This window comes from Phyllobates terribilis, unplaced genomic scaffold, assembly GCF_046119375.1.
Source record: "Phyllobates terribilis strain yellow unplaced genomic scaffold, ASM4611937v1 Scaffold_1__5_contigs__length_1240528914, whole genome shotgun sequence".
NCBI classification, from domain to species: Eukaryota; Metazoa; Chordata; class Amphibia; order Anura; family Dendrobatidae; genus Phyllobates; species Phyllobates terribilis.
Window position 1 is genome coordinate 597,023,670 of NW_027362761.1, and position 70,560 is coordinate 597,094,229.

The following is a 70,560-nucleotide window of genomic DNA, read 5'->3' on the forward strand; positions in this document are numbered from 1 at the left end:
CTCCTGAAGCTTCCATGTGGTAAATGTAAGCAAACTCTAGTTGCCACTCAATTAATGATTGTGTAACTGTTGCAAGCCAGTGTCTAGGTATTAGACAGAATCTTAAGAGACTACGTTTTTGGGAATCAATTGAACCTGGAAGCATTGACAGAAGAGCTATCTACGGAGAAGGTTCTATTACATCTCCTGTGATCTTGTTATAAGCCATAAACGCATCTTTCTAGAAAGGTTTAATTTTGTGGTTATCCCACCAAACATGAAGCATTCCTCCTCTGATTCACATCGCCGACACAAGTCCGAAGCAGAAGGAAAAATTTTATGTAGTTTTACAGGGTAGTGGTACCATCTTGTCAAAATCTTGTTTTTTTCTTTTGCATATCCAGCTGTTGAAATTTTGTGGGAAATAAATACGCTTTTTGGTTATCTTCCCCAGTGAGGGTGGTGCCCAAGCGTGAATAAAGCCTGGGACAGATACAGAAGATTGATTCAAACTACTGTGGATATAGGAGATCAGATGAGTTGGTGCAGTATTCTGCAAAAATAAGCCTTCAAATGAGGTTGGCGAACAGGATGTAGAGTGCCGTTCCCCTCTTCTTTTTTTTTTCTTAAATTTATGAAAGAATGCAATTGCTCATATTCTATCCAGGAAAGTTTTTGAGGTGGGTCTAAATTCAGAATTTCTTCAAAAGATAGAATATCCTCTACTTTTTAAGAGATGCAATATGCGTAAATCAGTATTAATATTCCAACGGAGAAACTTATTCCTCATCAGCCCTGGGGGGAACTCTGGATTAGAGAAAATGGGAATTAAGGGGTTTGAAGAATTTGTCAGAAGACCTTTCTTTCTTAGTGCATCCCAAATTCTTAATACTGCTTTGATCAAGAATCCCGAACTATCCAACTGTATCTTATCTCTTGAATCAATGAAAGGGAGATATCTCAGGGGTGTCCAGGAACTCTCTCGTTCTACCATGATCCATTGTTTGGAGTCAGCATGGAAATGCCAGTCAAAGAGGCAATATTCTGCCACTGATGTACTTGGTTGAGCTGTGTCTGAGGGATGTGAGCACGGATCTCTGTACAAGCAATGGCAGGTAGTGTTACTCGCTAACCTATGCTCCTATTCTTGACAAGCTGCACGTGGTTAATCCGGAAGGACGATGCAGTGATGAATTCAACAGGTTTTATTCACAGCACCTTGGTGAGATGAGGTAAGATTTCAGGGAAGATGAAGGGATGAAGAAGAGGTAGAAGTTAGAACTGCAGGTTAGAGGTAACAGGAGAATCCTTTCTTCCGTCCTGATGCAGGTGTTGCCCACAAGAAGGAAGTGAGGAAAAAGATAGGAGGAGTTGCAGAAAGAAAGGTATTATGGGAAAAACAGTCATAATACGTGAATAACATAACAACGGTCACTAGATGGCTGCAAAGTACAACAAATACAATAGATGGCAGAAGTAAAAGTAAGGAGGCCTGATGATACCTTCTCAGGTCTGGAAGACCAGCTCCTCCCAGAGAAGTGGGACGAGTAAGGATCTGATATTTAATTCAAGGCCTATATTTTCCTCAACCAAATCTAACTAAATTGGATCTAAGTGATAGAGTCTATAACTTTCAAATAGGCAATAGCTGCAATACCTTCAGAAGAGGCGTCAGAGAATATATGGATCTTTTTCCTTTGACTCGCAGGAAGGGATGCTGGCGTGTAAGAACGTATTATGTGGATCTTATCCAAGGCGCAAAGAGATTCCCTCCATGACTTCCATGTTAGTTGTTTGTCAGCAAGCAGTGGTACATCCCAGTCCTTAATAAACTCTGAGAGTTGTCTCAGCAGAAGATTGCCTTGTATAGTCAGGGGTGCAGCAAATCCGAGTGGATCGTATAGACTGTTCACCACTGACGGAACCCCACGCTTAGTAAATGGTTTTTCTGCGCCACTAACCTAAAAGCTGAAGGAATCCTTTAACAGGTTTCATCTTAAGCCCAGACTTCTCTGTACTGGTGGATTGTCTGAGCCTAGATTCAAGTCCCTGAATTCTACAGCATTATCATTGTGAAAGGCCTTCATGACAACAGCACTGTTGGAGGCAATTTTATGCAATCTCAGATGACCGTCGTCCACGTAGAAAGCCCTTTCAACAAACTGTTGGGCGTCCTTCCTGAACTCTGATTCGCCATCAGTCCTACATAGGCCGTATGTAGCAACTGCAGGAGAAGGACTGTTTCCAAACACATGCAACTTCATGCGGTATTAAACCATTTCCTTGTTGGTGTCATTGTCTCGGTGCCATAGAAAACGGAGATAACTTCTGTGATCTTGTCGCACGATGAAACAATGGAACATTTGTTCAGTGTCAGCAGTAAGAGCGACTGGCTCTTTTTTTGAATCTCATGAGCGCTCCCACCAGGTTATTAGTCAAGTTGGAGCCAGTGAGGAGAACGTCGTTCAGAGATACACTATGATGTTTGGCGTTTGAATTGAACACCATTCTGATTTGTTTAGGCTTTCTCGGATGATGTACTCCAAAACATTCTTCATTCCCTTGCAAGGGTGGCGCTGGCTCTGCATGGTCATTGCGAAATATCTTGTCCATAATGGCTACAAAATGGTCCTTCATTTCAGGCTTGTTTCTTAATGTTCTCTGCAGTGAGGTGAACCTGGATGTGAGATACAGAGTAAAATCTTAATTATGCCAGACGTACTTCCTGATAGCAAGAGCAGCATTCCTTTATTTTTATGTTGACTCTTTAATCTCTGTTCTTGTTTAGTTGATTAACACAGACTACTATTTGTATAACCCTGAATGTTATCTGCTCTTTGATTCTGAAACAATGATGTGTATTTACAAGAGCCCCTGTGATACTAACTATGTAAATAGATTATCTCAAAGAATGATAGGTGAGCCCTGCAACTTTACCTCTGGCATGTGATATACACTCTAAGCTTTGGGGGATGAGGGTGAGAGCAGTTCTGCCATTCAGGGGCAATGATAGGTGAGCCCTGCAACTTTACCTCTGACATGTGATATACACGCTAAGCTTTGGGGGATGAGGGTGAGAGCAGTTCTGCCATTCAGGGGGCTGAGCCCAGAGAAGCAGAAGGGACATGTGTTTTGTAAGAGTCAGACTTGAGCCCAGAGAAGCAGAGAGTCTTGGGACAGAGAATCAGAAAAACCTTTAGAAGGAGAATGAGAAACATCCTTCAGGACAGCAGATGGATTGCATGGCATTACCAAAAAGACACAGATTTGAATTCTATATTATTGTAGCCTAAGGGTACCGGCCCTGACTGGAAAGATTCGGATCTGCTCCATTAACCATCAGAGAGACATGGATACATTTTGGGAAGTCCAGGAGAGGACGAAGAAGTCACCTGGCCCCATGGATATGTTCTTTTGGGGTTGCTAGGAGGGACCCACCGGTCGCCTAGAACCCATGGAGACATTTGGAGTTGCCAGGAGGGACCCACCGGTCGCCTGGCCCCATGGAAACTCTCGGAGAGACCAGATTTGGACCCTCAGTTCTCCTGGTCTTGTACCTCGATGGACTGCTAGCTTCCTAAGCTTGCTGCTACCTCCTCTCTGTGGGGGCCCACCAGAAGCGGGGGGCCACTGGTTGAGGTAGTTGGCAATGGGAGTCTCCAAAGTCGCAGCTCTTCTATCCCAGGCGGGTGGAGCGGAAGGGTGAGAAAGTGTAATGTTGTACCATCTTGGGTATGTGCTGGGACTGTTCTGTGTGTTTATTGTCCTCTTTGTGGTTCAATAAAGTATTGCCACGCTGTTTTACCCTCACCCTGTGTTGTCTGAGTAGCGTTACACCCACGGAAGACCCCGGGTCTTCACACTGGATAAGGCTTGTTCTCGGTTGTTAGGAAGCTTGACCCTTGTAGCCTTGAATGGTAAGGGAGCAACCCAGCATATTCTTTAACAGTACGTACTTAATAGTGATGAGCGAGCACTAAAATGCTCAGGTGCTCGTTGCTCGGGTCAAGCAAATCATAATGCTCGGGTGCTCGACCCAAGCTACAAGCCCAATGTAAGTAAATGGGAAACTCCACACCTTGGGCTATGTTCACACATAGCGTTTTTGATGCGTTTTTGCACTTTTGCATTGTTTTCATCAGTGAAAAATACATTCACCAGTAAATGTAATTTTAACATTTTACTAACTTATCTGCCCATGTGGTGTGTGAGACATAATCAGACATATCCTGCTTAATTTATGAAGAAGGGACTCTGAAAGTTACAAAGTCTATTTTTACATGGCCATCAGGCAGCCTTTACTATTGTTAAAGGGCCAGTAGTCGGCCCTCACTATTGTAAGAGGGCCATCAGCCAGCTATGCTTTGTTGTTCCCATTATTAAAGAGCGGGTCTCCTATACAGTTACAGTGACTGCAAGGGCTGCCAAAAATTTGGACGCACCCCAATACCCCTTTGAAGAAACCTAAAGGAGGGCCTCAGTAAAAAAAAAAATGTTCCCATTATAAAGAAGCGGGTCTCCTATACTGTTATTGCATATGTATTGACTGCAAGGGCTCCCAAAAATTTGGATACACTCTAATATCCCTTTGAAGAGACGTAGAGGAGGGCCTCATTAAAAAAATTGTTCCCATTATTGAGGAGTGGGTCTCCTATAGTGGTAATGCCCATGCAGTGACTGCAAGGGCTGCCCAATAATTGCACGCACTCCAATACCCTTTTGAAGAGACGTAGAGGAGGTCCTCATTAAAAAAATTGTTACTATTGTTAAGGAGTGTCTCTCCTATACTGGTAATGCCCATGCACTAAGTGCATGAGCTAAAAAACTTTTACCCCTGGAGGGTATACATGAACATACTGTATAACATACAGAATGTTAGAGGTAGGTCTCTAAAAAATTTTCCTATGGGCATCATAAACACCCTTACAAAAAAATGATGTGGGTGTTGCATCACGGTCACCCTGGTGATGTGGAGGATGAGGAGAAGGAGGAGGACAACAGAAAATAGACAAAATCAGGAAGTGTATATCCATGCCTGGGTGTGAAGAGGTGCATGGGAGTAGACACTCCCCCTCCCCCCCCAAAAAAGCCACTGGATTTGACTTTATGTTCCGCTGTTATCATCCGGTAGTGTTGAAAAGTCTGGCCCTATCCAGCCCTTGTTCATTTTTATAAGAGTCAGCCTGTCAGCATTTTCAGTTGACAGGCGGATGCGCCTATCAGTTATAATGCCCCTGACAAAAAAACCCGCTCTGACAAAACGTTAGCGGCAGGGCAGGCCAGGACCTCCAAGGCGTAGAGAGCAAGGTCATGGCACGTGTCCAGGTTGGATACCCAATAGTTATAAGGTACAGAGGAATCACGGAGGATGTTGGTACGGTTGGCAAGGTACTCCTTCAGCATCTTCCAAAACTTTTCCCTCCTTGTCAAAGAACCCTGTGCATCAGGGCCTGGGCACTGGGAGGGTCTGAGGAAATTGTCCCACACCTTTGACTGCGTTCCCCTGCCTCTGCTGCATCATATTTGTGTCTCCCTCGCCTGTACTCATCGTGCTGCGCCTACAATGCCTCCTTTTTAATTGTGAGCAGCGAGCGTTTCAGTAGACAGAGAAGCGGGATGGTGATGCTAATTATGGCGTCATCACCGCTCACCATCTTGGTGGAGTCCTCAAAGTTTTGGAGGACGGTGCAGATGTCGGACATCCATGCCCAGTCATCAGCTCTTTTTTGCGGAGGCTGACCTGAGTAACGACGGGCATGTTGAAGCTGGTACTCAACAACTGCCATCTGCTGCTCACAAATCCTTCCCAACATATGCAAGGTTGAGTTCCAACGCGTGGTGACATCGCACACTAGTCAGTGAGCTGCAAATGCTGCTGAAGCACGGTGAGGGCGGCGGAAGCTGTAGGTGACTTTCGAAAATGGGCACACCTGCGGCGTACTTTGACAAGCAGCTCAGGCAGATCCAGGTAGAGAAACCGCTGAACCACTAGGTTGAGCACATGGGCCAGGCATGGTACGTGTGCGAGCTCGCCTAGCTTTAGAGCCGCCGCCAGATTCCGCCCATTGTCACACATGAGTATGCCTGGCTGTTCAGCCGTGATAGCCACAGATCTCACTGCTCTTTTACAGTTGTCAACAACTCTACAGCGGTATGTGGTTTGTCACCTAAGCATATTAGCTTCAGCACTGCCTGTTGCTGCTTGGCCGAGGCTGTGCTGCAGTGCTTCCAGCTTCCGACTGATGTGATTTCGGAGACGGAGGCTGAGGAGGAGGTGCAGGAGCCGGAGAATATTGGTGCAACCCTGATTGACCCAGGGCCCGCAATAATCAGCGTCGGGAGGATTTGTTCCATCCCAGGGTCTGACTGGGTCCCGACTTCCACTATATTAACCCAGTGTGCCGTCCCTGGCCACAAGCCATGTGTGTCCATTGTTAGGTGGACCTTCCCAGTAACTGCATTGTTGAGGGCACGGGTAATGTTCTGGGACACATGCTTGTGTGATGCGGGGACGGCACACCAGGAGAAATAGTGGCGGCTGGGGACCAAGTATCGAGGGACGGCCGTTGCCATCAGGTTGCGGAAAGATTCTATCTCCACGAGCCTAAGAAAACAATTCAAGTGCAAGCATTCGAGAAATGTGAGAGTTTAGTATTGTGGCCTGTCGGGCGTTGGCTGCGTATTTGCGCTTGCGTTCAAAGGACTGGAGTAGGGACAACTGCACGCTGCCCTGGGACAAGGACGTGGACGCTGATGGTCGCAAGTGTGCAATGACAGGTGCAGGGCAGGAGGCATCTTCGCCTGCACCATGGACAGAGGATTGGCGTGCATGCACAACAGTGCAACAGGCAGTGGTGTCACCCGCAGATATTGTTTCTGGACCCTGGCATTTGGCCCAACTAGCCGGGTGCTTTGCTGTCATGTGCCTGAGCATGCTAGTTTTGGTCAGGCTGGTAGTTTTGCTGCCCCTGCTGATGCTGGCATGGCAGAGGTTGCTAATGGCTTTTTTGGGCGTTATCTGGACTGTCTTTAAAAAAAGAGCTAGACTCTGTAAGACCTAACAGTTGGACTGGCAACTTCCCTTGTGTTGGTGTTCCGGGGAATAGTTGCCCGCCTTGTGTCTGTGGCCACCGCACTGCTTGATCCTGCCTGTTGTGGTGCTACGCCTCCCTCCCCCTCTGTGCTGCTGTCCTCGCTATGCATGTCACCTTGCCAGGTTGGGTCAGTGACTTCATCGTCCACCACCTCGTATTCCACGTACGCACCCTGGGCCTCCTCCTGACTTTTTGGCAATTGTGTCTCATCATCATCCACCTCTTGCGACAGTTTCCCACCGCCACCTTCGTGTGACAGTGACTGTTCAAATATTTGGGCATCGCTACATGCGATCTCCCCTTGCCCCCGCTTGAAGCGGGCCGAGAGAGAGGCCCGAATCTATCAATGGAAAAATGAACAGCTCTTCGGAGTGTTCAAGTGTGTGATCAGTTGTCTCCGGGCACTCTACATGGGAGGAAGGAAGGTCAGGGTGAGGAATATGTGGTCCAGACTCACGGCTACAGAGACTTGACTGTGTGGAAGACAGGGTGGTGGTGGTGGCGGCAAACTGACTGGAAGCATTATCTGTTATCCAACCAACAACCTTTTCACACTGCTCTGGTTTCAAGAGTGGTGTTCCACGGCCCCTTAGTAATTGGGACAGGAAGGTAGTTCAAGATGTGGGTGTTTGTTGTGCTCCCTCAGTAGGCACAATTTCATCTTGCCCATGGCCTTGGCCTCTGCGTGCACCATCACGTCCACTTCCCCATCCCTTGCCACGGGCCTTGCCCATTTTAAATGGAGGATAATATTTGGCCCGCTCAAAAAAATGTCATGATTATTACCGCAGTAATATGGGATCACGTCTGTTGACCACGGTTTTAGGAAGTGGCCTTATAGATGTGGTATTGGTCAGCGACCAAGTGTAAATAGGATGAACAAATCCCAAGTGGCAGACTTTAAATGGAGGGTGATATTTGGCACGCTCCAAAAAATGTCACAATTATTCCCGCATGATATCGAATCACGTCTGATGACCACGGTTTTAGGAAGTGGCCTTATAAATGTGGTATTGGTCAGTGACCAAGTGTGAATAGGATGAACAATACCCAAGTGGCAGACTTTAAATGCAGGGTAATATTTAGCATACTCCTAAAAATGTCACAATTATTACCGCAGTAATATGGGATCACATCTGATGACCACGGTTTTAGGAAGTGGCCTTATAGATGTGGTATTGGTCAGCGACCAAGTGTGAATAGGTGCAACAAAACACAGCTGGTTGACTTTAAATAAAGTGTAATATTTGGCATGCTCCACAAAATGTCTGTATTATTACCGAAGTAATATGGGATCACTTCTGATGATGGAAAAGTTTCTCTGCTTCCACAATACAGCAATGCAAATAAAATAAAAAAAAATCTGGCTGTATTCTGCTAACAGGCTAATGGAACAGTAAAATGGTGTACTGTGTTGCTTTTTAAGAAAATAATCAGGATTCAAAGTAAAAAAAAACATTAGCTCTGATATCTAGGCCTATGGATATCTGTAACAGCAGCAGCAGACAGAACGTGCAATGGACCCTATTCTGCTGTATACACTGCCACAAACTCTGCCTGCCTAACTCTTGCTATCACTTGTAATATATGCAGCTGGATTAGTCCTCAGAAGGACGGTTAGTTCAGATGGATATATATCTTTCTGTGGAATACCTAACTAATAAACAGCCAATTCTGTCCCTCACTCAGCAACACCTCTCCCTACTCTGCATGTTTCCTGGCTAGACTGTGACGAGCATAGGGTCACCAGGTCTTATATAGACCCAATGTCGCTATGCGGCCAGCCAATCACTGTAATGCCACAACCAACATGGCTATGGCATTACAGTGAGTGGCAGGCAATTTCTGCATGTTAAATGGCTCTCTAAAGAGTGGCAAACATGCAGGGCAGGGACCCGAGCTCCTGCCCGAGCATCCCAGATATACTCGCCGAATGTCGAGCATGGTGATGCCCGGGCAAGTACTGAGCAGTGGCGAGCTCACTCGCTCATCACTAGTACTTAATCCTTTATTTTGTGGTTTGTTTCACTCACTCTGGGATCTCTTTCTATTTCAGCACACCTTCCCTTCTTTAAGTAAAAAAATGGATTTTTGCATCCTTGTTTGATTTTAGAGAGTTCAATAAGATTACTGTACACACTCCATACCCATTACCTCTTATTCTTGATCTATTTAATCATCTAGAGGGGCCAAGTGGTTTTCTAAACTGGATCTGAGGGGGGCATATTACCTTATACGTGTTCGCCAAGGTGCTGAGTGGAAGACTGCCTTCAATACACCCAAAGGTCACTTTGAAAATTTGGTAATGTCATTCGGTTTGACCAATGCTCCAGCAATGTTTCAGAACTTCAAAAATGGTATTTTTCTTCTGATGATATCTTGATTTACTCAGGTTCTCGTGAGGAGAATTAGGAGCATGTTGGACAGGTGCTTCAGGTACGTCGTGGCAATAATTTGTTTGTCAAGCTACAGAAGTGTCAATTTGAGGTGCAGCAGATTCAGTATTTGGGTAATTTGGTTTCTACTAAAGGTTTTCAGATGGATCGCATTAAGGTACAGGCTGTTCTTGATTGGGTACAACCTACCAATATTAAAGCATTACAGCGGTTCTTAGGTTTTGATTATTATCGTAAGTTCATTAAGAACTTTTCATTCATAGTCAAACCTCTTACTGATATGATCAAGGCAGGTACTGACTTTTCCTCTTGGATGCCCAGCCAAACGTAGTTTAAACCAGTCAGTGAAAGACCAGCTAGGGTTTATCTCTTTGCTGTTTATGTTCTTTACCCTGCACGTATCTTCTGTTTCTTTTTAGGAAGTAAGCTGAATATTCTCTAACAGAGTATGTATTTATTCTTTTATTTTGTATTTCGTAGTTTGTTTTACTCACTCTGGAATCTTTCTATTTCAGCATACTTTCCCTTCTGTAGGTAATTTACACTCTGCTCTGTTTTCCGATTCTTTAGGAGGAACCTGAAGTGCTCGATGGTCTTTCAGGCACCATAGGTCCAAGTTGTCATAGTCTAGTCTATGGTTAGTTCTATATCAGCTCATGCAGGAACCACTAGTGATTGCGGGGTCAGGATCTCTAGTCTGTACAGGAACCGGCAGGGTAGGTTGTAGTTTTTAGCGTGTTACCTATTGTTCCAAGTGAGCTACAATATGATAAGTTTGTCTCTTCCAGATACAAAATAGTGTTCTCTTCTTTGCCCCAAGACATTTTCTTCGAATCCCGCCTCCCAAGAAACCCCTCCTTGGTCCCAAGTTTCCGCTCTGCACATTACACACTTGGCTCCGAACATTACACACTCGGCTACGTTCTGCACATTACACACTCGGCTCCGCACATTATACACTTGGCTCTGCTCCGCACATTACACACTCGGCTCCGCACCGCGCATTACACACTCGGCTCCGCTCCGCACATTACACACTTGGCTCCGCTCCGCACATTACACACTCGGCTACGTTCTGCACATTACACACTCGGCTCCGCACATTACACACTCGGCTCCGCTCCGCACATTACACGCTCGGCTCCGCTCCGCACATTACACGCTCGGCTCCGCACATTACACACTCGGCTCCGCACATTACACACTCGGCTCCGCACATTACACACTCGGCTCCGCACATTACACACTCGGCTCCACTCCGTACATTACACGCTCGGCTCCGCTCCGCACATTACACGCTCGGCTCCGCTCCGTACATTACACGCTCGGCTCCGCTCCGCACATTACACGCTCGGCTCCGCTCCGCACATTACACGCTCGGCTCCGCTCCGCACATTACACGCTCGGCTCCGCTCCGCACATTACACGCTCGGCTCCGCTCATTACACACTCGGCTCCGCTCCGCACATTACACGCTCGGCTCCGCTCATTACACACTCGGCTCCGCTCCGCACATTACACACTCGGCTCCGCTCCGCACATTACACACTCGGCTCCGCTCCGCACATTACACACTCGGCTCCGCACATTACACACTCGGCTCCGCTCCGCACATTACACACTCGGCTCCGCTCCGCACATTACACACTCGGCTCCGCACATTACACACTCTGCTCCGCTCCGCACATTACACGCTCGGCTCCGCTCCGCACATTACACACTCGGCTCCGCTCCACACATTACACACTCGGCTCCGCTCCGCACATTACACACTCGGCTCCGCTCCACACATTACACACTCGGCTCCGCTCCGCACATTACACACTCGGCTCCGCTCCGCACATTACACACTCGGCTCTGCTCCGTCCTCCTCTATAATACTATACATCATCCAGCACAGCAGAGTCCTGCAGACACTGAGCAGAGAACCCTGGAGCTCCGCCCCTGATCATGTGACTGATCACATGACGGTGACGTCACACAGGTCCTGGCAGCACACGGCGGTGCGGCTCTGCAGGTGGAGGTAAGTGTGTGAACCTGCACTGTATATGGGGGAGAGAGAGCGTCAGACCCTGCAGTGTATATGTGGGAGAGAGAGCGACAGACCCGCACTGTATATGGGGGAGAGAGAGCATCAGACCTCGCACTGTATATGGGGGAGAGAGCGACAGACCCTGCACCAGGGCCGGACTGGGACTGAACATCAGCCCTGGCACAAACCAAAGCCGCCCACATTAAATTGCTGTTTTTCGATAGCGGTGAATCTTTTCTGTACAGTTTGTGGGTGAGAACACTAAGGGAGTTCAATAGGTGAAAAATGACTGTCGTTATAAGTTGGGAGATCCGCCATTTTGTGACTGCGCCTCTGCCCCGGGTCCCCGCTCAGAATTTTTAGTATTGAAGGGGGAAGCAGAATTAGGACTTCTTCTGTGTCTGCCAGCAGCTGCAGGAGGACCTAAGGTCAGTGCATGTTCTAATAATTATCATTTATTCTCTCAGCCCCCCTACCTCCTGGTTATAGGAGTTTTTCACCCAGTGCACATGTTTTGTCAGCACTGGAGCTCATACTTTCAGAGTATAATGTCGGGATTCGGCTTTACCAGGCGGTTCAGGCAGTTGTGACATAAGTATATGATCCGCCAAACACATTCTCATCACTTCTCATCCAATTCTCTTACTTTTCTATTGAGGGAAGCAGATGAGAATGTGTTCAGCACAGTGAGGCCTCGCTCACACTGGAGTGCCACTCTGGGACCGACCTTGTGTGAGAGCAGGCCACTCCCACGGGTCATGTGACTGAGGCTGACAGGTACAGCGGATGAGCACGGCAGGTAGCCTGACAAGTAATCCGGGTAGGCAAGCAGGCGGGCACGGCAGGTAGCCAGACAGGTGATCCGGTAGGCGGGCACAGCAGGTAACCTGACAGGTGATCCGGGTAGGCAAGCCGGTGGGCGCGGCTGATAGGTTGGTGGGCACGGCAACCTCAGGGCTTAGGAGAATGTTAGCACACAAACAACAACTTTGCACAGGCACCTCCATTTTGGAGGAGGTGCTTTAAATAGGGGTGGTCCTCTGGCCATTGGCCGGGGACTCTTTAGGGCGGCGCGCGGCCCCCTTAAGAGGGAGGGAGCGCGCGCGCCCTAAGCACAGTGCCCGGGAAGCTGCGCACGGCACGCGCAACAGCAGCAGGGGAGCTGGAGGATGCCGGACCGGGACCGCGGCAGTGAGGAGAACGGCGTCTCTGCCCAGCAGGAGGCAGAGACACCGATGCTACAGTACCCTCTCCTTTATGCCCTCTCTTCTTTAGGCCTGCAAGAAATTTTTCTAGAAGATGAGGGGCATGAATGTTCTCCCTGGGCTCCCAAAACCTCTCCTCAGGACCCAACCCCTTCCAATCCACAAGAAAGAAAGTCTTTTATCTTACCCTCTTGATGGCCAAAATTTTTTCTACCTCAAAGACGTGCTCAGCGGATACTGGAGCTGGATCGTCAGAGAAAGAATTAAGGACAATCGGTTTGAGGAGAGACACGTGAAAGGAGTTGGGGATCCGTAAGGAGGCCGGGAGTTTCAGCTTGTAAGCCACTGGATTTATTTGCTTCAGAATCTCGAACAGACCGATGAACCGCTGACCCAACTTGTATGATGGTATCTTGAGATGGACATATTTGGAAGAAAGCCATACCTTGTCTCCCGGACGGAATTGAGGCAGATCCAGTCGTCTCTTATCAGCATGCTTCTTCATCTGCTCAGAGGACTGAAGAAGTGCAGATCTAGTGTCTTCCCAAATCGCAGAAAATTCACTGACGAGAGACTCCGCGGCAGGATTGTCCACTGAAGAGGAGACGGGAAAGGGAATCCGGGGGTGTGGACCGTAGACCACAAAAAACAGAGACTTAGCAGAAGACTCACTCACATGGTTGTTATAAGAAAACTCGGCCCAGGGCAGGAGCTCAACCCAATCGCTATGGTGAGCGTTGACAAAGTGCCGAAGAAAACTGGTGAGGATCTGATTGATACGTTCCACTTGACCATTGGACTGAGGATGATAGGCCGAAGAAAAATCCAAGGAGACATCCAGCAGCTTGCACGTGGCTCTCCAGAAGCGAGAAGTGAACTGAACTCCTCGGTCTGAGACAATGTGGAGAGGTAAGCCGTGGAGACATAAGATGTGACGGATGAAGTCCTTAGCCAGCACAGGTGCAGACTGAAGACCAGGCAGAGGGATGAAGTGAGCCATCTTGGAGAAGCGGCCGGCGACCACCCAAATGACAGTACAACCGGCCGATACAGGAAGATCTGTGATGAAATCCATTGCAATATGTTGCCACGGAGCGGAAGGTGTTATGTTCTGCTACCAAAGCTAAGGAAAGAGAGGAGATCTGTCCCTACTATAGGACTCAGCTGAATCCCTACGATGTAACAGGGAACCTGATCCTGCGATCAGACCTGCTAAAGTCCTAATCTAGTCTGTACAGAGACCTATAGATGTGGGGAGGGAATCCCTACAAGTACTAAGGACTGGGAGGAATATGGGACACCTCCTAACAGAAATAGTAGCAGACAGACGAACAAACAAAATAGATAGAACATAGAGGTCCGTAGACCAAGCAAACTAACAGAGTTAGATACAGAGCACAGGCTAGCTAGAAAGTAGATATACAATGAAGTCCAGCAAAGCCAGAAGGGCGGAGCAGGACTAAATAGGCCAACAAGGTCATGTGACCAGCAAAGGAAAAAAAAACCTAACAGCAAGGTTCTAACAGTACCCCCCCTTCTAAGAGGATCCTCCGGATCCCCTAGGACCAGGCTTATCAGGAAATCTCCTGTGAAACGCTCTGATAAGTCTGGACGCGGAAACATCATCTGACCTCACCCAAGAGTTATCCTCGGGTCCGAAACCTTTCCAGGCCACAAGATACTGCAACCCACCAGTCTCTTGGTCTCAGAGATTCCGGGATGACCTGCCAACCGAGATTCGTGACACTCAACAAACAAATCTCTCCTAAAGGTCCCAGGCACAAACAACCTCCCATGAGGAGTGTTAGATGGGGCATTCTCCTGAGCTTTAAGAATCTCATCTTCCAAAACGGAGTCTAAAGCAGCTATCACAACACCTTCTTGTAAAATGTTCTCCTCTTTCTCACCACCGACTATGGGAGAAAAACTGCGAGACAAGGCATCCGCCTTAACATTCTTAGTACCAGGGATGTAAGTAACGGAGAAATTAAACCGCGAGAAAAACAGTGCCCACCTAGCCTGACGGGCATTCAGGCGCTTGGCAGCATCAAGATATATCAGATTTTTATGATCCGTAAGAACCTGAACGGGAAATTCTGCACCTTCCAAGAAGTGGCGCCAGTGTTCAAATGCGAGTTTAATAGCCAATAATTCCCGATTACCAATATCGTAATTCAGTTCAGTCTCCGAAAAATTTTTTGAAAAAAAGGCACAGGGATGTAATCCATCCCCGTTATCCTGAGACAATACTGCGCCAACCCCCACAGAGGAAGCATCAACCTCAACCAAAAACGGCCTAGTAACATCAGGCTGCATAAGGATGGGAGCAGAGGTGAACCTCTCCTTGAGATACACAAAAGCTTCAATGGCCTCAGAAGACCACTGAACCGCATCAGCTCCTTTCCTGGTGAGATCAGTCAGAGGTTTGACAATACTAGAAAAATTTTTTATGAATTTTCTATAGTAATTGGCGAAACTCAAAAACCTCTGTATCGATTTCAAACCAATAGGCCTAGGCCATTCCTGCACAGCCTGAACCTTAACCGGATCCATCTCAAAACCTTTGCTGGAGATAATGTAGCCCAAAAAACTAATTCTCTGTACAGCGAACTCACATTTCTCCAGCTTAGCAAAAAGCGAATTGTCCATTAATAACTGTAATACCTCACGCACGCTCCGCCAATGAGACTCCAGATCTGGCGAATAAATCAAAATGTCATCCAAATACACAACCACATTTTTACCAATCAAATGTCTAAGGATGTCATTAATCAGATTCTGAAAAAATGCAGGAGCATTAGTAAGACCAAAAGGCATAACCAGATTCTCAAAATGACCCACAGGAGTGTTAAAAGCAGTCTTCCATTCATCACCCTCCTTCATGCGCAACAGATTGTATGCCCCCTTAAGGTCAATTTTAGAGAACCACTTGGCCCCCAATAACTGGTTAAACAGATCAGGAATCAATGGCAGTGGGTAAGGATTGCGTACCGTAATTTTGTTAATCTCACGAAAATCCAGACAAGGACGTAAACCGCCGTCCTTTTTTTTTACAAAAAAAAATCCAACCGCCACAGGAGACTTAGAGGGCCTAATGTGACCGGCGGCCAAGCTTGTCTGTATGTATTCCTCCAAAGCCTTCCTCTCAGGAATAGTAAGGTTAAATAAACGACTCTTAGGAAGAGTCGCTCCAGGGACAAATTCAATAGAACAATCATAGTCTCTATGGGGAGGCAAAACCTGCGATTCTTTCTCAGAAAAAACTCTCCAAAAATCCTGAATAGGAACAGGCAATTCTCCCCTATCCAAAGCTGCAATACGCCCGTTACAACACTTGTCATAACATTTATGGCTCCAGGATTTAATTTCACTGGTAGACCAATCCAGTACAGGATTGTGAAATTTTAACCAGGGCAAACCCAATATTACTGGAGAAGGCAAGTTATTCAACACTACCAAATCCAATTTCTCATGGTGAACACCATTAATAGTGAGAGGAAATTCACTGACCTTGAGAGTAATATTCTTCAAAGGGGAGCCATCCACAGAAACCACAGCAATGGGGGATGATAAAGGTTCAGGTTTTAAATTGAGTTTTTCCACGAATCCCCCATCAATTACATTCAGTGTAGACCCGCAATCAACAAACACCCGAAATTCCATCAATTTTTCCTGAGCAATCGTGGAAGCAGCTAAAAATATACCCTTGGAATTTAAACAGGCAATACGGGCGTGACTGACCATTTTTTTTTCTTTCTTCATACGAAGCTCACAGCCTTTAATCAAATGACCAGATTTTCCGCAATAGAAACACAAGCCTTCCGAAAAACGACGGTCTTTTTCTTGAGAGCGAGGTGCCACCGATCCAATCTCCATCGGTTCACCACTGTTAATACACACATTATCATAACCAGAAACTGACATAGCAGAGGATTTGCTCTCATTAACCCTAGCACGCAGTCTTCTATCCACCCGTATAGCTAATTGCATAGCCTGTTGCAAATCCTCAGGTGTAGGATAAGCAATTAGCAGGTCTTTAACCCTTTCACTGAGCCCAGCAAGAAATAGACTTTTCAGAGCAGAATCGTTCCACCCTGTTTGAGTGGACCAACGACGAAAATGTGTACAATATTTTTCCACATTACCCGATCCTTGTTTTAAACGTCTCAACTCAGTCTCAGCTGATGCGACACGGTCAGGATCATCATATAATAGTCCCAAAGCAGAAAAAAAACTATCCACTGATCTGAAGCATGAATCACTAGGTTGCAAAGACAAGGCCCACTCTTGAGGCTCTTTGCGCAAAAGTGACATTATGAACCCTACGCGCTGGGATTCATCCCCAGAGGACTTAGGTCTCAAACGAAAATACAATAAGCAAGCATTTTTAAATGAAAAAAATTCTCGGTGTTCACCAAAAAATAAATCCGGCAAACATACCTTAGGCTCCAAGAAATGTGCTCCAGGACAGTTACTCACGTGCTGACGGAGCTCGGCCACCTCCAGAGAGAGTCCCTGCAGGCGATGAGCCAAATCCTGAACCGACACCATGATGGAACAGAAAAATCTTTCCTTAGAGAATTTGCAGGCTGGACTTACTGTTATGTTCTGCTACCAAAGCTAAGGAAAGAGAGGAGATCTGTCCCTACTATAGGACTCAGCTGAATCCCTACGATGTAACAGGGAACCTGATCCTGCGATCAGACCTGCTAAAGTCCTAATCTAGTCTGTACGGAGACCTATAGATGTGGGGAGGGAATCCCTACAAGTACTAAGGACTGGAAGGAATATGGGACACCTCCTAACAGAAATAGTAGCAGACAGACGAACAAACAAAATAGATAGAACATAGAGGTCCGTAGACCAAGCAAACTAACAGAGTTAGATACAGAGCACAGGCTAGCTAGAAAGTAGATATACAATGAAGTCCAGCAAAGCCAGAAGGGCGGAGCAGGACTAAATAGGCCAACAAGGTCATGTGACCAGCAAAGGAAAAAAAAACCTAACAGCAAGGTTCTAACAGAAGGTACGGGAAGAGGAAGGAGATGACCGGCTGGAAGGTGCCTAGGTATCTTGTTATGGGCACAAGAGGAACAAGCCACGACAAAATCCGCAACATCCTTGCGCAGGGTGGGCCACCAATAATGCCGGGCAATGAGCAGAAGCGACTTCCTTTGGCTGGCATGGCCAGCCAGTTTGGACGAATGGCCCCAGAGTAAGACCCTCTTCCGATCCTGAGCCGCTACAAAGGTCTCACCGGGAGGAAGATGAGACAGGTCAAATGGAGCAACAGTCATAATTCCGGAAGGGTCAATGATGTGTAGAGGCTCCTCCTCTAGGTCGGAAGACAGAAAAGAGCGGGATAGAGCGTTGGCTTTAATGTTCTTGTCTGCCGGGCGGTAATGGAGAGTGAAGCTGAATCGAGCAAAGAACAAAGACCATCTGGCCTGACGCGGGTTTAGTCTTTGGGTGGGCTGCAAATAAGCGAGCCCCCTCAAGCAAGTAGCGCCACTCCTCCAGCACTAATTTGATGGCCAGCAGTTCTCGATCTCCTATGGAGTAATTGCGCTCGAACGGAGAGAAGAGTTTGTAAAAGAAGCCGCAGGTCACCATTCGCCCTGATGAGGATTTCTGGGTAAGCACTGCTCCGGCTCCGGAGGAAGAGGCATCAACCTCCGGGAAGAACTGTTTATTGCAATCCGGACGGTGTAGCACAGGAGTGGAGGAGAAGGCTTGTTTAAGAGAGATAAAGGCATTCTCTGCCTCGGAAGACCAGTCCCTGGGATTTGCTCCCTTACGGGTAAGAGCAGAGATGGGAGCTGTCCGGGAGGAAAAATGAGGAATGAAGAGGCGGTAATAGTTAGCGAATCCCAGAAACTGCTGAATAGCCTTCAAGCCCTCCGGTCGTGGCCACTTTAAGACTGCAGACACCTTCTCGGGATCCATCCGCAGTCCGGTCTCAGAGATGATATACCCCAGAAACGGCAGGGAGGTCTGCTCAAAGAGGCATTTCTCGAACTTCGCATGCAGGCGATTCTTCCTGAGCCTCAGCAGGACCTGACGAACATCCCTCCGGTGAGAGGGCAGATCAGGGGAGAACACAAAGATATCGTCCAGTTACACCACCACGCAGGAATACAGGAGATCTTGAAAGATATCGTTTACTAACTCCTGGAAGATGGCTGGAGCATTACAGAGGCCGAAGGGCATCACGCGGTGTTGAATGCCGTCTTCCACTCGTCTCCCTGGCGAATCCGGACCAGATTGTACGCCCCACGCAGGTCGAGCTTAGTAAAGATCTTTGCGCCTTTTAGGCGGTCAAACAGCTCCGAGATGAGAGGCAGGGGGTACTTATTTTTTATGGTAATCTGGTTTAGGCCCCTACAGTCGATACAAGGACGAAGAGAGCCGTCTTTCTTTTTGATGAAGAACAATCCTGCTCCAGCAGGAGAGGTGGATTTCTGGATAAATCCCCTAGCAAGATTTTCTTTAATGTATTCAGACATGGCACGGGTCTCAGCCAGCGACAAGGGGTAGATTCGCAGATTCGCCCGCGAGGAGGTGAGGTACCAGGTATTACGTCGATGGGGAAATCATGCGGCCTATGAGGTGGTAGTGTCTCTGCCTCCTTTTTATCAAAGACGTCCGCATAGGACCAGTAGGGTGCTGGCAGGCCAGGTAGGTTAGCCGGAGTAGACGGGGGTCGAGCAGGACGAACTGGAACAAGACAGGTCTTATGGCATTCCTGACCCCAACGGAGCACCTCACCTGAGCTCTAATTCAGGACGGGCTCATGTCTCTGTAACCAAGGCAGGCCAAGCAAGAGGGGATGAGAGAGATCGGACAGTACGTAAAAGGAGATCTTCTCCGAGTGCAGCATTCCCACCTGAAGATTTACCGGCTCAGTGACCAACAAGATGGTTTCAGGGAGAAGCTTTCCATCCACAGAGGAAACCGCTAAAGGATCTCCCAGACATATGGTAGGAATCTGAAAACGCTCCACAACTGCCTGTTGGTTGAGATTACCTGCGGCTCCGGAATCCAGATGGGCAGTCTCGAAGAAGCGGGTCTCACCACTGGTGACGGAAAGGGAGGAGAGGAGGAACTCGCCTAGGATGACCTCTCCGAGCGGTCCTAGACACTGGAGTTTCCCGGTCTCACTGGGCAAGAGCGGATCTGATGCTCTATATTGCCACAATAGAAGCAGCTCCCCTCGGCAGGATGGGTCTCCTGGCGAGACTTGACCATCTTAACTTGATCAATTTGCATAGGCTCTGGAGAAGACACCCAGGGGAGTGCAGGTTGCAAGACTGGACTTTGGAGCACGGGAGCGAGGCGCAGAGGTTTCCTTTCACGGGTCATCTCCTTAGCGCTTTCCAGAAAACGGATGTCAATCCGGGTAGCAAATGACACCAGGTCATCCAGGGAGGGAGGTATGTTACGACCGGCTAGCTCATCCTTGATCCGTTCGGAAAGGCCCTCCCAAAAGCTGAACACCAGGGCCTCATTGTTCCAGGCAAGTTCAGATGCGAGGGTTCGGAAACGCACGGCATACTGGCCCACAGAGAGACTCACTTGGCGGAGTCGGAGAAGTGAGGAGGCAGTAGAAGATTTTCACCCGGGCTCATCGAACACCTTCCGGAAAACCGTGAGGAAAGCCTGGAGATCGGACACCAGAGGATCCCCTCTCTCCCACAGAGGGTTAAGCTGTGCCAACGCCTCTCTGGTGAGGTGAGACATGATAAATGCCACCTTTGCCCGATCGGAGATGAACTGGTGTGCCAGGAGCTCAAAGTGCAGCGTGCACTGATTTATGAAGCCCCGACATAGGACAGGGTCACCACCAAAACGTGGAGGCGCAGAAAGCCGGGGTCCAAAGCCAGGTACTACAGCGCCACTGGATTGAGGTGCCGCCGGAGCGGGTGCCGCTCGGTTAAAGGAGGACACAGTCTGGGTGGACAGCGCATCCAAGCAGGAGTTGACTGTCCGCAGATAAGAAAGGATAGTATCCTGTTGGGATCTCTGGCGAGAGACCTCTTGGTACAGGTCTGAGAGCGAAGTAGCCTGGGAGCCACCGGGTTCCATGGCCTGTGCAAACTGTTACGGATCCGGGTGGTGGAACCTCTGTGCTGAGATGCAAGGAGGGACCAGAGGGGCGTAACTGAGTGCCAATTCGGACCGACCCTGGCCACATGGCGGCTTAGTCGACTCAGTGAACCAAGGAGGGACCGGGCAGGTGAACCAGGTGCCAATCTGGGACCGACCTTGTGTGAGAGCAGGCGACTCCCACGGTTCAGGTGACTGAGGCTGACACGTACAGCGGATGAGCACGGCAGGTAGCCAGAGAGGTGATCCGGGTAGGCAAGCAGGCGGGCATGGCAGGTAGCTAGACAGGTGATCCGGGTAAGCAAGCAGGCGGGCACAGCAGGTAACCTGACAGGTGATCCGGGTAGGCAAGCCGGCGGGCACGGCAGGTAGACAGGCAGGCGGGCATGGCTGATAGACAGACTGGCGGGCACTGGAACCTGAGGACTGAGGAGACTGTTAGCACACAAACAACAACCTTGCACAGGCACCACCATTTTGGTGCTTTAAATAGGAGTGATCCTCCGGCCATTGGCCTGGGACTCTTTAGGACGGTGCGCGTGGTCCCCTTAAGAGGGAGGGAGCACGCCCTAAGCACAGTGCCCAGGAAGCTGCGCGCAACAGCAGCAGGTGAGCTGGAGGACGCCGGACCGGGACCTCAGCGGTGAGGAGAACTGCGTCTCTGCCCGGCAGGAAGCAGAGACGCCGACGCTACACAATGGAGGAGACGGAGAAATTCAGCTCTCAGTCTTCTCCACACCTCTGATATGATGCTTATACAAGAGATTCAGATCACAGTAAACTGACACTAATCAAGCTCTGACCAGATTGTGATCAATATCATTACCATAATAGATCTGATTATCATCGATCGTGTGAACGAGCCCTTAATGTTATCACCACATAAAGAAAAAATTAAAGGGGTTGTCCCCCTACTAAAAGCGGCCAGTCCTCCAGCCAGTTTTGCACCTGGAGCTTATTTGTCCAAGAAGATATGATCTATATAGGGACTGATTGTCCAGCACTTATAGAAATCATATGTTCTTGGACAAATAAGCTCCTGGTGCAAAACTGGGTGGAGGACTGGCTGTTTTAAGTAGGGAGAAAATGTAACCATCATCAGCCCCAAAAGTCAGCCAGTAGCCTGTTCTGGACCAGAAGAGGGAAACATTAATATTTAAAGGGGTTGTGCACTACTTTATCCTTAGGATAGGTCATCAGTGTCTGATCGGTGTTGGTGCGACACCTGGCACTCCCGTGGATTCTGCTGTTCTCGGTGCCGGCAGGAGCCGCTCAGTTACAGAACCGCACAGCTCCGTCTACTGTATAGTGGCCACAGCCGGGTACTGCACATCTGCCCCTTATTGATTTGAATAGGTGACGAATGTGCAGTACCCAGCTGTGGCCACTATACAGTAGGTGGAGCTGTGCTGTGCCATAACTGAGCTGTGAGAACAGCTGATCTGCGGGGGTGCCAGGTGTCACAGCCACACAGATCAGACATTGATGCCCTATAATAAGGATAAGTCATCAGTGTTAAGAGTGGACAACCCCTTTAAATTTTTAATTGTGTTTCTTGGCTGGGAGAGAACACAAACTCACCCAGTGACTCAGACTGCAGATGATTGGGGCAGGAGCGACAACACACTGCGGATGACTGCTGGTCTGGAGCAGATTAAGCGGCAGCTGGGGGCGTATATAGAAATCATGGGGCCCCACAGCAAAAGTCCCAGTAGCCCTGCACATAGTATGATGGCTCCACATACAGTCCTGCACATAGTATGATGACTCCACATACAGTCCTGTACATAGTATGATGACTCCACATACAGTCCTGTACATAGTATGATGGCTCCACATACAGTCCTGCACATAGTATGATGGCTCCACATACAGTCCTGTACATAGTATGATGGCCCCACATACAGTCCTGAACATAGTATGATGGCTCCACATACAGTCCTGTACATAGTATGATGGCTCCACATACAGCCCTGTACATAGTATGATGGCTCCACATACAGTCCTGTACATAGTATGATGACTCCACATAACGCCCTGCACATAGTATGATGGCTCCACATACAGCCCTGTACATAGTATGATGGCTCCACATACAGCCCTGAACATAGTATGATGACTCCACATACAGTCCTGTACATAGTATGATGACTCCACATACAGCCCTGAACATAGTATGATGACTCCACATACAGTCCTGTACATAGTATGATGACTCCACATACAGTCCTGTACATAGTATGATGGCTCCACATACAGTCCGGCACATAGTATGATGGCTCCACATACAGTCCGGCACATAGTATGATGGCTCCACATACAGTCCGGCACATAGTATGATGGCTCCACATACAGTCCGGCACATAGTATGATGGCTCCACATACAGTCCGGCACATAGTATGATGGCTCCACATACAGTCCTGTACATAGTATGATGGCTCCACATACAGCCCTGTACATAGTATGATGGCTCCACATACAGTCCGGCACATAGTATGATGGCTCCACATACAGTCCTGTACATAGTATGATGGCTCCACATACAGTCCTGTACATAGTATGATGGCTCCACATACAGTCCTGTACATAGTATGATGGCTCCACATACAGCCCTGTACATAGTATGATGGCTCCACATACAGTCCTGTACATAGTATGATGGCCCCACATACAGCCCTGTACATAGTATGATGACTCCACATACAGTCCTGTACATAGTATGATGGCTCCACATACAGTCCTGTACATAGTATGATGGCTCCACATACAGTCCTGCACATAGTATGATGGCTCCACATACAGTCCTGTACATAGTATGATGGCTCCACATACAGTCCTGTACATAGTATGATGGCTCCACATACAGTCCTGTACATAGTATGATGGCTCCACATACAGTCCTGTACATAGTATGATGACTCCACATACAGCCCTGTACATAGTATGATGGCTCCACATACAGCCCTGTACATAGTATGATGGCTCCACATACAGTCCTGTACATAGTATGATGGCTCCACATACAGTCCTGTACATAGTATGATGACTCCACATACAGTCCTGTACATAGTATGATGGCTCCACATACAGTCCTGTACATAGTATGATGGCTCCACATACAGCCCTGTACATAGTATGATGGCTCCACATACAGTCCTGTACATAGTATGATGGCTCCACATACAGTCCTGCACATAGTATGATGACTCCACATACAGTCCTGCACATAGTATGATGGCTCCACATACAGTCCTGCACATAGTATGATGGCTCCACATACAGTCCTGCACATAGTATGATGGCTCCACATACAGTCCTGCACATAGTATGATGGCTCCACATACAGTCCTGTACATAGTATGATGGTTCCACATACAGCCCTGTACATAGTATGATGGCTCCACATACAGCCCTGCACATAGTATGATGGCTCCACATACAGTCCTGCACATAGTATGATGGCTCCACATACAGCCCTGCACATAGTATGATGGCTCCACATACAGCCCTGTACATAGTATGATGGCTCCACATACAGCCCTGCACATAGTATGATGACTCCACATACAGTCCTGCACATAGTATGATGACTCCACATACAGTCCTGTACATAGTATGATGACTCCACATACAGTCCTGTACATAGTATGATGGCTCCACATACAGTCCTGTCCACAGTATGATGGCTACACATACAGCCCTGTACACAGTATGATGACTCCACATACAGCCCTGTACATAGTATGATGGCTCCACATACAGTCCTGTACATAGTATGATGGCTCCACATACAGCCCTGTACATAGTATGATGGCTCCACATACAGCCCTGCACATAGTATGATGGCTCCACATACAGCCCTGTACATAGTATGATGGCTCCACATACAGTCCTGTACATAGTATGATGACTCCACATACAGCCCTGTACATAGTATGATGGCTCCACATACAGCCCTGCACATAGTATGATGGCTCCACATACAGCCCTGCACATAGTATGATGGCTCCACATACAGCCCTGCACATAGTATGATGGCTCCACATACAGCCCTGCACATAGTATGATGGCTCCACATACAGTCCTGTACATAGTATGATGGCTCCACATACAGTCCTGTACATAGTATGATGGCTCCACATACAGTCCTGTCCACAGTATGATGGCTACACATACAGCCCTGTACACAGTATGATGACTCCACATACAGTCCTGAACACAGTATGATGGCTCCACATACAGTCCTCTACATAGTATGATGGCTCCACATACAGTCTTCTACATAGTATGATGGCTCCACATACAGTCCTCTACATAGTATGATGGCTCCACATACAGTCCTCTACATAGTATGATGGCTCCACATACAGTCCTCTACATAGTATGATGGCTCCACATACAGCCCTGTACATAGTATGATGGCTCCACATACAGTCCTGTACATAGTATGATGGCTCCACATACAGTCCTGTACATAGTATGATGGCTCCACATACAGCCCTGTACATAGTATGATGGCTCCACATACAGCCCTGCACATAGTATGATGGCTCCACATACAGCCCTGCACATAGTATGATGGCTCCACATACAGCCCTGTACACAGTATGATGACTCCACATACAGTCCTGAACACAGTATGATGGCTCCACATACAGTCCTCTACATAGTATGATGGCTCCACATACAGTCCTCTACATAGTATGATGGCTCCACATACAGTCTTCTACATAGTATGATGGCTCCACATACAGTCCTCTACATAGTATGATGGCTCCACATACAGCCCTGCACATAGTATGATGGCTACACATACAGCCCTGTACACAGTATGATGACTCCACATACAGTCCTGAACACAGTATGATGGCTCCACATACAGTCCTCTACATAGTATGATGGCTCCACATACAGTCTTCTACATAGTATGATGGCTCCACATACAGTCCTCTACATAGTATGATGGCTCCACATACAGTCCTCTACATAGTATGATGGCTCCACATACAGTCCTGTACATAGTATGATGGCTCCACATACAGTCCTGAACATAGTATGATGGCTCCACATACAGTCCTGTACATAGTATGATGGCTCCACATACAGTCCTGTACATAGTATGATGGCTCCACATACAGCCCTGTACATAGTATGATGGCTCCACATACAGCCCTGCACATAGTATGATGGCTCCACATACAGCCCTGCACATAGTATGATGGCTCCACATACAGCCCTGCACATAGTATGATGGCTCCACATACAGCCCTGCACATAGTATGATGGCTCCACATACAGCCCTGTACATAGTATGATGGCTCCACATACAGTCCTGCACATAGTATGATGGCTCCACATACAGTCCTGCACATAGTATGATGGCTCCACATACAGCCCTGCACATAGTATGATGGCTCCACATACAGCCCTGTACATAGTATGATGGCTCCACATACAGCCCTGTACATAGTATGATGGCTCCACATACAGCCCTGTACATAGTATGATGGCTCCACATACAGCCCTGTACATAGTATGATGGCTCCACATACAGCCCTGTACATAGTATGATGGCTCCACATACAGCCCTGTACATAGTATGATGGCTCCACATACAGCCCTGTACATAGTATGATGGCTCCACATACAGCCCTGTACATAGTATGATGGCTCCACATACAGCCCTGTACATAGTATGATGGCTCCACATACAGTCCTGCACATAGTATGATGACTCCACATACAGTCCTGTACATAGTATGATGGCTCCACATACAGTCCTGCACATAGTATGATGGCTCCACATACAGTCCTGTACATAGTATGATGACTCCACATAAAGCCCTGCAATTAGTATGATGACTCCACATACAGCCCTGCACTTAGTATGATGACTCCACATACAGCCCTGCACTTAGTATGATGACTCCACATACAGTCCTGCACTTAGTATGATGGCTCCACATACAGCCCTGCACATAGTATGATGGCTCCACATACAGTCCTGTACATAGTATGATGGCTCCACATACAGTCCTGCACATAGTATGATGGCTCCACATACAGCCCTGTACATAGTATGATGGCTCCACATACAGCCCTGTACATAGTATGATGGCTCCACATACAGCCCTGTACATAGTATGATGGCTCCACATACAGTCCTGTACATAGTATGATGACTCCACATACAGCCCTGCACATAGTATGATGGCCCCGCATACAGTGGGGGAAATAATTATTTGATCCCCTGCTGTCTTTCTTAGTTTGCCCACTGACAAAGACATGAACAGTCTATAATTTTAAGGGTCGGTTAATTTTAACATTGAGAGATGGAATATCCCCAAAAAAATCAAGAAAATCACATTGTATAAATTAGATAATTTTTTTTGCATTTTGCAGTGAGAAATAAGTATTTGATCCCTCTGGCAAACAACACTTAATACTTGGTGGCAAAACCCTTGTCCTCAAGCACAGCAGTCAGACGTGTTTTGTAGTTGATAATGAGGGTTGCTCACATGTCAGGAGGAGTTTTGGTCCACTCTTTGCAGATCATCTCTAAATCATTTAGATTTTGAGGCTGTCGCTTTGCAACTCGGAGCTTCAACTCCCTCCATAAGTTTTCTATGGGATTAAGGTCTGGAGACTGGCTAGGCCACTCCATGACCTTACTGTGCTTCTTTTTCAGCCTCTCCTTTGTTGCCTTGGCTGTTTGTTTTGGGTCATTGTCTTGCTGGATGACCCAGCCACGACCCATCTTCAATGCTCTTACTGAGGGAAGGAGGTTGTTGGCCAAAATCTCGTGATACATGACCCCATCCATCTTCCCTTCAGTACGGTGCAGTCGTCATGTCCCCTTTGCAGAAAAGCACCCCCAAAGTATAATGTTTCCCCCACCATACTTCATGGTTGGGATATTGTTTTTAGGGTTGTACTCACCCTTCTTCTTCCTCCAAACACGGCGAGTTGAGTTAATGCTAAAGAGCTCAATTTTTGTCTCATCTGACCACAGCACCTTCTCCCAATAACTCACAGAATCATCCAGGTGATCATTTGTAAACTTCAGATGGGCCTGCACATGTGCCTTCTTGAGCAGGGGGACCTCGTGGGCACTGCAGGATTTTAAACCTTTAAGGTGTAATGTGTTACCAATGGTTTTCTTGGTGACTGTGGTCCCAGCTGCCTTGAGATCATTAACAAGTTCCCCCTGTGTAGTTTTAGGCTGATCTCTCACCTTCCTCATGATTAAGGATTCCCCACGAGGTGAGATTTTGCATGGTGCCCCAGATCGATGTCGATTGACAGTCATTTTGTATTTCTTCCATTTTCTTACTATTGCACCAACAGTTGTCTCCTTCTCACCCAGTGTCTTACTTATGGTTTTTTATAGCCCATTCCAGCTGTGTGCAGGTCTATATTCTTGTCCCTGACATCCTTAGAAAGCTCTTTGGTCTTGCCCATGTTGTAGAGGTTAGAGTCTGACTGATTAATGGAGTCTGTGGACAGGAGTCTTTTATACAGGTGACTATGTAAGACAGCTGTCTTTACTGCAGGTAACGAGTTAATTAGGAGCGTCTAACTGGTCTGTAGGAGCCAGAACTCATAATGGTTTGTAGGGGATCAAATACTTATTTCACTGCAAAATGCAAATAAATGTATCTAATTTATACAATGTGATTTTCTTGAGTTTTTGGGGGGATATTCTATCTCTCAATGTTAAAATTAACCTACCCTTAAAATTATAGACTGTTCATGTCTTTGTCAGTGGGCAAACTTACAAAAACAGCAAATGATCAAATACTTATTTCTCCACTGTATAGTCCTGCATATAGTATGATGGCCCCGCATACAGTCCTGCACATAGTATGTTGGCCCCGCATACAGTCCTGCACATAGTATGTTGGCCCCGCATACAGTCCTGCACATAGTATGTTGGCCCCGCATACAGTCCTGCACATAGTATGATGGCCCCGCATACAGTCCTGCATATAGTATGATGGCCCCGCATACAGTCCTGCACATAGTATGTTGGCCCTGCATACAGTCCTGCACATAGTATGTTGGCCCCGCATACAGTCCTGCACATAGTATGATGGCCCCGCATACAGTCCTGCACATAGTATGTTGGCCCCGTATACAGTCCTGCACATAGTATGATGGCCCCGTATACAGTCCTGCACATAGTATGATGGCCCCGCATACAGTCCTGCACATAGTATGATGGCCCCGTATACAGTCCTGCACATAGTATGATGGCCCCGTATACAGTCCTGCACATAGTATGATGGCCCCGTATACAGCCCTGTACATAGTATGATGACTCCACATACAGCCCTGTACATAGTATGATGACTCCACATACAGTCCTGTACATAGTATGATGGCCCCACATACAGTCCTGTACATACTATGATGACTCCACATACAGCCCTGTACATAGTATGATGGCTCCACATACAGTCCTGTACATAGTATGATGGCTCCACATACAGTCCTGTACATAGTATGATGGCTCCACATACAGTCCTGTACATAGTATGATGGCTCCACATACAGCCCTGTACATAGTATGATGGCTCCACATACAGCCCTGTACATAGTATGATGACTCCACATACAGTCCTGTACATAGTATGATGACTCCACATACAGTCCTGTACATAGTATGATGGCTCCACATACAGTCCTGTACATAGTATGATGGCTCCACATAAAGTCCTGTACATAGTATGATGGCTCCACATACAGTCCTGTACATAGTATGATGGCTCCACATACAGTCCTGTACATAGTATGATGGCTCCACATACAGTCCTGTACATACTATGATGACTCCACATACAGTCCTGTACATACTATGATGACTCCACATACAGTCCTGTACATAGTATGTTGACTCCACATACAGCCCTGTACATAGTATGATGGCTCCACATACAGTCCTGTACATAGTATGATGGCTCCACATACAGTCCTGTACATAGTATGATGACTCCACATACAGCCCTGCACATAGTATGATGGCTCCACATACAGCCCTGCACATAGTATGATGGCTCCACATACAGTCCTGTACATAGTATGATGGCTCCACATACAGTCCTGTACATAGTATGATGGCTCCACATACAGTCCTGTACATAGTATGATGGCTCCACATACAGTCCTGCACATAGTATGATGACTCCACATACAGCCCTGTACATAGTATGATGACTCCACATACAGTCCTGTACATAGTATGATGGCTCCACATACAGTACGGCACATAGTATGATGGCTGCACATACAGTCCTGTACATAGTATGATGGCTCCACATACAGCCCTGTACATAGTATGATGGCTCCACATACAGCCCTGTACATAGTATGATGGCTCCACATACAGTCCTGTACATAGTATGATGGCTCCACATACAGTACGGCACATAGTATGATGGCTCCACATACAGTCCTGTACATAGTATGATGGCTCCACATACAGTCCTGTACATAGTATGATGGCTCCACATACAGTCCTGTACATAGTATGATGGCTCCACATACAGTCCTGCACATAGTATGATGGCTCCACATACAGTCCTGTACATAGTATGATGGCTCCACATACAGTCCTGTACATAGTATGATGGCTCCACATACAGTCCTGTACATAGTATGATGGCTCCACATACAGTCCTGTACATAGTATGATGGCTCCACATACAGTCCTGTACATAGTATGATGGCTCCACATACAGTCCTGTACATAGTATGATGGCTCCACATACAGTCCTGTACATAGTATGATGGCTCCACATACAGTCCTGTACATAGTATGATGGCTCCACATACAGCCCTGCACATAGTATGATGGCTCCACATACAGTCCTGCACATAGTATGATGGCTCCACATACAGTCCTGCACATAGTATGATGGCTCCACATACAGTCCTGCACATAGTATGATGGCTCCACATACAGCCCTGCACATAGTATGATGGCTCCACATACAGTCCTGCACATAGTATGATGGCTCCACATACAGTCCTGCACATAGTATGATGGCTCCACATACAGTCCTGCACATAGTATGATGGCTCCACATACAGTCCTGCACATAGTATGATGGCTCCACATACAGTCCTGCACATAGTATGATGGCTCCACATACAGTCCTGCACATAGTATGATGGCTCCACATACAGTCCTGCACATAGTATGATGGCTCCACATACAGTCCTGCACATAGTATGATGGCTCCACATACAGTCCTGCACATAGTATGATGGCTCCACATACAGTCCTGTACATAGTATGATGGCTCCACATACAGTCCTGTACATAGTATGATGACTCCACATACAGTCCTGTACATAGTATGATGGCTCCACATACAGTCCTGCACATAGTATGATGGCTCCACATACAGCCCTGTACATAGTATGATGGCTCCACATACAGCCCTGTACATAGTATGATGGCTCCACATACGACGCCATGGTATTAGCACTGGGGACCAGTAGCGAAGCCATCCCCAATTTCCTTCTGAGGAATTTTATTTGGTAGACTGAGTGGCTGCCCAAATACATTTTCTCACAAAGGAGCTGAAGATAGTGGCAGCAGGTGCAAGTTTCTCCAGCCTGTTAGATATTAGAGGGTGAACGGCAGCACATTGGATCAGTGGTTAGCACTGAAGCCTTGGAGCGCTGGGATCCTGGGTTCAAATCCCATCAAGGACAACATCTGCAAGGACTTTGTATGTTCTCCCCGTGTATGCATGTGTTTCCTCCTCAGTAAAAAAGCAGCCATAGAGTGTCCGGGAACCTTCCCACACACTTTTCTTAGCCAGGACTGCTTCTCGGCAGGGTTGGACGATCTACCTTGGCTTCTACCTCAGGAGAGTTCATGATAGCGCTAACTTTGCAGCTGCTATGGGGCTCTTGAGCGGGTGAGAAAGGTTAGCCCTCAGAATCAAATCCTCTGGTGGGCACAATGTTTTTCAACCTGAAACAGCTTATCAGTGGGAGTTGTATTTCACCACAGCCATATTCTTTAGCTTGGTGAAAGGACTGGCATAGAGGGAAACCGTATCTACCCCGGCTGTCATTTCTCCGTCACCAAGTTCCGCCCATTGTCACACACGACCATGCCTTGCTGTATGTTCAGCGGTGAGAGCCACAGATCAGGCTGTTGTGTTACAGCTTTCAACAACTCTGCAGCGCTGGACGGTTTGTCACCTAAGCATTAAGCATGTTATCTTCAGCACAGCCTGTTGCCGCTTGGCCAAGGCAGTGCTGCAGTGCTGTCAGCTTGTGACTGATGTGGTCATTTCGGAGATGGAGGAGGAGGTGCATGAGCTGAGTAATGTGATTACATTGAGGTTAAATTGGTGACGCTGTTTTTTATACTAAAGAAAGATCCTATTGTTTTGGTTTTTTACTTTATTTTTTAAGATAAATGCATTCACCGGGAAATGTCATTTTAACATTTTACAACCTTATCTGGCAATGTGGTGTCTGACACATCATCAGACACATCCTTTTTTATTTATGATGGAGGGACTCTGAAAGTCATAAAGCCTATTTTTACAGGGACATCAGACGGCCCTTACTATTCTTAGAAGGCCAGCAGTCGGTCCTAGCTATTGTTAGAGAGCCATCAGCCGGCTATGCTTTGTTGTTCCCATTATTAACAAGTGGGTCTCCTATACTGTTATTGCATATCCAGTGACTGCAAGGGCTGTCAAAAATTTGGACGCAACCCAATACCCCTTTGAAGAGACATAGAGGAGGGTCTCAGTAAAAAAAAAATGTTCCCTTTATAAAGGAGGTCTCCTATAGTGCTAATGCCCATGCTGTGATTGCAAGGGCTGCCAAAATTTGGGAAAAATCCCATTAAGAATTTAAAGACACATGGAGCAGGGCCACAGTAACAAGGTACGACATGTTCCCATTAGAAAGGAGAGGGTCTGCTATACAGTTATAGGGTATGCAGTGAGTCCAACGGCTGACCAATTTTAGGAAAAACCCCACTAAGAATTTAAAGACACATAGAGCAGGGCCACAGTAACGACAGATTCCCATTAGAAAGAAGAGAGTCTCCCATAGTGTTGGCCTATGCAGTGAATGCAAGGGCTGCCAAAAATTTGGAGGCACTTCAATGCCCCTTGGAAGAGACGTGGAGGAGGGCCTCATAAAAAAATTACTTATATGTGATCCGTGTGACGGAGAAAACTGAGTTTTAAATACCTGGCCTGTAGGTAAGTAGTTTGACCAGCAAACTGCTGTGAATTGCTTCACTGACACACTAAAGGAAATTTTTAATGGAGGCCAGAATTGGCAGTATTTTCTGACAACGTATATGTGATCCTTTTGACGGAGAAAATACAGTTTTAATAGCTGGATTTCTAGCGCTGTAATATGGAAAGGACCTGGCTGTATTCTGCAGTGCCAACAAGCAAATGGCGCAGAAAGACAGTGTTCTCTGGATTGCTTTTTAAGCAAATAATGAGGATTAAGATCCAAAAAAAAGTATTCCTGGCCCCTGAGACCTGGGCCTTTGTATAGAAATATCTAACAGCAGCAGAAGGCAAAATTGGAATGGAGCCTCTTGTCCTATATGCACTGCAGTCTGCTATATACCCTGCCTGCCTGCCTATATACACTGCCTGCCTGATATCTCTGCAGATGGATTAGTCCTCAGAAGGACTGTTTGTTAAGATGGATATGTGTAATGTACAGATTTTCTCCCTACACTACCTAATACACGATCAAATCTCTCCCTGACACAGCAGCACCTCTCCCTACACTGTCTGATTCCGGAGTGACTGTGATGAGCATGGCGACGCCGGGTCTGATATAGACCTGATGACGCTGTGAGGCCAGCCAATCACTGTAATGCCCACAGCCAACATGGCTTCGGCATTACAGTGCATGGCAGGCAATCCCTGCATGTTCATTAGCTCTCTAAAGAGCGCCAAACATGCAGGGAGGGGACCCGAGTTGCCGCCCGAGCAACCTGGAAATACTCGGCGAGCAAGGACAATTCCTCCTGAGTGTCTGGATGCAGTGAATGACAGTTCTGCCATCCAATCTAGGAATGGCTGAGCTGTCAGTATGGTGATGGACAGCTCAGCCGTCCAATCGAGTGCTGGGGTGTGCTGAGCTGTCCGTGTCTGGAGTGACAGATTGGACGGCTAATCGGGTCCATGGTGTGCCGGGGCTTCATCCATGTGTCTTTTGTCCAGAGTAATTAACTGGCTGTTTAACCCTTTGATTGCTGCCAATTGTAGCTTTGCTCATGAGGTGTGTGCTTACTTTGTTGGTATTCTGATCTTTGCTGCTCGACCTAGGATTTGTCTTGACCATCCGTTTGCCTAGCCCTTTTGTCGTGATCCGCTACCTTCTTGGAATATTGACCTTGGATTATTTCCTAACTACACCTTTGTCTCACCCCTCTGTCTATGACGTACTCTCTTGGCTGCTTGACCTCGGACCTATTGACTACCCAGCCTCGCGGCTTGTCCGTGAGTAGTGAAAAGCGCCACCGCATGTTTGTCTTGTGACCATGTGGATAAACAAGTGAGAAAAAATATTAGACTTTGACACTTTTTATTAACTAAAGCAAAAAATCCAACATCCCGTGTCTGACAGTGTGAAAAGAATGTAAACCTTTGCTCTCAATATCTGTTCTGACCCCTTGTGCAGTAATAATTAGATGTTTCCGGTAATTGTCGGTTAGTTCACATTGGCTTGTAAGAGTTTTATCGCATTCCGTCCTATGAAACAGCTTCACCTGTGTAATGTTGGTGGGTTTTGTCTCATGAACTGCTCACCCTCAGGTTCTTCCACAACATTTCTGTAGGATTAAGGTCAGCACATTGACTTGGATATTCTAAAACTTTAAAGGGGTATTCCCATCTCTAAGATCCTATCCCAATATGTAGTAGGTGTAATAATAACAATATTAGCAAATACTATACTACATTTCTAATTGGAGGTATTTTTGATTCGCTATGCCACTTACCTCATATGCAGGCAATACAGGACCTTAGGTATCCACGGTTACGACCACTAGCAGCTAGCTAACTGTCACTTTATCAGTGGTCGTAACCATAGATACCTAAGGTCCTGCATGCCTGCACATGAGGAAAGAGACATGGTGAATCAAAAATACTATACTACATTTCTAATTGTAGGTATTTGCTAATATTATTATTATTATTATTATTACACCTACTACATATTGGGATAGGATCTTGGAGATGGGAATACCCCTTTAACTGCTGCCAATCAGTGGCCGCTAATGGTCCGCGTCACTCTTATTTCCTTCCGACGAAACTGAAAACAGAAGGAAATGAAAGTGCAGCGGTTCTGACTTCTTCTGGATGTCTGTTTTGCCCAATGGAAGTGAAAGGGAAGCAGCCATTAGAGGCCCCTGATTGGCTACAGGGCTCACTTGACTTAACAATTTCATGCCATACCTGGCACCGGAGCGGAGTACAGGCTGTTTTTATTTTATATGGGGAAGTATATTAATTGAGAAGCAGTTGTCGGAGTAGAGTACAACCCCTTTTACACTAGCCAATGTGAGAGAGGCCTTTAGTTGCTTAGAGGTTACCTTGGGTTCATTTGTGATCTCACAGAATTTTAAGCAATATCCCTTGCTCTTGGAGTGATCTTGTAATCTTCAAGGTTCACATACTTTAACATTTCATAGACATATGATAATGGATTATTTTGCTCATTTAAAAAAATGACACATTCTAATATTTTGACTTATTTGTCTGATTTGATTTTTTATCTGCTTTTAGGACTGAAAATCTCATGTAAATTTAGGTCAAACACTGTATCCCTCAAATCTTTTGATTTGTTATCTCCAGTATAAGAACTTTGTTGTTTTTTTTCTAGATATATTTTTCCTGTTTGAACCTTCAAAGATGAATAAGGAAAGATACAAGATGGTGGAGAGGATATTAAACCTCACCCTGGAGATAATCTTCCATCTTACTGGAGAGGTGAGAGGTTCTGATGTCATCACAATACATGACTATCTATGGGAATAACAGGTGATAGAGCGACATATAAAAGTTTGGGCACCCCTGGTCAAAATTACTGTTATTGTGAACAGTTAAGCAAGTTGAAGATGAAATGGGCTCTAAAAGGCCTAAAGTTAAGGATGACACATTTCCTTTGTATTTAAGGCAATATCTATCTATATAAATAAAAATGTAAATGTTTGTTTGTTCAAAATCTTAAATCTCCAAAAGTTCTTCACTGATTTCTTTGAAATTTTGACACAATGTTGCATTCGAATACACGCATGTTTTTATATACCTACTATGTTTTGATATACCAGCTGTTGGACGTAAAAGCAACACACGCTATACCCATCTGTTGGACGTAAAAGCAACACGCTATACCAAATATTTTACGATTCCATTTCAATGTTTCCGATAAAGTTGCAGACACTCCTTGATGCTACAATGCCCTGCACTATCCAATCATTTTTTGGCACAGTGCCGATGGATATCACTTCAACCTTAAAGAAGTTGTCCACTACTTTTGACATTGATGCCCTATTCTTAAGATAGGGCATCAATGTGTGATCGGCCGGGATCCCACACGCGGCACCCCCGGGATTTCCATCTAAATCACGTATTTCAGAGATTCACACGGAAACCCCGATGTAAGCGCAGAGCGCAGGATAAATGTGATTAGAGACCTACTGCGATGTTCGGGAGGCAGAATGAACAAATCAACAGCAGGTGAAGAATTGTTTTTATTTATTTTTTACGCTGTTCCTCGTGCGGTATAAGTGATTAGACGACTTTATTCTCCGGGTCGGTGCGATTACAGCGATACCAGATTTAGATCTGATTTTTATGATTGGCAGCTGTCGCACACTAAAAGACGGGGGTTTTTTTGCAAAAAGTAGTTTTTGCATCGCCATATATATTATGATAGCTATAATTTTTCTATATTTCGGCCGACATAGCCATGTAAAGGCTTGTTTTTTGCGGGACGAGTTGACGTTTTTATTGGTACCATTTTCGGGCATGTGACATTTTTTAATCGCTTTCGATTTCGATTTTTGGGAGGCACAATAAACAAAAACCAACTATTCAGGAATTGTTTTTTTTATGCCGTTCCGCGTGTGATAAAATTGATAAGGCAGCTTTATTCTTCGGGTCAGTACGATTACAGCAATACCACATTTATATCTTTTTTTTATGTTTTGGCGCTTTTATATAATAAAAACTATTTTATAGAAAGAATTTTTTTTGCATCGCTTTCTTCTGAGAGCTATAATTTTTTAAATTTTTCGGCTGATGGAGCTGTATGGCGGCTTGTTTTTTTGCGGGACAAGATGATGTTTTCAGCGGTACCATTTTTATTTACATTAGTCTTTTTGATCGCGTTTTATTCCACTTTTTGTTCAGCTGTATGATGTTAAAGCACCATTTTTTGCTTTCTTTTTTATTTTATTTTTTTTTACAATGTTCACTAAAGGGGTTAACTAGTGGGACAGTTTAATAGGTCAGGTTGTTCTGGACGTGGCAATGCCAAATATGTGTACTTTTATTGTTTATTTTTTTTCCGAATATTTATTTATGGGTACAATATAATATATTTTTTTATTTTTTTAAACTATTTTTACTACTTTTTTTTTTCACTTTTTTACTATGGGACTTTCACTTTTAGCAGTCTGATTGCAGTTATAGCAGTAAAGGATCACTGCTATCACCTCATATTTGTCAGTTCTGCACTGGCACAAGTTAGTTTGATAATGCACTGCGCATGATCAAACTAACTTGCTGGTCGCCTAGTGACCATGATGTTGTCATCGCAACGATCTGGACGCCGCGATAGTCCGATCCAAGAGCAGAGGGGCTTTTGTCCCTCTGCTCGCTTGCTAAATGCTGCTTGCACATAACATGCTGGAGGAAACTTAACACTTTCAATTCACTGACGGCCAATAGCCTCAGGAAAACATATCTCCCCTGCACCACTTTACCAGTGACTTCTCGCGAAAATAGAAGATCAGCAAAAAGTTAATTTTATTTCAGTTCTTCAATACAAAAAGTGAAACTCTTATATTATATAGCGTCATTACACACAGAGGAATCTATTATATAGAGTCATTACACACAGAGGGATCTATTATGTAGAGTCATTACACACAGAGGGATCTATTATATAGAGTCATTACACACAGAGGGATCTATTATATAGAGTCATTACACGCAGAGGGATCTATTATATAGAGTCATTACACGCAGAGGGATCTATTCTATAGAGTCATTACACACAGAGGGATCTATTATATAGAGTCATTACACACAGAGGGATCTATTATATAGTCATTACACGCAGAGGGATCTATTATATAGAGTCATTACACGCAGAGGGATCTATTTCACGTGTTTATTTCTGTTAATGTTGATGATTATGGCTTACAGCCAATGAAAACACAAAAGTTATTATCTCAGTAAATTAGAATACTTTATAACAACAGCTTGAAAAATTATTTTAAAATCCGAAATGTTGTCCTACTGAAATGTCTGTTCAGTAAATGCCCTCAATACTTGGTCGGGCTCCTTGTGCATCCATTACTGCATCAATGCGGCAATGTGGCATGGAGGCGATCAGCCTGTGGCCCTGCTGAGGGGTTATGGAAGCCCAGGTGGCTTTGATAGCAGCCTTCAGCTCGTCTGCATTGTTGGCTCTGGGGTCTCATCTTCCTCTTGACAATACCCCATAGATTCTCTATAATAGATTCTCTATGGGGTTAAGGTCAGGCGAGTTTGCTGCCAATCAAGCACAGTGATACTGTTGTGTGTAAACCAGGTATTGGTACTTTTGGCCGTGTGGACAGGGGCCAAGTCCTGCTGGAGAATGACATTTCCATCTCCAAAAAGCTTGTCGGCAGAGGGAAGCATGAAGTGCTGTAAAATGTCCTGGTAGACGGTTGCGCTGACTTTGGTCTTGATAAAACACAGTGGACCTCCACCAGCAGATGACATGGCCCCCCAAACCATCACTGATTGTGGAAACTTCACACTAGACCTCCAGCAGCTTGGATTGTGGCCTCTCCACTCTTCCTCCAGACTCTGGGATCTTGATTTCCAAATGAAATGCAAAATTTACTTTCATCTGAAAACAACACCTTAGACCACTGAGAACAGTCCAGGTCTTTTTCTCCTTGGCCCAGGTAAGATGCTTCTGGCGTTGTCTATTGGTCATGAGTGGCTTGACACAAGGAATGTGACACTTGTAGCCGATGTCCTGGATACGTCTGTGTGTGGTGGCTCTTGAAGCAATGACTCCAGCAGCAGTCCACTCCTTGTGAATCTCCCACAAATTTTTGAATGGCCTTTTATTAACAATCCTTTCAAGGCTGCGGTTATCCCGGTTGTTTGTGCACCTTTTTTTACCACACTCTTTCCTTCCACTCAACTTTCCATTAATATGATGGGATACAGCACTCTGTGAACAGCCAGCTTCTTTAGCAATGACCTTCTGTGGCTTACCCTCCTTGTGGAGTGTGTCAATGACTGCCTTCTGGACATCTGTCAAGTCAGCAGTCTTCCCCCTGATTGTGGAGCCTACTGAAAAAGACTAATGCTTTTTAAATGCTTAGGAAGCCTTTGCAGGTGTTTTTTGTTAATTATTCTAATTTACAGAGATAATGATCAGTAAATCATCAACATTAACAGAAATAAACACGTGAAATAGATCACTCTGTCTGTAATGACTCTATATAATAGATCCCTCTGTGTGTAATGACTCTATATAATAGATCCCTCTGTGTGTAATGACTCTATATAATAGATCACTCTGTGGGTAATGACTCTATATAACATATGAGTTTCACTTTTTGGATTGAAGAACTGAAATAAATTAACTTTTTGATGATATTCTAATTGTGTGTGTGTGTGTGTGTGAGTGTGAGTGTGATATATACACTGCTCAAAAAAATAAAGGGAACACTCAAATAACGCATCCTAGATCTGAATGAATGAAATATTCTCATTGAATACTTTGTTCTGTATAAAGTTGAATGTGCTGACAACAAAATCACACAAAAATCATCAATGGAAATCAAATTTATTAACCAATGAAGGCCTGGATTTGGAGTCCCCCCCAAAATTAAAGTGGAAAAACACACTACAGGCTGATCCAACTTTGATGTAATGTCCTTAAAACAAGTCAAAATGAGGCTCAGTATTGTGTGTGGCCTCCACGTGCCTGTATGACCTCCCTACAACGCCTGGGCATGCTCCTGATGAAGTTGTGGATGGTCTCCTGTGGGATCTCCTCCCAGACCTGGACTAAAGCATCCGCCAACTCCTGGACAGTCTGTGGTGCAACGTGACATTGGTGGATGGAGCGAGACATGATGTCCCAGATGTGCTCAATCGGATTCAGGTCTGGGGAACGGGCGGGCCAGTCCATAGCTTCAATGCCTTCATCTTGCAGGAACTGCTGACACACTCCAGCCACATGAGGTCTGGCATTGCCCTGCGTTAGGAGGAACCGAGGGCCAACCGCACCAGCATGTGGTCTTACAAGGGGTCTGAGGATCTCATCTCGGTACCTAATGGCAGTCAGGCTACCTCTGGCGAGCACATGGAGGGCTGTGCGGCCCTCCAAAGAAATGCCTCCCCACGCCATTACTGACCCACTGCCAAACCGGTCATGCTGAAGGATGTTGCAGGCAGCAGATCGCTCTCCACGGCGTCTCCAGACTCTGTCACGTCTGTCACATGTGCTCAGTGTGAACCTGCTTTCATCTGTGAAGAGCACCAGCGACTTTGCCAATCCTGGTGTTCTGTGGCAAATGCCAAGCGTCCTGCACGGTGTTGGGCTGGGAGCACAACCCCCATCTGAGGACATCGGGTCCTCATACCACCCTCATGGAATCAGTTTCTAACCGTTTGTGCAGACACATGCACATTTGTGGCCTGCTGGAAGTCATTTTGCAGGGCTCAGGCAGTGCTCCTCCTGTTCCTCCTTGCACAAAGGCGGAGGTAGCGGTCCTGCTGCTGGGTTGTTGCCCTCCTACGGCCCCCTCCACGTCTCCTGGTGTACTGGCTTGTCTCCTGGTAGCGCCTCCAGCCTCTGGACACTAGGCTGACAGACACAGCAAACCTTCTTGCCCCAGCTCGCATTGATGTGCCATCCTGGATGAGCTGCACTACCTGAGCAACTTCTGTGGGTTGTAGAGTTCGTCTCATGCTACCACGAGTGTGAAAGCACAACCAGCATTCAAAAGTGACCAAAATATCAGCCAGAAAGCTTTGGTACTGAGATGTGGTCTGTGGTCCCCACCTGCTGAACCGCTCCTTTATTGAGGGTGTCTTGATAATTGCCAATAATTTCCATCTATTGTCTATTCCATTTGCACAACAGCATGTGAAATTATTGTCAATCAGTGTTGCTTCCTAAGTGGACAGTTTAATTTCACAGAAGTTTGATTTACCTGGAGTTATATTCTGTTGTGTAAGTGTTCCCTTTATTTTTTGAGCAGTGTATGTGTATATATATATATATATATATATATATATATATATATATATATTAGTACAGACCAAAAGTTTGGACACACCTTCTCATTTAAAGATTTTTCTGTATTTTCATGACTTTGAAAATTGTACATTCACACTGAAGGCATCAAAACTATGAATTAACACGTGGAATTATATACTTAACAAAAAAGTCTGAAACTACTGAAAATATGTCTTATATTCTAGGTTCTACAAAGTAGCCACCTTTTGCTTTGATGACTGCTTTGCACACTCTTGGCATTCTCTTGATGAGCTTCAAGAGGTAGTCACCGGAAATGGTCTTCCAAAAATTTTGAAGGAGTTCCCAGAGATGCTTAGCACTTGTTGGCCCTTTTGCCTTTACTCTGCTGTCCAGCTCACCCCAAACCATCTCGATTGGGTTCAGGTCTGGTGACTGTGGAGGCCAGGTCATCTGGTGTAGCTCCCCATCACTCTCTTTCTTGGTCAAATAGCCCTTACACAGCCTGGAGGTGTGTTTGGGGTCGTTGTCCTGTTGAAAAATAAATGATGGTCCAACTAAACGCCAACCGGATGGAATAGCATGCCGCTGCAAGATGCTGTGGTAGCCATGCTGGTTCAGTATGCCTTCAATTTTGAATAAATCCCCAACAGTGTCACCAGCAAAGCCCCCCCACACCATCACACCTCCTCCTCCATGCTTCACGGTGGGAACCAGGCATGTAGAGTCCATCCGTTCACCTTTTCTGCGTCGCAGAAAGACACGGTGGTTGGAACCAAAGATTTCAAATTTGGACTCATCAGACCAAAGCACAGATTTCCACTGGTCTAATGTCCATTCCTTGTGTTCTTTAGCCCAAACAAGTCTCTTCTGCTTGTTGCCTGTCCTTAGCAGTGGTTTCCTAGCAGCTATTTTACCATGAAGGCCTGCTGCACAAAGTCTCCTCTTAACAGTTGTTGAAGAGATGTGTCTGCTGCTAGAACTCTGTGTGGTATTGACCTGGTCTCTAATCTGAGCTGCTGTTAACCTGCGATTTCTGAGGCTGGTGACTCGGATAAACTTATCCTCAGAAGCAGAGGTGACTCTTGGTCTTCCTTTCCTGGGGCGATCCTCATGTGAGCCAGTTTCTTTGTAGCGCTTGATGGTTTTTGCAACTGCACTTGGGGACACATTCAAAGTTTGCCCAATTTTTCGGACTGACCGACCTTCATTTCTTGAAGTAATGATGGCCACTCGTTTTTCTTTACTTACCTGCTTTTTTCTTGCCATAATACAAATTCTAATAGTCTATTCAGTAGGACTATCAGCTGTGTATCCATCAGACTTCTGCACAACACAACTGATGGTCCCAACCCCATTTATAAGGCAAGAAATCCCACTTATTAAACCTGACAGGGCACACCTGTGAAGTGAAAACAATTTCCGGTGACTACCTCTTGAAGCTCATCAAGAGAATGCCAAGAGCGTGCAAAGCAGTCATCAAAGCAAAAGGTGGCTACTTTGAAGAACCTTGAATATAAGACATATTTTCAGTTGTTTCACACTTTTTTGTTCAGTATATAATTCCACATGTGGTAATTCATAGTTTTGATGCCTTCAGTGTGAATGTACAATTTTCATAGTCATGAAAATACAGAAAAATCTTTAAATGAGAAGGTGTGTCCAAACTTTTGGTGTGTGTGTGTGTGTGTGTGTGTGTGTGTGTGTGTGTATGTGTATGTATATGTGTATGTATATGTGTATGTATGTATATATATATATATATATATATAAATATATGTGTCATCTTTAACTTTAGGCCTTTTATAGATCATTTATTGTTCAACTTGCTTAACTGTTAACAATAACAGTTATTTTGACCAGGGGTGCTCAAACTTTTACATGCCACTATGCCCGGAGAGGTTCTGATGTCATCAAATGACATCATTATCTATGGGAATAACAGGTGATATGACCGGAGAGGTGAGAGGTTCTGATGTCATCACATGACATCATTATCTATGGGAATAACAGGTGATATGACCGGAGAGGTGAGAGGTTGTGATGTCATCACATGACATCATTATCTATGGGAATAACAGGTGATATGACCGGAGAGGTGAGAGGTTGTGATGTCATCACATGACATCATTATCTATGGGAATAACAGGTGATATGACCGGAGAGGTGAGAGGTTGTGATGTCATCACATGACATCATTATCTATGGGAATAACAGGTGATATGACCGGAGAGGTGAGAGGTTGTGATGTCATCACATGACATCATTATCTATGGGAATAACAGGTGATATGACCGGAGAGGTGATGGACTCTGGGAATGTCTGTAGTGATTATTAATGTCTCCACACTCAGGATTACACAGTAGTGAAGAAGACCTCTAGTGATCGCTGTCAGGACCCTGTGTCTGAAGGACGGGGAGGAACCCTGAGCCCAATCCCGGGGCCTCCACCTCACCCCCGGATACATGAGGACATCAATGACCAGAAGATCCTAGAACTCACCAACAAGATGATTGAGCTGCTGACTGGAGAGGTGACACTGCTGGGAATGCTGGGACATTATACAGGACGGCACTGGAGGATTCTGGGTGATGACGGTATCATTGTGTGTGTCAGGTTCCTATAAGGTGTCAGGACGTCACCGTCTATTTCTCCATGGAGGAGTGGGAGTATCTAGAAGGACACAAGGATCGGTACAAGGAGGTGATGATGGAGGAGCACCGGCCCCGCACATCACCAGGTAATAGACAGGACTAAATCCACACGGCTTCTCATTCTCTGTATGTAATAATGATGTCAGTCCTGTCTGTGTCTCCTGCAGGTCTCTCCAGTAAGAGGACAACCCCAGAGAGATGTCCCGCTCCTCCTCCTGCACAGGACCATCAGGTAGATGGAGATCTCCCCTATGATGTGTAGACGGCTGTGACCTCCTTGTGTTCAGTCTTGTCTTCTCCAGTATTAGATGTTTTATACTTGTGTAATGAGAGCGGTGGAGACGGCAGGATCACAGCTGACCACAGACATGGCCGGATCTTCTCACCATTATTCCCGGGAACTTCTCCAATCATCGGGGACTTTTACAATATTTGTTTTGCAGCTTTTGGATCCGGATAAAGATCTGAACAATATTAATGCTCCAGAGAGAAATGTGAGGGGCGATCAGCGGTGTAAAGAGGAGCCTCCTACAGATAACCGCCCAGGTGAGTGGTGACTGCGTGATAAGAAGAGAAGTCACAGATTCCTTTTCTTCTTTTCTAAATAAAATCAATACCTAGTGTCCTATTTCCTATTATCCAGTCAGTATGGTTGAGTCCCAGAAATGTGAAATTAATGAAACTGGGGATGAGTGGTTTCTGTTCTGCTTAAGTCATTTCATCAGGGGAATGTAAAGGACATGAGCTTTGAAAATAGGAAAAAGGATACAGCATTTCCAGAATTCTGCCTTTGTTTTTGTATAGATTTGTAGAATCTTTTTGAATCCCAAGGAGATATGTGCTTTGTTGTACATTTCTGTTGCTGCTTCCTCCATCCTTATAGAGTCTTTAGACACTCCGTTTTTGGCATCGTACAGCATTATTCCACTTACATGGCCATATGTAGGACAAACATGGACACTGCTCATGTGGTACCAACTGTGAGACTATAATCCATATTCTTAACTAATTTTCTATGTGATTTTCCCCTTCGAATTGTAGAGGAGTCGTTTTGGTAAGGCAATCATTGGTAAGACAAACGATACTGAGTTTACCAGAGAAAAACAGGTTTTTAATGTCGTTTAAAATTTACAAAATCTGTTTTTTGACAGATGATTGTGGTCTTATACAGCACCCATATGAAGAGCATCCCATTATCGCAGATTTACCTTCAGCCCTTTACATTCAAGATCTGTCATCTGATGCCTTTAAGCATGTCCTATCTCCTGATTCACCACTAAATGTTGAGCAAAATGAAAGTCATGTACCGGGTGTTAAATGTGAAAGAACTCACACAGGGGAGAAGCCGTATTCATGTTCAGAATGTGGGAAATGTTTTACTGAGAATTCGTCTCTAATTGACCATCAGAAAAGTCACACAGAGGTGAAGTCAATATTATGTTTAGAATATGGTAAATGTTTTACCCATAAATCAGATCTTATTACACATAAAATAATTCATACTGGAAAGAAGCCATTTTCTTGTACCCTATGTGGAAAGTCTTTTAGACAAAAGACAACTCTAACTGTACATCAGCGAATTCACACAGGGGAAAAACCATTTTCATGTTCAGAATGTGGGAAATGTTTTACTTCGAAAACATGTCTTGTTAATCATGAGAGAATTCACACTGGGGAGAAGCCATTTTCTTGCACCATGTGTGGAAAGTGTTTTAGGCAAAAGGCAACTCTAATTGTACATCAAAGAACTCACACAGGGGAGAAGCCGTTTTCATGTTCAAAATGTGAGAAATGTTTTACATGGAAATCACAGCTAGTTAAACATAAAAGAATACACACAGGGGAGAAGCCATTTTCTTGCACCATGTGTGGAAAGGGTTTTAGACAAAAGTCAGCTCTAATTGTACATCGAATAAGTCACACGGGAAAACCATTTTCATGTCAGGAATGTGGGAAATATTTTTTGCAGAAATCAAAGCTTTTAAAACATCAAAGAAATCACACAGGGGAGAAGCCAATTCCATGTTCAGAATGTGGAAAATGTTTTAATTATAAATCGCAGCTTGATGTACATCTAAAAACGCACACGGGGGAGAAGCCATTTTCTTGTTCAGAATGTGGAAAAGGCTTCATTCACAAATACAATTTTGTTAGACATATGAGAATTCACACAGAGGTGAAGCCATTTTCATGTAATCTATGCGGGAAATCTTTTACTCAGAATTCATATCTGATTGACCATCAGAAAACTCACACAGGGATTAACACAATTTTATGTTTACAATGTGGGAAATGGTATAGCAGTAAATCAAGTCTTGATGTACATGTAAGAACTCATCACAAAGGGGAGAAGCCGTACTCGTGTCCAGAATGTGAGAAATGTTTTCCTCGGAAATCAGAGCTTGTTAGACATCAAAAAGTTCACACAGGGGAGAAGCCATTTTCATGTTCGGAATGTGAGAAATCTTTTACCCATAAATCAGGTCTTGTAAGACATCAAATAATTCACACAGGGGAAAAGCCATTCTTATGTACCATATGTGGAAAGTGCTTTAACCAAAAGTCATCATTAATATCACATCAGATATCTCACACAGGAAAACCATTTTCATGTCCAGAATGTGGAAAATGTTTTACTTTGGAATCACAGCTTGATGTACATAAAAAATCTCACACAGGGGAGAAGCCATTCTCATGTTCAGAATGTGCAAAATGCTTTGTTCACAAATCAGCTCTTGTTAGACATCTGAGAATTCACACTGGGGAGAAGCCATTTTCATGTACTGTATGTGGAAAGTCTTATCAGCGAAAGTCAATTCTAATTGCACATCAGAGAACTCACACAGAAAAAACATGTCCATAAATCAAGTGTTTGTGGACACCAGTGAACTCGCACAGGGAAGCAGACTTTTTTTTTCATTGAGAAACAGTGCAAGAAATAATACAACGGTCACTTTCAAGATAAAGTCGCACGTCATACAAAAGAAATGACTGTTTTGTATGCAGTTGTCAATAAACCGTTAACAGCAAACAGAATCCAGAGAACATCAATATATCAACCATGTGCATAGAATCATTAATGTATAACTGTATCCTAAAACTTGTTACCAATTAATAAGTTTTTGCATTAAAACTTATATATGAGCTTGTCTTTTCTTTCCTTTTGATTGGACGATATTGCCTCAGAACATGGAGAGGTAAGAGACATCTGGTTGGCATATTTTGTATAAATATACGACTTTGTAAAAAAAAATGTAGCTAACGTCCTATTTTTTAAAAATTATAGTTAGTTTTGCGTACTAGGAAAAGAGTCTGAGAGTGAATGTTGACGTTTCCACTGTGCTTCGTCAAGAAGAATCAGTAGTTATATCCCAGGGGGTAGCTTGTACTGGAAATCTTGCTACCTCCGAAAGAAGGTGTCCAAAAGACACAAATACTGTGACAAGATAATATCTGATTATTATTATTATTATTATTATTTATTTTTGGAGCACCATTGGTCCCATGGTGCTGTACATGTGAAGAGTGGTTACATACAAAGTACGAATATACTGTAGATTAGAATGAACAAAGTAACAATAACAGACTTGTACAGTGGGGAGAGGGCCATACCCTTTTGGGGTTACAGTTTACAGGATAATGAGGAAGGAGACTGGTTTGGGGTTGCGGCAACTCCGATGGTGGTGAGGTGGCAGCAGGGTCATTGCAGACTGTTGCTTTCTTGAAGAGATGGGTTTTCAAGTTCAGTCTGAAAGTTCCAAATGTGGTGGAGAATCGGACGTGTTGGGGCACAGAATTCCAGAGGAATCACTACAGCAGGCCCAGGACTGGGATCACTACAGCAGGCCCAGGACTGGGATCACTACAGCAGGCCCAGGACTGGGATCACTACAGCAGGCCCAGGGCTGGGATCACTACAGCAGGCCCAGGACTGGGATCACTACAGCAGGACTGGGATGACTACAGCAGGCCCAGGACTGGGATGACTACAGCAGGCCCAGGACTGGGATGACTACAGCAGGCCCAGGACTGGGATGACTACAGCAGGCCCAGGACTGGGATGACTACAGCAGGCCCAGGACTGGGATGACTACAGCAGGCCCAGGACTGGGATGACTACAGCAGGCCCAGGACTGGGATCACCACAGCAGGCCCAGGACTGGGATCACTACAGCAGGCCCAGGACTGGGATCACTACAGCAGGACTGGGATCACTACAGCAGGCCCAGGACTGGGATCACTACAGCAGGCCCAGGACTGGGATCACTACAGCAGGCCCAGGACTGGGATCACTACAGCAGGACTGGGATCACTACAGCAGGACTGGGATCACTACAGCAGGCCCAGGACTGGGATCACTACAGCATGCCCAGGACTGGGATCACTACAGCAGGCCCAGGACTGGGATCACTACAGCAGGCCCAGGACTGGAATCACTACAGCAGGCCCAGGACTGGGATCACTGCAGCAGGCCCAGGTCTAGGTCACTACAGCAGGACTGAGATCACTACAGCAGGCCCAGGACTGTGATCACTACAGCAGGCACAGGGCTGGGATCACTACAGCAGGCCCAGGACTAGGATCACTACAGCAGGCCCAGGACTGGGATGACTACAGCAGGCCCAGGACTGGGATCACTACAGCAGGACTGGGATGACTACAGCAGGCCCAGGACTGGGATCACTACAGCAGGCTCAGGACTGGGATCACTACAGCAGGCCCAGGACTGAGATCACTACAGCAGGCCCAGGGCTGGGATCACTACAGCAGGCCCAGGACTGGGATCACTGCAGCAGGACTGGGATCACTACAGCAGGCCCAGGACTGGGATCACTACAGCAGGACTGGGATCACTACAGCAGGCCCAGGACTGGGCTGACTACAGCAGGCCCAGGACTGGGATCACTACAGCAGGCTCAGGACTGGGATCACTACAGCAGGCCCAGGACTGGGATCACTACAGCAGGCCCAGGACTGGGATCACTACAGCAGGCCCAGGACTAGGATCACTACAGCAGGACTGGGATCACTACAGCAGCCCCAGGACTGGGATCACTACAGCAGGCCCAGGACTAGGATCACTACAGCGGGACTGGGATCACTACAGCAGGCCCAGGACTAGGATCACTACAGCGGGACTGGGATCACTACAGCAGGCCCAGGACTGGGATCACTACAGCAGGTCCAGGACTAGGATCACTACAGCGGGACTGGGATCACTACAGCAGGCCCAGGACTGGGATCACTACAGCAGGTCCAGGACTCAGATCACTACAGAAGGTCCAGGACTAGGATCACTACAGCGGGACTGGGATCACTACAGCAGGCCCAGGACTGGGATCACTACAGCAGGCCCAGGACTGGGATCACTACAGCAGGACTGGAATCACTACAGAAGGCCCAGGACTGTGATCACTACAGCAGACCTAGTACTAGGATCACTACAGCAGGCCCAGGACTGTGATCACTACAGCAGGCCCAGGACTGTGATCACTACAGCAGGCCCATGACTAGGATCACTACAGCAGGCCCAGGACTAGGATCACTACAGCAGGCCCAGGACTAGAATCACTACAGCAGGCCCAGGACTGGGATCACTACAGCAGGCCCAGGACTGGGATCACTACAGCAGGCCCAGGACTGGGATCACTACAGCAGGCCCAGGACTGGGATCACTACAGCAGGCGCAGAACTGGTATCACTACAGCAGGATTGGGATCACTACAGCAGGACTGGGATCACTACAGCAGGCCCAGGACTGGGATCACTACAGCAGGCCCAGGACTGGGATCACTACAGCAGACCCAGGACTGGGATCACTATAGCAGGCCCAGGACTAGAATCACTACAGCAGGAATGGGATCACGACAGCAGGACTGGAATCACTACAGCAGGCCCAAGACTGTGATCACTGCAGCAGACCTAGGACTAGGATCACTACAGCAGGACTGGAATCACTACAGCAGGCCCAGGACTAGGATCACTACAGCAGGACTAGGATCACTACAGCAGGCCCAGGACTAGGATCACTACAGCAGGCACAGGACTTGGATCACTACAGCAGGCCCAGGACTGGGATTACTACAGCAGGCCCAGGACTTGGATCACTACAGCAGGCCCAGGACTTGGATCACTACAGCAGGCCCAGGACTGGGATTACTACAGCAGGCCCAGGACTGGGATGAGCACAGCAGGCCCAGGACCGGGATCACTGCAGAAGGACTGGGATCACCACAGCAGGCCCAGGACTGTGATCACTACAGGAGGCCCAGGACTAGAATCACTACAGCAGGACTGGGATCACCACAGCAGGCCCAGGACAGTGATCACTACAGCAGGACGTTGATCCTAGCAACCAGGAAAATGGCTGCTGTGCGAAGGAGGGAGATAGGAGTGCAGCAAAAGCCAGTCAGCTGTTTGTGGTAGAGGATTATATAATTAGGCGGACAGACAGGGTAATCTGCTGCCGAGACTGTAAATATTGATCAAGGTGCTCAGGTTGGAAATATGGCTGATCGGGTACACAGATTGATGGGAGGCGCTGGGGAAAACCAATGACACAGAAGGAGGTGGAAGGTCCTTAAGCCCTTTACCCCCAAAGGTGGTTTGCACATTAAGGACCAGGTTAATTTTTACAATTCTGACCACTGTCACTTTATGAGGTAATAACACTGGAATGTTTCAACCGATCCCACTGATTCTGAGATTGTTTTTTCATGACATATTGTACTTCATGATGGTGGTAAAAAATTTTCGATATGACTTGCGTTACTTTGTGAAAAAATCGGAAATTTGGCGAAAATTTAGCAAGTTTCAAACTTTTAATTTTTATGCCCTTAAATCAGAGAGATATGTCACACAAAATAGTTAATAAATAACATTTCCCACATGTCTACTTTACATCAGCACAATTTTGGAACCAAATTTTTTTTTGATAGGAAGTTATAGGGGTTAAAATTTGACCAGCGATTTCTAATTTTTCCAACAATTTACAAAACCTTTTTTTTAGGGACCACATCACATTTGAAGTCACTTTGAGAGGTCTTTATGACAGAAAATACCCAAAAGTGACACCATTCTAAAAACTGCACCCCTCAAGGTGCGCGAAACCACATTCAAGAAGTTTATTAACCCTTCTGGTGCTTCACAGGAATTTTTGGAATGTGGAAGAAAACTATGAACATTTAACTTTTTTTAACAAAAATTTTACATTAGACCCAAATTTTTTTATTTTCGTAACGGTAACAGGAAAAAATGGACCACAAAATTGTTTTGCAATTTCTCTTGAGCATTCACATTTTTCCCACAAAAATGTTTTTCAGCCCCCAATTTTGCATTTTCATAAGGGTAACAGGAGAAATTGCACCATACCATTTGTTGTGCGATTTCTCCTGAGTACGCCAATACCCTATATATGGTGGAAAACCACTATTTGGGCGCACGACAGGGTTCAGAAGGGAAGAAGCGCCCATTGACATTTTAAATGTAAAATTTGTTTGAATAATTAGCGAACGCAAAGTTGCGTTTGGGGAGCCCCTGATGTGTCTAAACAGTGGAAACCGTCCACTTGTGACCCCATTTTGGAAACTAGACCCCTCTAGATGTGTGATGAGCACCCTGAACCCCCAGGTTCTTCACAGAAGTTTATAACATAGAGCAAGGAACATAAAAGGATCAAACTTTTTCTACAAAAATGATCTTTTAGCCCCAAATTTTTTATTTTCACAAGGGTAAGAGGAGGAAATGGACCCCAAAAACTGTTGTGAAATTTCTCCTGAGTACGCTAATGCGCAATATGTGGGGGAAAAAACACTGTTTGTGCGCACGGCAGGGCTCGGAAGGGAAAGAGCACTGTGTGACTTTTTGAACACAAAATTGGCTGGAATCCAGAGCGGACGCCATGTCGCGTTTGGAGAGCCCCTGATGTGCCTAAACAATGGAAACACCTCGTAAGTTACGCCATTTTGGAAATTACACCCCTCAAGGATTTTATCAAGGGGTATAGTGAACATTTTGAACCCAGAGGTACGACACACAATTTGATAGCATTAGGTCATCATATTGAATAAGTTGTCATTAGTCTTGAGTGCAAGTGCTCGCTACTTGAGTTTGCATCGGGTACTCGGGTATGCACCAAGTATCGCGGGTGCTCGAGTGACATGCTCGAGTTCCCGTCCCGCATATATCATGGTTATTAGACACCCCCAATAAAACATGCGGGGATTGCTCATGTATGGCAGGCAATCCCCGCATGATTTTTTTGGCTCTATAACAGCGGGGCGGGGAGTTGAGCATGTCACTCGGGCACCCGCGATACCTGATGCAAACTCAAGTAGCAAGCACTTGTGCTCAACACTAGTCACCATATTGTCATCATTTTTTTTCTTTACTTTTGAAAAAATCCCAACCCTAACACAACCCTACTCCTCACCGTAATCCTAATCCAAACCCTAACACAACCCTAACCCTATCGCGAGGTATCCATTCTCTATAATGAGGCAGCAGAGTTACTCTGGACTCCGACTGGCCTGTGTTTAGCTGTTTCCTTTTTTCAAGAGGTTCACAAAACTGTCCGACGGCACTTTTATGCACGCCTAATAAAAAGACGGACACCGAGGGATCACAGGCCAGACGATGTCCACAGTGCCTCCATCTGCCTCATTACAGGGAATCTTTCGCTGGGGGTTCCGTCTGAATCACGTATTTCAGAGATTTACACGGAAACTCCGGTGTAAGCGCTCAGCGCAGAGCGCAGGATAAATGTGACCCGAGCCTTACTGCGATGTTCGGGAGGCAGAATGAACAAATCGGCAGCAGGTGAAGAATTGGTTTTATTTATTTTTTACACTGTTCCTTGTGTGGTTTAAGTGATTAGACGACTTTATTCTTCGGGTCGGTGCGATTACAGCGATACCAGATTTATATCGGGTTTTTATGTTTGGCAGCTGTCACACACGAAAAGAAGCTTTTTTTTGCAAAAACTAGTTTTTGCATCGCCATATTTTGAGAGCTATAATTTTTCCATATTTCAGCAGAGTCATGTGAGGGCTTGTTTTTTGCGGAACAAGTTGACATTTTTATTCGTACCATTTTTGGGCGCGTGACATTTTTTGATCGCTTTCTATTCCGATTTTTGGGAATAAACAAAAACCAACAATTCAGGATTTTTTTTTTTATGCTGTTCCGTGTGTGGTAAAGACGGCTTTATTCTTCGAGTCAGTACGTTTACAGCAGTACCACATTTATATAGTTTTTTTTATGTTTTGACACTTTTACACAATAAAAACTATTTTATAGGAAAAATATTTTTTTTGCATCGCTTTATTTTGAGAGCTATAACTTTTTTATTTTTTGGATGATGAAGCTGTATGGAGGCTTGTTTTTTGCGGGACAAGCTGGCTTTTTCAGTGGTACCATTTTCATTTACATTCCTCTTTTTTATTGCGTTATATTCCACTTTTTTGTTTGGCGGTATGATGATAAAGCATTGTTTTTTGCTTAGTTTATTATTTTTTTACCGTGTTCACTAAAGGGGTTAACTAGTGGGACAGTTTTATAGGTCAGGTTGTTCCTGGTGCGGCAATACCAAATATGGGTACTTCTATTGTTGTTGTTTTTTTTCAGAATATTTGTTTATGGGTACAATATATACTACAGTTCAAAAGTTTGGGGTCATTTAGAAATTTCATTATTTTCGAAAGAAAAGCACATTTTTTTTCAATGACGCTAACATTAAATGAATCAGAAATCCACTCTATACATTGTTAATGTGGTAAATGACTATTCTAGCTGCAAACATCTTGTTTTTATTGCAATACCTACACAGGTGTATAGAGGCCCATTTCCAACAACCACCACTCCAGTATTTTAATGGTCCATTGTGTTTGCAAACTGTGTAAGAAGGCTAAGGGTATGTGCACACGATGCAGAAATGCTCAGGATTTTTTCCTGAGCATTTCTGCATCTCCCTGGCAGGAAAAAACGCATGCGGATTGTACATGCGGTTTCCTGCCAGGGACATGCGGAAATGAAGCGTTCTTCACTTTCATTTCCGCATGCGGGTTGACAAGCGCTTCCCAAGCGATTTTAGCATCACTTGGAAAGTGCTTGTCAACTTCACACTATATAAATCCATGCAACCGGCATGGATTTATATAGTGTGTGAATGTCAAAAAAATCAAAAATAAATATATACTTTACCCTCTGATGGCCCCCGGTGTCCTGCTTCGCTCGGTCCCGGCTGCCGGCAGTGAAGACTTTAGGACCTGCCGACGTCAGCGTCACGTGACCCGTCACATGACTCTGACGTCAGCGAAGGTCCTTCTTCATTCAATCCCGAAGTGCCGGGAACCAAGCAGGAGCACTGCGCGGGCCGTCAGAAGGTGAGTATATATATATTTTTTATTTTATTCTTTTTTTTTTTTAATGGTACCTGGGTCTGGATGAGAGTCCTCTCCTCCACACCCGGGTACCATCCGCACATTAGACCGCACGGAATGCGCATCAACATATACAGTGATGTGGATTCCATGTGGTCTAATGCAAGTCAATGGCGGCAAAAAAGCAGCGTTTCCGCAAAATTAATTGACATGCTGCGGATTTTTGAGCGCAGCGTTTACGCTGCGGAAAAATCCGCATCATGGGCACAGCACATGCGGATTTCAATTGGGGAACATTGCTGCCCTTCTACCATGCGTTTTTAATGCGTTTCCGCAACTGCAAAAACGCCGCGGAAACGCATTAAAAACGCATCGTGTGAACTCAGCCTAATGGATGTTTAGAAAACCCTAGAAAACCCTTGCACAAGTATGTTAGCCCAGCTGAAAACGGTTTGGCTGATTTGAGAAGCTATAAAATTGACCTTCCTTTGAGCTAGTTCAGAATCTGGAGCATTACATTTGTTTAAATCTCTCAAAATGGCCAGAAAACAAGAACTTTCATGTGAAACTTGACAGTCTATTCTTGTTCTTAGAAATGCCAAATCTCCAGGCACAGTCGTCATTTGTTACCTGGAGATAGGGCTATATGGCTGCTTTGCACCTTTTCTGACTACAGACACCCAGTTTGGTGAGTTTTCCAATTTTTAAGGACATTTTATTGTCCCCCCCCCCCCCATATCGCTGACTCCTTTTCTTCTCTTTTTTGTTTGAAGAGTGCCTCTTCAACATATCTTGTAACAGGGTTGGTGCCACAGGATTGGAGGATGGCTGACGTGGTACCGATATTTAAGAAAGGTAAGAAGGTGGATCCAGGCAACTACCATCCGGTAAGTCTGAAATTTACTCCTTCCGGACCTTGGATGTATGGATACGTCCTAGCTTTAATGCGCATGGTGATCTCATTAAGGTGCCTGCTGCATCTGACCACATTTCTACTTTGGGTCTTGGCATTACCTGTTAGACCCACTATTGAGCTCCTTGCCACTGCAGGAACTCTACTTATACTCCTTTACCACCTATAACCCTACAGTTCATATACTCCCCTGATGAATCCTCTACACGGAGGAAGAAACGCGTAGGGGGGGGCTACATTGTTTATCGGGGTACCATTAACCCCTTTACCCCCGAGGATGGTTTGCACGTTAATAACAAGGCCAATTTTTACAATTCTGACCACTGTCACTTTATGAAGTAATAACTATGAAATGCTTCAACGGATCCTCCTGATTCTGAGATTGTTTGTTTTTTCGTTACATATTGTACTTCATGATAGTGGTAACATTTATTCAATATGACTTGCGTTTATTTGTGAAAAAATCGGAAATTTTGGCGAAAATTTTGAAAATTTTGCAACTTTCAAACTTTGAATTTTTATGCCCTTAAATCAGAGAGATATGTCACACAAAATAGTTAATAAATAACATTTCCCACATGTCTACTTTACATCAGCACAATTTTGAAACAAATTTTTTTTTTTTGTTAGGAAGTTATAAGGGTTAAAAGTTGACCAGCGATTTCTCATTTTTCCAACAAAATTTACAAAATGGGACCAGATCACATTTGCAGTGACTTTGAGGGGCACTTTTGACAGAAAATACCCAAAAGTGACACCATTCTAAAAACTGCACCCCTCAAGGTGCTCAAAACCACATTCAAGAAGTTTATTAACCCTTCAGGTGCTTCACAGGAAGTTTTGGAATGTGAAAAAAAAATGAACATTTAACTTTTTTCACAAATTTTTTTTTCATTTTCGCAACGGTATCAGGAAAAAATGAACCCCCAAAATTTGTGCAACTCCTCCTGAACACGCCGATACCCCACATGTGGGAGAAAACCACTTTTTGGGTGCATGGCAGGGCTCAGAAGGGAAGGAGCCCCATTTGACTTTTTGAATGTAAAATTTGCTTCAATATTTAGGGGATGCTATGTTGCGTTTGGAGAGCCCCTGATGTGCCTAAACAGTGGAAACCCCCCACAAGTGACACCATTTTGGAAACTAGACCCTTCAGTGAACTCATCTAGATGTGTGCTGAGCACCTTGAACCCCCAGGTGCTTCACAGAAGTTTATAACATTGAGCCGTAAAAATAAAATTTTCACATTTTTCCCACAAAAATGTTTTTCAGCCCCCAATTTTGCCTTTTCATAAGGGTAACAGGAGAAATTGCACCATACCATTTGTTGTGCAATTTCTCCTGAGCACGCCAATACCCCATATGTGGGAGAAATCCACTGTTGGGGCGCACGGCAGGGCTCAGAAGGGAAGGAGCGCCATTTGACTTTTTGAATGTAAAATTTGCTTGAATAATTAGCCGACGCCATGTTGCGTTTGCAGAGCCCCTGATGTGTTTAAACAGTAGAAACGCCCCACAAGTGACACCATTTTGGAAACTAGACCCCTCAGGGAACTCATCTAGATGTGTGGTGAGCACCTTGAACCTCCATGTGCTTCACAGAAGTTTATAACATTGAGCCGTGAAAATAAAAAAATCTAACTTTTTCCACAAAAATGATGTGTTAGCCCCAAATTTTTTATTTTCACAATGGTAAGAGGATAAAATGGACCCCAAAAACTGTTGAGCAATTTCTCCTGGGTACGCCGATACCTCATATGTTGGAAAATACACTGTTTTGGCACACGGCAGGGTTTAGAAGGGAAGGAGCTCTATGTGACTTTTTGAACGCAAAATTGGCTGGAATTGAGAACAGATGCTATGTCGTGTTTGGGGAGCCCCTGATGCGCCTAAATAGTGGAAACCACAAGTGATCCCATCTTGTAAACTAGACCCCTCAAGGATTTTATCAAGGATTATAGTGAACATTTTGAACCCAGAGGAACGACACAGAATTGATAACATTAGGCAACCCCCGCAAGTTTTTTTTTGGCCTCAAAGCATATGGGGCGGAGACTCGAGCATGTCACTCGAGCACCCGCGATATTCGGTGCATACCCAAGCACCCGATGCAAGTGAGCAACACTAGTTGCCATATCGTCATAATTTTTTTTTCTTTACTTTTGAAAAAAATCCCAACCTTTAACACAACCTTAACCCTAGCACAATCCTAACCCTAACCCTAGCACAACCCTAACCCTAGAGTTTATTTTTACGCCGTTCCTCGTGCAGTATAAGTGATTAGGCGACTTTATTCTTCGGGTCGGTGCGATTACAGCGATACCAGATTTACAGTCATATGAAAAAGTTTGGGCACCCCTATTAATCTTAAGCTTAATGTTTTATAAAAATTGGTGTTTTTGCAACAGCTATTTCAGTTTGATATATGTAATAACTGTTGGATACAGTAATGTTTCTGCCTTGAAATGAGGTTTATTGTACTAACAGAAAATGTGCAATCTGCATTCAAACAAAATTTGACAGGTGCAGAAGTATGGGCACCTCACCAGAAAAGTGACATTAATATTTAGTAGATCCTCCTTTTGCAAAAATAACAGCCTCTAGTCGCTTCTTGTAGCTTTTAATGAGTTCCTGGATCCTGGATGAAGGTATTTTTGACCATTCCTCTTTACAAAACAATTCCAGTTCAGTTAAGTTTGATGGTCGCCGAGCATGGACAGCCTCTTCAAATGATCCCACAGATGTTCAATGATATTCAGGTCTGGGGACTGGGATGGCCATTCCAGAACATTGTAATTGGTCCTCTGCATGAATGCCTGAGTAGATTTGGAGCGGTGTTTTGGATCATTGTCTTGCTGAAAGATCCATCCACTGCGTAACTTCAACTTTATCACTGATTCTTGAACACTATTGCCAAGAATCTGCTGATACTGAGTGGAATCCATGCGTCCCTCAACTTTAACAAGATTCCCAGTGCCGGCATTGACCACACAGCCCCAAAGCATGATGGAACCTCCACCAAATTTTACTGTGGGTAGCAAGTGTTTTTCTTGGAATGCTGTGTTTTTTTGCCACCATGCATAACGCCTTTTTGTATGACCAAACAACTCAATCTTGGTTTCATCAGTCCACAGGACCTTCTTCCAAAAAGAAATAGGCTTCTTCAAATGTGCTTTTGCATACCTCAGCCGACTCTGTTTGTGCGTACTTGCAGAAACGGCTTCTTTCGCATCACTCTCCCATACAGCTTCTCCTTGTGCAAAGTGCGTTGTATAGTTGACCGATGCACAGTGACACCATCTGCAGCAAGTTGATGCTGCAGCTCTCTGGAGGTGGTCTGAGGATTGTCCTTGACTGATCTCACCATTCTTCTTCTCTGCCTTTCTGATGTTTTTCTTGTCCTGACACTTCTGGCCTTAACAAGAACTGTCCCTATGTTCTTCCATTTCCTTACTATGTTCCTCACAGTGGAAACTGACAGGTTAAATCTCTGAGACAGCTTTTTGTATCCTTCCCCTGAACAACTATGTTGAATAATCTTTGTTTTCAGATCATTTGACAGTTGTTTTGAGGAGCCCATGATGCCACTCTTCAGAGGAGATTCAAACAGGAGAACAACTTGCAAGTGGCCACTTTAAGTAGCTTTTCTCATGATTGCATATACCTGGCTATAAAGTTCAAAGCTCAATGAGGTTACAAAACCAAAAAAAGTGCTTTAGTAAGTCAGTAAAAAGTAGGCAGGAGTATTTAAAACAAGAAAATGATAAGGGTGCCCATACTTATGCACCGGTCAAATTTTGTTTGAATGCAGATTGCACATTTTCTGTTAGCACAATAAACCTCATTTCAAGGCAGAAACATTACTGTGTCCAACAGTTATTACATAGATCAAACTGAAATAGCTGTTGCAAAAACACCAATTTTTATAAAACATTAAGCTTAAGATTAATAGGGGTGCCCAAACTTTTTCATATGACTGTATATCGGGTTTTTATGTTTGACAGCTGTCACACACTAAAAGATGCTTTTTTTTTGCAAAGACTAGTTTTTTCATCTCCATATTTTGAGAGCTATAATTTTTGCATATTTCAGCTGACAGAGTCATGTGACTGCTTGTTTTTGGCGGGACAAGTTGACGTTTTTATTGGTACCATTTTCAGGCATGTGACATTTTTTGATCGCTTTCTATTCCAATTTTTGGGAGGCAAAATAAACAAAAAACAATAATTCAGGAATTGTTTTTTTTAATGCCGTTACGCGTGTGGTAAAATTGATAAGGTAGCTTTATTCTTCGGCCAGTATGATTACAGCGATACCACATTTATATAGTTTTTCTATGTTTTGGCGCTTTTACACAATAAAAGCTATTTTATAGAAAAAATAATTTTTTAGCATCGCTTTATTCTGAGAGCTATAACTTTTTTTATTTTTCGGCTGATGGAGCTGTATGGCGGCTTGTTTTTTGCGGGACAAGATGACGTTTTCAGCGGTACCATTTTTATTTACATTCGTCTTTTTCATCGCGTTTTATTCCATTTTTTGTTTGGCGGTATGATGATAAAGCATTGTTTTTTTCTTTCTTTTATTTTTATTTTTTTTACCGTGTTCACTAAAGGGGTTAACTAGCGGGACAGTTTTATAGGTCAGGTCGTTTGATCGCGCACTGCGCATCATCAAAGTACCTTCTTGCTGTCTGGTGACCCGGATGTCGTCATGACGAAAATCCGGATCACCATAAGAACTATCAGGTTCTGGCAGAGACGGCACGGGATGCTGGAGAGGAGGTAAGTAACGGCGCTTTCCTCCCCTTGCTCTTGGAATGCTGCGATCGTCTTCGATTGTTAATGTGCTGGGAGCGGTACGGGACCGCTCCCTGCACATAGCACCGGGTGTCAGCTGTGACAATCAGCTGACACCCAGCGGCGATCGCCCGCACAGCCTCTGTGAGGGCGCGATCGCCAGGGCGTATTAAATACATATCTGGTCCAATAGGCCCAGGGCGCAGATATGTATTAACACGCCTCATGTCAGAAAGGGGTTAAAGGGAACCTGTCACTGCCCCCATAGCGTTGTTAGTGATGCAGCATTTTGTTAAGTAAAGTACAGACAAGGCCATATTGGCGATGTCATGCTGATTAAAATGATACCTCAGGTGCAGAAATCATTTTTTTTGGTAGATTTTCTTTAATCCTTGTTTGAAGTGTCCTTGTATTCATATCTTCGTGCATCAGGGCGGGCCTGTGGGTAGGGTCTTCAGTTTTGTTCTGTCCCTTCCTTTGTGTCTGGGTGTATTTTCTTCATTTAAAATTTTGCACCGGCGCTGTCTTAGCCACGGGCAGCGCTTGTGCAGATTGAACTCTTGGAAGTTTTCAGGAAAACGCCACTGGAGGTTGCGCATGCAAGGATTGCTCAATGCCACCGGCTTCATTTTACTGAAGCCCACCATTAGATCAATCTGCACAAGTGCTGCCCGCGGCTAGCCCATGGTTCACAGCAGAGAGCTAATTACATTACCAGCTAACTGCAGTAAAACAAAGGTGACAAGCAAAGGGACTACTAGTCTCACCAATCTAAAAGGTAAACTGCCACACACTGCCGTTGTCCAGAAGTAATTTTGGTCTTAGGTTGGCGTGGCCCAGTGACCAGGACAGAGGTTGCAGCAGTAGGTTCAGACATGGATGTGAAATTTCCTAGGAGAATTTGAAAAGCTCTGCAGACAGTACCAGTTATCCAATGAGCCATGAGCCAGGTACCTAACCCCAGAGATAAGAGGCAACGCCTTAGAAGCACTTGCAGCTCCTCCCTGAGATGAGGACAGAGATTATGAGGCCATGAAACAAGCCTTGATATTGAAATATGATCTCCGATCTCACCTCAGAAGTACCGCAAGAGATTCCGGACATTCCAACGTGGACCTAACAGCTGCTCTGATGTGGTCAATGTGATGAAAATGTGACATCAGCAGGGAGAACTAGATATAGAAATTAAAATATAACTTTTAATGATATACAATAAAACGGACCTAAGGCCACAATTGTCATAAAACGATACGAAGTACCGATTGGTACGGTGCAGAAATATAAACCAGTGCTCAATAAAAAAGGTTAGCTCTCACCAATTCTTCAGACTCTATGATTCTAGACTGCTACTTAACAATGACTTGTCCCCTCCCTTGGATGTCCCCCAATCACACTAGGCTGAGTTGGGCCCTGGTTCAATAATGATTGGGCAATTATGACATTAGAGATCTGTATTTGGCCACCCTGATTCCAGTAAAGCCGGCTACCTAAAATAGTTATTTAATGGGGTATATTATAACCTCCTAAACATATAGCATTTGGGCTAATTTATTGTCTCCAATTGCTCCTTCCCCACCTCGTATCCGGTACTCTGGAAAGTAGGCGGTTCTCCAGCCTATATACCGCATAAATTTTGGTTAATGAGGGCGTTTAATGATGATGCCCCCATGCCCAGAGGGTGCGCTGGACTCTGACGTGCGCGCTCCAGCTGGGACATGGTGCGGTTCAATTATCCGAAAGTGACGTCCGCGGACCGGAACTAAAGTATAGGCTTGACGCCTGCGTTCCACGATGCTGTGCAAATATTGGAAATGACACCCGGTGACTAGATGCAACGCTGCACCGGCATTACCATGTGGCTTGGGGACCAGAAATGACATTGGACACCGGTTCAAACGGAGGGAGGGTACATTGTTATTTAAGCTAACATAGCTGAGGTGCTCCAATAGACCACTGATCCTTATTTAGGTATTGGCAAAACTTACCAGACCCACTAATCAGCTCTGTGCCTGTAAAAAATACTTATTTCCGTATATTTTTCTATCAAGGACTTCTTATCAGATGCGATCGATCAATGAGAATATCATGATATTCTTATAAAACAATGTATCGATTTATTCTTGGATTTTCCATTAAAAAGAATGATTGCAATAGTTACATAAAATAGATTAAATAGTCACAAAGTAATTGTCCATTTGTCCATAATTAGCTTAATAGTTGAGATTCACCCATCATTTCCTGGGATCCTGAATGGTAGATTGTGTCTGTCTGTGTGCAGCACGTGTGTCAGGATGACACCATGTGTCCGGGCTAAAGGACGTGTCTCCTTGGGCCTATATCAGCAGCTGTTTCCTTCAGACATAGATTCTCATCCACTGTCCTGTGAAATAGCAAGATCGCCCCCCTGTCTCTAACATGGGGTTATATAGCCCCCCTCCATGGCAACTGTTCTTCTGCATATGGCACTGAACTAAAAATACACAAATACCGCATGTCATCTAGAAACCCTAGCACGATGGCTGATGCAATCTTATGCAATGTATGGTACAGAATTCAGAATAAAATGAATATCCGTAATTAATATTTAACAATTCCCCCTTTTTGAGGATGACCGACATCAACTGAGATCCTCAAAGTAGATAGGTTCATCATTAGGATAACAGGATCATTTTTCTTTTCTTCTTCCTTGGCAATATCATTTAATGTCCATAATAATAATAGTAATAATAATATCAATATCGGATTAATGTTATATGTATTCAATAGTATAATGATGTGAATTCATATTATGGTAAGCCGTGACTAATATTCATTTAACATGTATAATTATACTTCCCTAAATCTAAATCGAAGTAATCACGGGTCCAATCGTCATCATCTGATGTCATCGGGTCTTCGTCTCGTCTTCTTCTTGGTTCTTTTATAACAGTCTTTAAATGAAAACTCCTTTGAAATAAATTATAGCGTGTAGATGTTGTACAGTCCATAATTGTATTCATTATTGTGCAGTCCATAAACTGTACTCTCTATTAGAAAGATCATGTGTGTCAATTGATAAGAAAACAAAGTCCATGGATGAAATGTAGCTTTAATATCTGTGCAGTGTCACCTGGACTTACGTTGGATTGTCTTTGGATAATTCTGGAATCCTCCATGTCGTCCGCACTGGTCTCGTGTCACTTTTGGAACAGATGTGACGTCGTCGGTCAGTAAAGCAAGGGTTAACTTGACACTTCCCTGCTTTATATAGCACCATAACCAGTACTCAGTCCTTTATGTACAGGACACATATGTCAGGCTGGCAGAATCCTGACACTCCTTCATTATTCACCAGCTTTCAGGTGATAGGAAATCACTGGAACGTGATGAAAACTTGAACACAACACAGTTTATTTAGGATCATCGTCCTCTGCGGTCCTGGTGATCAGTGGTGAGAATTGTAATTGACACAGTCTATTATAACACTCAGCATTCACAACATCTTTACCTTCTGAGATTTCCGGATATCGGTTGTTTCTTCTTGTAACTTTTGAGAATCTCTTTGATTTATAAATATGAAAAGTCTTTATTAAGATAGAATCCATAATTGCGATGTCTTGATTGAAGTCTTCATTCCGTAATCTGATACCTAATCTGGTAATTTTCCTAACCTATAATATCACAGCGTACCATAGCAATCAATAATGTCCATCTAATTATTATCAAAATATTAAAATAAATTATGTTTGGAATAATAAAACAATAATAGATAGTAATTCATTATTAATCAAGGTATTCATGTGATAGAATATTTTTCTGTCATAGGTGTAATTACCTTCTCCAACCCATAGGTGTCAGTGTGTTTTGAAACAACAAGTGTTTATATCTTTATTAAACCAATAATACCAAAGAATGTATACTCATGAACCAAAATAAATAAATATATGAATGAATGAATGCAAGAATGACTTGTGTTTACTCAGAAAATTGAAACATTTTTCTTCTTATAGTAAAATGTAAAAAACTGCAGTAGCGCTGCTGCTATAGCACGATCAGATAGGCAAAGAGCCGCAATCTCAAATCACCGTATGCCCTGGTGCAAATAATCTCTGGCGTTAATACGCTGTTTGAACCCATTTTCTACAATACCCAAGTCTCGTTCTACAGACTCCGGCACGTGTCCATCACCTCTAGTTGCAGTTGTGACTTCTTCAAAGGACCCCTGGAAGCTGCACGCGTATATCTTCATTTGGACTACCATTTTCTCTAAGACAGGTAGGAATCACTTTCTTGGTATTTTATGAGTGGTTTGCAGCGCATCTCTTTTCTTTTTATATTTTTCTTCTTATATTGGAACCATATCGCAATATTCTTGTACTAGACATTCCTTTATTAAATATTAATGTGTTTTCTCAATTGAGATATTGAACTGAAATAAAATAAAAAATGAGAATTAAAAATGAAACATGGAAAAATAAGAAGAAAGTAAGAATAAAATTTAAAAATGAAGAATAAAATTAAGACTAAAAATAAGAATAATAAAAATAAGGCCGTTATACACTGCGTGCAGAATTATTAGGCAAGTTGTATTTTAGAGGATTATTTTTATTATTGATCAACAACTCTGTTCTCAATCAACCCAAAAGACTCCAAATATCCAAGCTTAATATTTTTGGAAGTTGGAGTGGGTTTTTTTTTAGATTTGGCTATCTTAGGAGGATATCTGTTTGTGCAGGTAACTATAACTGTGCAGAATTATTAGGCAACTTAATAAAAACCAAATATAATCCCATCTCACTTGTTTATTTTCACCAGGTAAACCAATATCAGTGCACAAACTTTAGAGATAAACATTTCTGACATACAAAAACAAAAAAAATTAGTGATCAATATAGCCACCTTTCTTTATGATGACACTCCACAGCCTCCATCCATAGATTTTGTCAGTTGCTTGATCTGTTTTTGATCAACATTGCGTGCAGCAACCACCACAGCCTCCCAGACACTGCTCCGAGAGGTGTACTGTTTTCCCTCCCTATAGATCTCACATTTTATGATGGACCACAGGTTCTCTATGGGGTTCAGATCAGACCTTTACTGGCCAGCCACGCTGTGGAGTAGTTGGATGCATGTGATGGAGCATTTTCCTGCATGAAAATCATGTTTTTCTTGAACGATACCGACTTCTTTCTGTACCACTGCTTGAAGAAGTTGTCTTCCAGAAACTGGCAGTAGGTCTGGGAGTTCATAGAATCATAGAATGGTAGAGTTGGAAGGGACCTCCTGGGTCATCTGGTCCAACCCCCTGCTCAAAGCAGGATTCACTAGATCATCTCAGACAGATGTCTGTCCAGCCTCTGTTTGAAGACGTCCATTGAAGGGGAACTCACCACCTCTCGTGGCAGCCTGTTCCACTCATTAATCACCCTAACTGTCAAAAAGTTTTTTCTAATATCTAATCTGTGTCTCCTCCCATTTAGTTTCATCCCATTGCTTCTAGTCTTTCCTTGTGCAAATGAGAATAAAGATGATCCTTCTACAATGTGACAGCCCTTGACATATTTGTAGACAGCTATTAAGTCTCCTCTCAGTCTTCTTTTTTGCAAGCTAAACATTCCCAAATCCTGCAACCGTTCCTCATAGGACATGGTTTGCAGACCAGTCACCATTCTGGTCGCTCTTCTCTGAACTTGCTCCAGTTTGTCTATGTCTTTTTTAAAATGTGGTGCCCAAAACTGTACACAGTATTCCAGATGAGGTCTGACCAAAGAGGAGTAAAGACCGATAATGACTTCACGTGATCTAGACTGTATGCTTCTGTTAATACATCCCAGAATTGTATTTGCCTTTTTTGCTGCTGCATCACACTGTTGACTCATGTTCAGTCTATGATCTATTAGTATACCTAAGTCTTTTTCACATGTACTGTTGCTTAGCTCTATTCCTCCCATTCTGTATATGCTTTTTTCATTTTTATTGCCCAGATGTAGTACTTTGCATTTTTCCCTGTTAAAAACCATTCTGTTGGTTGCTGCCCACTGCTCCAGTTTATTTAGGTCTTTTTGAATCCTCTCTCTCTCTTCTCTAGTATTAGCTATCCCTCCTAGCTTTGTGTCATCAGCAAATTTAATCAGTTTACCCTCAATTCCTTCATCTAAATCATTGATAAAGATGTTGAACAATACAGGTCCCAGGACGGAGCCCTGTGGTACCCCACTTGAGACATTCATCCAGCTGGATGTGAAGCCATTTACAACCACCCTTTGAGTCCGATCACTAAGCCAGTTATGAATCCACCTAACAGTTGCCTGGTCCATTGCATACTTGGTCATTTTTTCAATAAGGATGGTGTGAGATACTTTGTCAAATGCTTTGCTGAAGTCAAGATATACTATATCTACAGCATTTCCCTGATCCACCCAGTCAGTGATTCTGTCATAGAAGGAAATTAAGTTAGTCTGACATGACTTGTTAGTTACAAACCCATGCTGACTCTGGTTAATCACTTCATTCTTATCCATGTACTTACATACATGTTGTTTAATAATTTTACTTCACTCCATCCTCAACCCGAAAAGGTCCCACAAGTTCATCTTTAATGATACCAGCTCAAAACAGTACCCCACCTCCACCTTGCTGGCGTCTGAGTCGAAGTGGAGATCTCTGCCCTTTACAGATCCAGCCTCTGGCCCATCCATCTGGCCCATCAAGAGTCACTCTCATTTCATCAGTCCATAAAACTGTTGAAAAATCAGTCTTAGATATTTCTTGTCTCATTCTTGACGTTTTATCTTATGTTTCTTGTTCAAAGGTGGTCGTTTTTCAGCCTTCCTTACCTTGGCCATGTCCCTGAGTATCGCACACCTTGTGCTTATTGATACTCCAGTAACGTTGCAGCTCTGAAATATGGCAAAACTGGTGGCGAATGGCATCTTGGCAGCTTCACGCTTGATTTTCCTCAATTCATGGCAGTTATTTTGTGCCTTTTTTGGCCAACACACTTCTTGCGACCCTGTTGGCTATTTGCCATGAAACGCTTGATTGTTCGGTGATCACGCTTCAAAAGTTTGGAAGACATCTCACAATTTTGGACTTTTCAGAGCCCGTCAAATCTCTCTTCTGACCCATTTTGCCAAAGGAAAGGAAGTTGCCTAATAATTAAGCACACCTTATATAGGGTGTTGATGTCATTAGTCAACACCCCTCCTCATTACAGAGATGCACATCACCAGATTTACTTAATTGGTAGTTGGCTCTCAAGCCTATGCAGCTTGGAGTAGGACAATATGTATAAAAAGTATCAAAGTGATCAAAATACGAATTTGCCTAATAATTCTGCACGCGGTGTATGTTAATGACAAATGCAAGGTACCGTATTTTTCGGACCATAAGACGCACTTTTTCCCCCTAATTTTGGGAGGAAAATGGGGGGGGTGCGTCTTATGGTCCGAAAGTAACTTACCAGTGGTGGTGGAGCGGGATCGGCAGCGGCGACAGCAGCAGCAGATGGTGGCGGCAGCAGAAGAGGTATCTGCCTGGGAGCCGGGGCCTTGCCTGGTACTGGGGCCGGTTTCTTGATGTGAGCGGCGTAAGCTGCTTCCGGTGCGCGTGGCCATCTTTCTGAATATGTTCTACAGGAAAATGGCCACCGGAGCCGGCGCATGCGCTCTGCTACGCCGGCAGCCATTTTCCTGTAGATCTCAGCTTCAGAAAGATGGGCTCGAGCATCGAAAGCCGCTCACACCGCTCTGCCACGCTACTCACAGCAAGACACCAGCCCCGGTACCAGGCCCCAGCCATCTCTCACCCAGGCCCCACGCCCCCAGCCACCACTCACCCAGGCCCCAAACCCCAGCGTCAGCCATCACCCCCCCAGGCCCCATGCGCTCAGCCACCACTCACCCAAGCCCCAACGCCAGCCATCACTCCCCCTGGCCCCAAGCCCCCAGCCACCACTCACCCAGGCCCCAAGCCCCCAGAGTCAGCCACCACTCGCCCAGGCACCAAGCCCCCAGCACCAGCCACCACTCACCCAAGCCCCCAGCGCCAGCAAGCAGACGCCCAGCGCAAGCCACCATGCCCCCAGCCCACCAGGCACCCAGCCTCAGGCCACCAGGTGCCCAGTGCAGTCCACCAGCACCAGGCGGCCAGGCCATCAGGCGTCCAGCCCCAGGCGACCAGCCCCAGGCGACCAGCGCCAGGCACCCAGCGCAAGCCACCAGCGCCAGGCCCGGCTTCCTGAAGGACCTTGCCTCCTGTGCCCCAGATACACGGCCCATTCAGGTAAGATACCTATTCAGACTATAAGACGGACCCACATCTTATCAAAATTTTTTTTTTTTTACTATTTTCCACCCCAAAATTTGGGGTGCATCTTATGGTCCGGTGCGTCTTATAGTCCGAAAAATACGGTAATTCTATTCTCCATAAAAATACCTTTATATTTCCATTATCTGGATGAATTCATATTTGTCATAACCTTGTATTACCAAAATGATTAAATTATGCAACTTTGCATGTAATACCCTTCTTAATTATACCATTGTACCTTACTAATATTAATTCTTCATTAAAATGTATGAAAAATAAGTATTGATCAAAAGTGATTATGTAATCAGGATCAAAAACACATTTTCCCCCTTAATGCCAAAAAATATTATTTTATAAAATAATTTATAGATCAGAACCAAATTAAAAATAATTATTCTTCTATAAATATTTTGCATAAATTTCATATCAATGTGTAGCATATATTTGTCTGAAGAGGTGTGTACCTATTTAGGTAACCATTAAAAAAAAATAATATCCTTGAATACTATAACATTATCATGTGGAAAAATTATTCTAAATGTAAATTTCCTTTATAAACCATTTTGATGTGTGGTTGCCCTTTTTATTTATTTATTTTACTCACCTATATAGCGCCATTAATTCCACAGCGCTTTACAGACATTATTGTCGCTGTCCCCATCGGGGCTCACAATCTAAATTCCCTATCAGTATGTCTTTGGAGTGTGGGAGGAAACCGGAGAACCCGGAGGAAACCCTCACAAACACTGGGAGACCATACAAACTCCTTGCAGATGTTGTCCTTGGTGGGATTTGAACCCAGGACCCCAGCACTGCAAGGCTACAGTGCTAACCACTGAGCCACCGTGCTGCCCTTATCCACTATTAGCTAATTCAAGAAATAATAATTACTAAAGAAATATAGAAATATATATTATATAGATAATACTTAATTATGTATAATAATTTTCTCAGAATTAAATGTATTTTTGTACCTTCACATAAAGAAACGTTTTTTTTTTTCCAAACATACATGAGGCTTCTGTCACACAAATCACACTTAGCAGATGAAGTAAATGAGCAGCTGCTATTTCAATCTGACATTCACAGATTTGTTGAACTCAAACATTCCACATACAAAGGTATGAATACATATATATATATATATATATATATTTAACCCAGAATTTTTGTATCCTAATTATCGATGCGCATTGTAAACTACTAAATTTAATATCTTAATATTTCTTTGAATATTTCCCCCAGTACATATAATATAATACAAGAGTTTTCTGAAATTTAGGACACTTGAAAAAAAAAAAGAAGCTCTTGACTTGCAAAAATAGAAAAGTCTTAGATTCTTTTTTTTCTGGCTACCAGGTTTAAATTACACCAACTAAAGATAGAATGAATGGGATTCTATATTATTTCCTCAAAGTTCAGATGCTGCAGCTGTCACACGTCATGCAGTAAAGTTACGAAGCAAAAATCACTCCATGCACAGAAAATATTAGCAGCACAAAAGAATTAATAAGTGCTACACATAATATAGTTCAACTAGTTATATTGTTAGCATTTTAAAATGTTATACACATAAAATCATGCAATTTTTTCCAACTTCCTGTGTGAATAAAAAAATAAATCCATTTTAGAGTTGTTTGATCAAATCCTGCTTTGGAATGAAAACTCTAAGGAAACATAAAAGATAATATTAAATATCAAATTCATACAGAAACAGAATTATTTAAATATCTTATACATATATTGGTTCTAATGTAATTCAAAATATTGCTACTTTAATATATATATATATATGAGGTTCTAATTTATTAATTAATTTTAAATTATTACTATAAATACAATTATACACAATCTCTACTATATACAAGTGTATATATATATATATATATATATATATATATATATATATATATACATATATATATATAAATGTAAATATATATATATATATATATATATATATATAAATCTACAAAAACTATATAACTTCACAATTTTACTGTATAAAATAATAACTAATGATACTTTGTATAACACTTTTATACAACATATAATTACAGTTTTTTCTTAGCCACTCCCTAAACCAAATCTCATGTCTCTGTCAAAAATCTCCAGAAAAGCTCTGTTTAGAAAAGACATTTTTCTATCCTTCAAAAGCTCAGATAATTGCCTGCTGTTCAGTCTACATTCCATGATGTCACT

General features: G+C 44.4%; 1 protein-coding gene across 1 annotated transcript; it reads left to right on the top strand.

The window, feature by feature from the left end:
* The first annotated feature begins 11,462 nt into the window (after positions 1 to 11,462).
* LOC141273596 (uncharacterized) lies at positions 11,463 to 47,094 on the top strand. Its single transcript, XM_073685697.1, has 7 exons — positions 11,463 to 11,492; positions 35,706 to 35,812; positions 43,678 to 43,857; positions 43,941 to 44,064; positions 44,146 to 44,210; positions 44,422 to 44,524; positions 45,001 to 47,094. The coding sequence occupies exons 2-7, from the start codon at positions 35,735 to 35,737 to the stop codon at positions 46,839 to 46,841; spliced, it is 2,391 nt and encodes a 796-aa protein (XP_073541798.1). The 5' UTR covers positions 11,463 to 11,492; positions 35,706 to 35,734; the 3' UTR covers positions 46,842 to 47,094.
* The last annotated feature ends 23,466 nt before the right edge of the window (positions 47,095 to 70,560 follow it).

Coding starts and splice junctions, on each gene's coding strand:
- LOC141273596 (XM_073685697.1), top strand. CDS start 35,735: ATGAATAAGGAAAGATACAAGATGGTGGAGAGGATATTAAACCTCACC. Junction 44,211..44,421: donor CTCCTGCACAGGACCATCAG/GTAGATGGAGAT, acceptor TTTGTTTTGCAG/CTTTTGGATCCGGATAAAGA. Junction 44,525..45,000: donor TCCTACAGATAACCGCCCAG/GTGAGTGGTGAC, acceptor TTTCTATGTGAT/TTTCCCCTTCGAATTGTAGA.